The sequence below is a fragment of the Helianthus annuus genome, chromosome 13 (assembly GCF_002127325.2).
Source record: "Helianthus annuus cultivar XRQ/B chromosome 13, HanXRQr2.0-SUNRISE, whole genome shotgun sequence".
NCBI classification, from domain to species: Eukaryota; Viridiplantae; Streptophyta; class Magnoliopsida; order Asterales; family Asteraceae; genus Helianthus; species Helianthus annuus.
Window position 1 is genome coordinate 117544005 of NC_035445.2, and position 72089 is coordinate 117616093.

Genomic DNA, 72089 nt, shown 5'->3' on the forward strand with positions numbered 1-72089 from the left:
AGTACATCACATAATTAAACTAGTTCTAGCTTCATTTTTAAGTCACTAAGGCACAGGTCAGCCCTAGTATGTCACGATCATCCTATGCAACAGCTCCTAAAAACACATGTGAAAATAGGTACGTCAGCATAAAAATGCCTGTGAGATACATAGGTTTTATGAAAATAGATGTCTTGTGAAAAATATATTATTTGTGAAAAATGTTATATGTCTAAATTGAAATGATTCAAATAACGCTACGATATGTAATATCATACAAGCACGTATATATAGGAAGTACCAGTGGCGTATCCACCATACTTGTATTATATTACACACGTCTCGTTACTTAAGTCACTTAAACAAACCACCAATGTATAATGTTCATGTTTAAACCAATTGTCAAATGTTATTGTATAAACCATGTCAAATGTTAAAAGTTAAAATGTAATCATGTAATGTGTAACAAATGTTATGTATGGTAAGTAAAATGTGATTACTTAAACCAAATGTAAAAATGTACAAAACAAAGTATTTTGAATATATCAAAAAGTCGCGTTTTGCAAAATAAATGCATGCTTTACTGATACAAAAACTTATGCGGTAAGTTAAACGCATACATTCAAGCCTTGAGACTGTAGGATAACCTTAGAGTAAAGGTTATCAGAATGTTTTCGGATTCAGTCATTCCTTTCATCCAAACAAACCTAGGATGTCAGGAATGGGAGTTGTCAAGTCCTATGGTACCACTACTTACTACCGAGCGGCGTAGCTAATGTTAATGAACGTATTTTAGTCCCGTTAAACAAACCAAATGTCATACCAAATGTAAACATGTTATGTAAAAACAATGTACGAAGTATGCTAAGTTAACATACAAAGCAGGAAAGTCATGTAAATCAATGTGCTAGCATGCTCAGTAAACATACATAGTAGAAATGTAATGTAAAACAATGTACTAAGTATACTAAGTTAACATACATAGCATAAAATGTAATGTAAATAAATGTGCAAGCATGCTAAGTAAACATACATAGCAAAACAATGTGAAATCATGTACTATATGTGTACTAATGAACATAGCAGGTATATGATATGAAAACAGGAAAGCACGAAAGTAACAGGTAGGCACATGTGTTTCACCCCAAAACGTTTGAAAAACAGTAAAAGAGGGGACTATGTACTCACTTGAGATTGCTTAGAAGTCCTAGGATAACCACCAAGCAATACTAGAAGATCACGGAATCAAACGGCACCTAACATAGGTAACTACGTTAATAAATGCACCTAATCAGAGGATCGGGTAGAATGAGGTTTCATAAACCAAACGAGTGTAAGAACTCATGTAATATGATTTAACAAAGCCTACATTCTAAAACGGAACCTACCCTAAGTGCTTACGACCCATTACGACTCGTTTAGGTAGCTTATGCTACTTTAACGCGTCGTTCGTGTAAAACGCGTTCGGACCGCCTAACTAGTCCTATGACAAGTAAAATATGCCTTAACATGTCTAATATTGTTGTCTAATTAGTTTAGATATCAAAAATTATGTTACATATGCTTAAAATGAATTTTGGTGCAAAAAGGGCATTTTGGTAATTTTCCTAAGGCATATAAACTACCTATCATACAACTACTTAAACGAAGTGACCATAAGGTATAACCTCGGAAGGTTATTCCTTATACAACTATGGTTACCTAAAGTGTTTGTTCGAATCCTAATGATCGACCAAATGGGTCGGGTTCGAAAGTATAAGCGATTGTTTAGATCGCTTACCTTACGACCCTACATAAGCACTAAATCTAAAAGTGACGAGTTAAACATGTTAAAACATGTTTAACGAGGTTTAAAAACAGGTTTGGTATCAAGACAAAGGGTCTTGATACCTAAAAGTAGTTTGGTTACAAAATACGCAAGAATACGCATTTTGGCCGAAACTACGACTCGTCACTAAGCCTAGATAACGTGGTAATCAGTAGGTATAGTCACTAGGGACTATAACTATCGTGATTACGCTCACGTTATGAAGTTCAAATGAACTTCGCGTTGACCATAAACTGGTCAATGTAGAAAGTCAAACAAAGTTTGACTTTTAAGCTAAAAAAGTAAAAGAACGAAGGAAAACTTACAAAAGGTCCAAGAACGGAAGTTTGATTCCAAATATCTTCAGGTATGAAGTGATAATCACCTCAACTTAGAGGAATTTCAGAATCAAAGTGTGGGTTTGAGAATGAAGGGTGGGGTTTATATAGATTTCACACAACCGTTAAGGTCGTTCATCGTAAAACGAGCTTCGATCTCGACCGTACATGTGCACCCACGGTTTTGCAAAACCATGGGCACTCCAAATATGGCCCATAGATTCTAAAATACCATGTTCAAGGGTTGGCAACAGCTGGAAAAAAAAATCTGTGCAGATCTGCTACTGTCTCGCGGCCCGCGTAGATGTAAGGGGGACCCTTACGCGGCCCGCCTGGTACCCAGATCAGCAACAAAGTTTTCTTTTTTACAGTTTCAGTCCCTGCAGTTGTTTTAGCTCATTTTCGACACTTTTAAGGCCTGTTAGGCCAACTTTAATGGCCTACAATGATGCCTGAACATAGTGGACATGAAACATTCTCAAAAATATGCCGGATGTCGGTTTGTTTGGTCGTACGATCGCGATATTCGCTTAATTACGACGAAATGCGCACGAATGCGAAAAACGATCCAAATTACGCGACGAATGGATTTTTCTCATGCCAAACACTAAAATAAAATATTTTAATGCTTACATAAATTTTTGGATGTCCAGATGTATTCAGAACGTAAGTTATGCGCGAAAATGCAAACTTGTGCACTTTTTGACGCTTTTAGTCCCTGAATGAGCATAAAGTTTATTTTAGCACACCAAACCCCTCAAAGCCTATTTCTAAGCTATGTAAAGGATATTTAAGGTGTGTTTAACTTATGATCATGTTCCAGAATGTCCGTTACAGTACAAATCGGCATACTTTCGCAGTTTGTCGAAATTAGTCCCTGTAAGCGAATAAACTTGATTTTGCCATACCAAAGCCTTCAAAACTTATTTCTAAGTTATGTAAAGGTTACTTAAGGTATGTTAAGCATAAATTGATGTTCCGGAGCATTTGTCGCGTTAAACTGATTACGTTTACGCACCAGTTTGCGTCTAACTCTCTAGAAAGCGATATAGAGTTTGAAATTGAATAAAAGTCAAAACATGAAAAATGTCAAACATAAACAAACAAATATTGGGATCAAATAACATTATTTTATTGATAACGAACTGTTTAAAATGATTACAAGCACAGATGTCACAGTAGCCTATCAGCTACAACTGCCAAAGGAAATGGCAGGAATACATGATGTATTTCATGTATCAAATCTCAAGAAATGCTTAGCCGATGAATCACTGATGGTACCTCTTAAGGATATAGAGGTAAACGAACAACTTAAGTTTGTAGAGAGGCCTCTACAAATTGAAGACATGAAAGTCAAGAAACTCAAGCACAAGAGATTAGTTCTGGTCAAAGTGAAGTGGGACTCCAAAAGAGGACCAGAATACACATGGGAGCTTGAATCAGAAATGCAAAGGGAATATCCACACCTGTTCCAGTAGACCTCAAGGACGAGCTCTAAAACAAGGTGGGGAGAATATAACAACCCTAAACCGGCACCCTCGAAATATTTTTGACACCCTAATATATATTAAAATATCCCAATATGTCTTAGAATATAACCCGTATGCGAAAACTGGGCCCAAAATACGTTAAAACATTAAAAATAAATAAAAAACAAAAATAATTGGGTCGTCGCAGGGCGCGACGCCCCTTGCCTTTAGTCGACGCGGGCCGCGACGAGCTTGGACACCCGCCCTCCTCCGGAAGCCGCCGTGTGGCGAGGCTAGAGTGGTGACGCCGCAAAGCTAGGGCCTACGACCACTAGTCGCGGGGCGCGACGGCCCCTCCTGATTTCCATCGCAGGGCGCGACGGCTTGGCCGACCAACCCTATAAAGTTGGAGCTCTGCAGTTCATTTTCGTCGCTCAATCTTTTCAATTCTCTCTCAATTTCTACGTAGTGTACACTATACTCGGGTATAATACCCCCCTAAATAACGAGATTCTGCTCCGTTGTAAGTGTCATAACCCCTGGATACGTATTAGATACTCTGCCCGATTGATCTAGGGTTCCGTAACGGCTGTCGTGGTTCTGCCCGACGTAGTCGTTGGAATGCCGTCTCGGGGAGGGTATTACTAATGTTAAAATGGGTTATTATACTAACACGTGTACATTTGTGTAATTTATAGATAATTTCCAGGGAACCCTTATAGAAAATCTAAGACAACAATGTGAGTAATCTCCTTTTTGCAAACTGTTTTTACAAAACCTCACTTAATTAATTATACATTAAGCAGTCATTGAGTATTTGTAAGGATACAATTACAGTCGGTAAATTTGGGGTTTTGTATACAAAATTTGTTACTGCCTTGCGAGGAGTAACATGACCATAAGTCGGAACGACAATACCGTGTGTGGTAATTGATATGACTTGGAAACAAATGTAACTGCGAGACCGCCCTCAATACTGTATAATGGTTTTTATTAAAACTTGATTGAATTGGGATTCACTCACCAGTATTTCCCACTGACAAAATATTTTTAAACGCGTTTCAGGTAACAAAATGTGAAAGCCAACTAGAAGCCAGCTGGACAACACTGAAGGCTTGGAAAAGTGGCAATAAAGTTATCTAAAAGAAATAGATGTTTTTATTAAATAAAAATAGGATTTATTCCTATGAAAATATGTGTACTGAAAACTTGGGATTTTTCCCATGTGTTTAATATTATGAAAGTGTGGTATTTTACTCTGATAAAACATTTCCTAACTACGGTCCTGATGTAAATTCCGCTGCCAAAATAGATAAAAACAGGATACCTCCGAAACTGGCCGCGGCCGCCTGTTCCCGTGTTTGTAATAGGGGGACCGGGGTTGCGACAATCACTAAGGCAACTAGTTCAGACTCCTCACGAAGACCCTAGCTAGCAAGTTAATGACGTAGACCTAACAATAATTTCGCACCTCACAGCTATTGAAATTAGTAGAATACTCAAAATTATTAAATTACTGATTATTACTTCTAAGGTGTATTGGCCAATTAACCTTAAAGATTACAAAATAAATTCATAATCTAGCATGATCCTATTCTGTGAAAGACATTCACCTAGACTCATACGAAGCAACAAAAGATAATTACACAACTTTAAGTATGCAAACACACCAAACAAATAAACCAAGTCGACTACTTTTGCAAAAATCCGTAATTAATTAAATAATCATAATAAAGTTCAAAACTTTACAATCCCATCATCACAGTCTAGGTAGTACGAAGTTTTTAGCGAAGCATAACTGAATTAAACACAAAGAAGAAGTATTTTCAAGCTAAGAAACATGATTAAAGGATGAAAGTTAAGAACAAGAGAACCGGATGCCAAAACAAATGACCCGGATGCTTCCTTGTGCTTCCAACCTTCAACTATTGCTTCGAATGCTCCGAAAACGCTCCAAAGTCAGCTGAGACTCGCCCGGTTTAATGCAGATTCGTAATTAGGGTTAACTTGTAAGTTAATGATGTATTTATATAATTTTAGCAAGTATCCCAGCTCCAAAACAACTCTGCCGCGAACCTCAACCCCTTCGCGCTACGTGAAATGTATATCTTCAATTGCTCGCGCGACACGACGTATAAAAATTGGTTTTTATTATTTTATTCCTTCGCGCTACGCGAATGTTCCTCTAGGGTTTGGTCGCATGACGCAATGGGCTCTTTTTCCAGATTTTCTTCATTTTCTGTTCCCGTTCAGCTATGTCACGACCCGGATCTCGTTACTAACTCCTTTTCAGCAGATTTCAAGTGTTTTTTTCCAACTCTCAGCAACCAAGACCTTCAAACAAACAAACTATCGGAAATAACTAATTCTAACTAAAACCAAAATAAATAATAAAACGAAAAGTATACAAACTTTACACGATAAATGGATGTATTTTGCAATACATCAGTTAGCTACATTTTCAAATTTGTTTGTGTTCGTACAACACCCTATGGTTGTGTTTTATTGTTTCTATTAGGTCTACATCTAGACTCTCGGTAGGTAATCCGGAGTTCATCTTGGGTTGGTTCGTACACACATTTTCGCTATTCTGATTAAATATTAAAAACACATTTTTGAAACCCAGCATAACCGACTAACCCATTGACAAGTGGTAGATTAATAGGTTTTTTACTCTTCATATAACCCATTGGTTTTACTTTCATCATACTAATCATTACATGTCATACTGTCACAGTAGATTTCAATTACAACTTTCATATATTATTTTAGAGTAAAATGCACGTATAGTCCCTATGGTTTGTCAAAGTTTCACCTTTACTCTCCAACTTACTAAATTTACATTTTTGGGTTCTGGTCATCGGATACGGACCGTATGGCCCTAGGCTTACGGTCCGCAAGCAGCGTATCTGGGCGCATCAGACTAGGGTCGGTTACGGACCGCAACCACCTAAGCTTACGATCCGTAAGAGATGGATACGGACCGCAAGGGATTTGGCTTACGGTCCGTAAGCCTGTCGCTGGCAGCAGAAGTGGATAGCTGCCTGTTCAGCCAGTTCCACCGCCTTATATTGGTGGTTTTCGAAAATCAGGGGCCATATAACTGGCTTTTAGCAACATAGGAACACCTGGGATGATCTTTCAACACATGTAGACTTCCTTGGCTTGATCTTGTGCATTGTAGTTCACTATATAAGAAGAAGAAGTTGTGAACTTTGAGACTTGCTCATTCAACTCACTTGAAGCATTGCTCTGGAGCTTTTCTGGACTTCAACAAGCTTTCTAAGCATCCCTAATCATACTTAGGACCATTGTAAGTGTTCCTAATCATTCTTAATTAAGGTTAGCTTAGTTAATTAGCTAAAAGTCAAACTGTCGTAATTAAGGTTTGACTTCGAGATTAAGCTATAATTATCCAGTCAAATCTCGAATTAAAAATACCTATAAGTAGGTAATTATTTGGGTAATAAACCCTTAAAAGGGTATTCTCAGATTCCCACTCTAACTATGTCAATTGTCGGGTCAAAGCTAATTACAAAAAGTCAACAGAAAGCTTTATTTCTAATTAATACATAATCAGCAATGTAGTATCCATGTAACCTGTTTTGTCATTAATATAACTTGGTAATTAATATAAGAACATGTCTAAACATGTTCAACTCGACAATTTTCAGTTTAGGCTCGGTTTGGAACCGAAAGTCGCATAGTTTAACTCATGCTTTGACTTTCAGTTCTGACCCGTTTAAGCCAAGTTTAGGATTGCCTTAGAGCTTCTTTTGGACCTAGTTACATGTTAGTATAACCCTCTGTGATTATACAACGTGGTTCATTAGATATCCGATTATTATGCAAGTTTCCGTTAATTGCCTAAATGTTGACTATTATGCCCTTTCCGCCTTAAATTATGATTTTTGAAAATATAAAAGAGTAGACACCTTAGCTACTGATTTATAAACTTGTACCTAAAATTTGACATCAGTTTGAGGTCTAGAATTAGAGTTATGCTCATTAGCGTAATTAGAAGCCTTCTTAGTAAATAAATGGCGTAATTAGCATAGAGCCTATCTAAACCCAAATTTTAATATCAAACTTTTTACCTACTGATATAAAATAATATTTTGGGATTTTTGGAGATTTTTATCTATTTTTAGGCTGAGCATAACTTAGAGTTTTAAGCTTAATTCGGCTATTGCCGATTTTGCTCTTTTGGGCTATAAAATGAGTTTTATAAATCCTTTTGACCTTAAACCTTTTTCTACTGATTTGTTATGTTAAATAAATTATTTTGAGCCTTCTGGAATATTAAAAATATCAGTTTTTTATACAAAACCCGGAAATGGCTCCAAATCGCCTTTTTAAGCATTTTTACGACACAGTATGTATCAAAACTAGTTTATATATATAAGGTTTGATACCTACTGATATTGTTGGTGCACTACAGCTGTTGATTTCGTCTTGGATCAAGTCTTAGTCTTAGAATGTTAGATTAGGGCGCATTGTACGAGATTTCCCTGACATGTCCGTATAAGTGAAACCTTATGAGAGGTTCTGCTTATTCGTACATGTCCGTATAAGTTCATGTAGGATCGTTAGACAACCTGATGAGTCTATCAGAAGAGTGCTCAGACTGAATCAGATGCGGAATTCATTGATTCAGTCTTTGTTTAGCTTGATTTCACTAATTTGTCTCTATTTATTGCTCTCTCTGGAGACGATTTGGCAGGGCTTCGCCGTACCACACAAGACCACCACGACTGCTATATGGTTTCGCTTATGAGGACCCTTATATAGGGTTGGGGTTTCGCTTCAGTATACATGTCATACAAGCGAAACCTCCAAGTGACATTCAAGCGGAACTATATGATGACATTCAAGCGGAACCTCTACCTATGTCACTATAAGCGAAACCTCTTCAATAAACACACCATACTTCCTATTTTCTTGTACAATATGCCCTAATCTAACATTCTAAGACTAAGACTTGATCCAAGACGAAATCAACAGATGTAGTGCAGAAACAGACTCCCCCTCAGATGTTGATGGAGTCGTTCATCAAGTCTTTGGCAACTTCATTTCTGCACTTCTTTAGTCTTGATCAGTCTCTGGGCTTTTTTCTCTTCAATCTTTTCACGCAAATCTTCAGACTCCCCCTTACGATATGCTGGCATTTCTTCAGTTCATCAGCATCATCAGCTTTAGGATCGTTGTCTGGCTTTCCATCTAACAGCTTCTCAATATCAATCAGCTTGACTCTTCATGTCTCAAGATCATTGCCTGGCTACCTCCAATCAGCGTCCTCAGGTATCGGAACCTGACTCTCATCTAACTCAGATCTCAGGAACAAATAACCTGGCACATCTTGTCCTGCACAAACTCTACCTCAAAGTAAAATTTCTCTCACATACATATTTCAAACATAAACACATGCATTAACTCAGACTCTTCTTCAAAACAAACACAAATTTTGATGAACCACTTGAAAGGTTAGATTATGAAAACATTTAATTCCAAACATACACTCCCCCTTAAATTATACTCATCATGTTTAGCACTCAGAATTTTGAAAATCTGCTTTTCAATACCAGTTGTCAAAAATCTTTTTGAATTTTCTGAAACTTTATGCTAAAACACACTGAAAATCTTTTTAGATTTTGTAATAAAGAAATATGAAATGTAGTAAAGAAATATTTACAAACAATATTTTTGTGAGTTCGTGTAAGAGGATCATATCAGTTTTTGAGACAAATCACCAACACCGTAAAGCTTCATTTCATTTTATGTTCTAAACAATTCACCTAGATTGTCAGTATATTTGTCCACTTAAATTTCCACACAAATTTCAATTTATCCGAGATACGATATTAATGTCTTAAGAACTTAAACTTATCCGTGTGTCCCACTACTTGAATATACTCCCGTATCCAGATCCCAATATTCAGTCTTACAGGTGAGTATACCACAGATGATATCTGTAAAGGGGTTAGATGCGAGGGCCGTGAGAGCTCAGGTCGATACTTCCGTATACGCAGAGAGATGACGGCTTCGACTTTTCGGTGTGTCCCCTTTAGAGGATCTTTTAGTTTCAACAGCAGCGACTATCAATTTTATTGTTTCATCAGCTTGCTGAGGGCGGCGCTTATGTTTCAAAGCATAGCAGAAAGCATTATCCGGGGACTAGGTTAGTACTTCCATACAGCAGAAGTCCCGGGATAATACCCCAGATATCACTGAGCATAAAGACCTAGTATCTCAGAATAAGGGACCTTTCAAACAAGATTTCAGGGGTTACCTATATATCCAAGATGTTGTTACCCACAGAATAAGCAAGTTTGAATTTTTAGGTTTATATCTCGTCACAATCTACTAAATGTGTAAAAACCTACTGGCATATCCGTAGTGAGATTGTTTATCACACTTTTAACTCTCCAATTCTTTAGCATGTTGTGACAGTCCACTGATGTACTATCATTTCCTCTTTTCACAACGAAACTCATTTTTGATTTTATCATGTTTTTGGCTTTTTCAAATTTTCTAATATTTTTTGATTTTCAGAAATATCTACTCCCCCTAAAATGCAAACACATTAACGAAAAATTTGAAAAACAAAACTAAACTCTTGACCTACTTGAAGAAAATTCAAAACAAACTGTACAAAAACATGACAACCGATATCAAATCGCCTCAATTCGCCATTCACTAGGCATAAACAATCTGAACTCCCCCTTTCACAAACCATTTTCTCATTGAGATTTCAAAACACTTAAGTTTGTTTTAATCAAAATGATTTTTCCGGAAAATAAGTTTGTTTAGGTAAAAACCATTTGTAGGTTTATCACTTTGTTAAAATTGGGGATATGGTTCATCATCTTGTTCTTTGTGTTATCATGAGTTAGTAAATCAAGTACAAATTAATGTCCCTGATTTACCATTAAGCAATTAAGCAACATGTACTACTTTGTAAAAATAATCAAACAATACCACTTGTAGGTATGTCACCTCTACACAAATCATTTTACCAATCAGAATGCTGATTCCTGCTTCGCACTTACCAACCTGGAAGCTCCGGCGTAGTCATTCAACCAATAAAAGTTTTAACAATTTCAAGTATTTTCAAAAAAAAACCTTATTAAATATGAAAGTGCCGATTCCTGATCCACGATTACAAACTTGGGATCTCCGGCAAGTTAGGTTTTTCTGTTTGAATAAATTCACCCAAGCCTGACGGTCCTTAGGTGATTTCGAATTCTTGTTCAACAATGGTGGAAAATTTGCATCATCCATTGTTAAACCTGAATTCTCCTTTTTTACCTTAACCAATGGCTCCTCTGGCTTTGACGAACCAGAATCATTGCCTGCACAAGGCTTGTCTGACTTTAATCTGCCAGATTCATCGCCTGAAGGTGGCTTGTCTGACTTTGACCTGTCAGATTCATCGCCGACCATCTTCTTCTTCTTCTTCTTTTCTTCTGTCCTCAGATTTGTATCTGATGAATTCGTCTTGCTTGACTTTGCAATCGAGGAAGTTGATTCATCAGAACTCTTATTCTTTCCAACAGATGAACCCGAGGACAAGATATTCTCGAGATACTCTCTCGCCTTCTTCCTCTTTTTCCTCAGTCTGTCTTTCTGCCCCTGTGAAAGTTTAACTTTCTTTTCTTGAATTGTCTGTTCTTGAACTTTAGGTTTTAGAACCTTCTGTTCATGGGGCTTGACTTTGACTGGAATCTTTGCCAATTTCTGAGACTTAGCCCTCAATCTGTCATTCGATCTCCTTGGGCAATCTCTGGCAATGTGACCTCTAATTTGACAGTTAAAGCATCTCCTCGTTTCATAACTCCAACCTTGGCAGTTAACAGCAATGTGTCCTTGATAACCGCATCGGTAACACACTCTGTTATCGTACCAATCACCATTTTCAGCCCAAATACTCAGATCAAAGCATTGTTTGGCTTGGTGATATTCCTTTCTCCTGTTGATTGCTGGATTTGGCTTTTCAGCACTGTGGTCCAACCTGCACCACTTATTACCAACAATTTTTGAGTTTTCATTTTTTACTTTTTGTAATTTTTTATTGCGATTGGATGATCGATCTGATGAACTTTTATTTTCTTTTTGAAGATTTTTCAAATTTTTATCTTTTTGTTTCTGTTCTACTTTCTTCTTCAAAGGTTTTTGCTTAGAGCACTCTCCCTTTTCAGTCGATTGTAGAACAGTTTTCTGAAATTTTTCTTTTACATCATCAGATTTCTCATCACAATCTTCGACTTTGACATTGTCAAAGTTTGTGACATTGTCACTTATTGGAACTGAATTGATTGGTTTTGGACAGGGAAAATTCAAACTGTCTGATGCAGTCACAAAACCTATCAATTTCTTCTCAAGTTCATCAATCTTGTTTCTTGAATTTTCAGCTTCATTTTCAAGCTGAGATATTCTTTCAAGATGAGACTTGATTGATTTTTCATTCTCATTCTTCATGTTTTCAAGAACAGACTTTTCATTTTCCAAATCTTTTATCTGTTCTTGGAATTTCGTTTCATTTGCTTTCAAGTTTTTGTTCTCAAGCTTTATCCAGAAATCTTCATTTTCTGAGAATTTCTTGTTGCTTTCAACGTCTTTTTCTAACTCTTTGATTTTGTTTCGAGCACATTCACCTTCTTTTTCAAGTTTAATAATTTTCTAAAGATGGGAATTTATTATTTTTTGTTTTTCAATGTTGTTTTTGCTAAACACATTTCTCCCATCTTCAAGAATTTTCATTTGATTTTGAAATTCTTTTTCAATTCTTGATTTTTCAATTTCAATATTTTTAATCTTTTCTTCAAAAACTTTTGCCTGTTCTTTCACACTTTTGTTTTCAGATTTCAAACTGTTCAAACCATCCAACAGTTTGTCATTTTCAGTTTTTAACTTCTCACAATTTTCTTTCAAAATAAGAATCTGCTTATCATTAGCCTGCTTCTCATCTTTCAACTTCTTGATCTCCAATGCCAAACTTTCCGCATCTTTCACGAGTTTGTCATTGTCAGTATTAAAGTTGTCACATTTGAAGCACACTGATTCAGAACTTGAAAATTCATTCTTCACAAATTCTTCATTCTTTGCCTTTTTCTCTGTCTTGTATGTTCCTGCACAAAAAATTTTAACAAAATCAAGAGGGTTTGAATTTTCATCAATATAACATCCCCTTTTAAAGTCATATTTCATGTTCTGTTTTGCAGCAAAACACATACATATTCTTCTATCAATTTCAGAAATTACATCCAAATTGATTTTATCTAGATTTCCCAAATTCATTTCATCTAGATATCCTATAATTTTATTCATCAATAGCTTCTTCTTATCAGAATTTTCATAATGACGCTTTTGAAGTTTACTGATGAAATCAGATGGATGTAATTTCAAAAATTTAGGCTTTTGTTTTAATTTCTCTAAAACCTCATCCCATTCGGTAGGTAAAGCGTCTGCCAACTTTGATACTTTTTCAGTATCTGTCAATTTTATTCCAAATGATTTTAATTTGTCCATCAAGTAATCAAATCTCTTTCCCATCTCTTTCACGGTCTCATCCTGTTGACAAGCAAACCTTTCAAGTCTAAGAGACCAAATCTTCTTATCATCTTTTTCATACATACTCGTATGATACCAACCAAATCTATTTAACCTTTCAACCAACTCATTCTCCTTTTCATCAAACATTTCTGCCAACATTCAAATAAACCCGACAAATCTTTATTGTTCACAAAAGGGAAACAGCTAGGATTGGTCACTGAAGCGAAACCAGTTGGTTCACATAAGCGGAACTACTGATGTCTTATAAACGAACCAGTGTTGTTCAACCAAGCGAAACACCTAATGTCCAAATAAGCGAAACTGATCTGTTCACAAAAGCGGACCTATCACAACTATCCCTTGAAACGGAACCTCTCAAGCGGAACTCTACAAGCGGAACTCCAACCTGTCACTTGAAGCGAACCTTTCAAGCGAAACCTTACAAGCGAAACTCCAACTTGTCACTTGAAGCGAACCTTTCAAGCGGAACCACTTGACATTTGAAGCGAAACTACCTGATTTTGGTGTCACAAAAGCGGAACTAGGTGGTCATAAAAGCGAAACTACCTGCTGTCCGAATAAGCGGAACCTAGTCCGAAGGTAATTTGACCCATTTTTAGTCCGTAATTTGGTCCGAAATTTTCAAGGGTTTGTTAATGTCCTATAATACACAATCTGTGAAATTTTGATCCAATTTTGACCGGTAAAACTCCCTGAACTGATGAAAGAAGGTGTAGAAATCAGAATTTTTGAGCGAAAACGAACTAAACGGTAAGAACTCTTCCTCCTAAGCTCTGATACCACATGTAGGATCGTTAGACGACCTGATGAGTCTATCAGAAGAGTGCTCAGACTGAATCAGATATATTCAGTAAATTTTTATAACTATAACAGTAAACAAAGGTTTTAAACTCAGATTTCCCGTTTTAACCTTTTAGGCTTATGTGAAATTACCAAATGCCCCTTCGGTGCATAGGATGGTTATAATTAATAAAATTCACATATATATGATACCCTACTGTTATAACCCATTAAAATAAGTATATTTACTGATTTAATCAAACCTGTAACTCAGATTACAATTAAACTCTTTTATACCCTTTAAAATGACCAAAATGCCCTTATGACGCATAGTTTGCAATAAAAATCATTTTGGGCATAATAGAAGATATCTTACTGATGTCACAACATATTTAGTGCATATTAACTCGGGGAACTTGTATATGATTCATATGGTTACTAGTTTACACATTTTAGCCGAAACGGGTCAAACCATATCATTATTGTCTCAAAATCCAGAATGTGATTATGTTACCCATATTAAACAAGCATGCAAGCTTGTCGGGTCAAAACCACATTCTAAACCGGTCTTCGCCTTCCATGCGATTGAACCGTATTCATTCTTTAAAACTAACCGGTCTAAGCTTAGGCTAAATTAAAGACCCGTTAGGATTCTAATAGGTTATTATAAACCTTCGTTCCAGAATAGGAGATCCAGTAAAAGATATTTGCACTTGTTAATTGTGACAATACTTGCTCAGGTAAATACTTTTAACTTATTTTCCCTATACGGGCTTGGGGTACGGTATATAAAATACCGCTTGGTCGGGCATTGAATCTTTAATCAAATGTAGGTTAAATCATTGAAATGACCCGTTAAAATTGTTTTGTTTGCTTAAAGCCTTTGGGGGGTTAATGACCATGTCCCGGATATCCTTGGCATCATTTTACGAAATGGCCACGACCTAAGCATACGGGTGTAGGCGTACACCCGTTGTGCATAAATATTAAGGTATAACCGCCAGTTTCGGGGGAAACTGCTGCTGGACTATACCATGTGGTGTGTCTATTGATCTTTAACCCGGTGTAGACCCGGGCTATTGGACGCATAAGAAACATGTAAATCTTTTACAAGTTTATATTCAAATAATTATCCCAAGTTATAAAAAAAAAATATTTTTGTGCCATGTGCATTCAAATCAATTTTAAACCTTTTCAAAATGAGTCAGTTAAATTGTATTTACCAGTGTAAACTGACGTATTTTCCCAAAAAGATTAAGTGCAGGTACTACGCGTAATAGGCCGGCCTCTCCTTAGCATCATTTAGAGTCTCGCAAGCTTGGATGCAAATAAATCTGTTGAACAAGTTTCCTTTTTCTCTTGATCCGCCTGTGGATCTATTTCAACTGTTTGTGATACTTAATATTTCAATATTTATTCGGTTAAAATAAATCTATCTTTTTGCTTCCGCTGTGCATATTAAATTTGTGTTGTTTGACTATGATGATTTCAACTACGTCATGATACTCCCCACCGGGCCCACCGGTGACACGTGGAAAAATAGGGGTGTGACAGGTTGGTATCAGAGCCAACACTGAGTGAATTAAACACTAGCCTTTTGTGTTTAATCTCGGTGCACAAATTGCACATTCCTCGAGTTCTGAGTCTAGACAAAGAACATAGGACAAATTCTGTTTTTGTTTTATTTTATTTGTCTTTTCATTTTATATATTCTTGTTGTTATTTTTTTTATTATGCTTGCAGGTTTAAGAATGCCGCCTAGGATGAGACGAGGATGAGGTAAGGCTCCATTTACTAGCCACGACCATGAAGCCAGGCCTTCTCACCGGCGTACACCCTCGATCACAATGAGCACTAGCCCTCAGGAGCCATGGAGGGTTTACGTTGAACCTGGGAGGCGATCAGTCTCCCTAAGTTCCTCACCGTCCTACCTACATTCTTTTGGGCCGCAATCCGAAAATGAGCCCATCAATCCTCCCCCTTCCTTCATACCGTTGCAGCGGTCAAACTCGCACCATTCTTTTGGTGACCCTACCCCTGCTTTCCAAAGCCGGTTCAACCCGGCTAATTTCATTCAAGAACCCGTGGGTTTCAACCCACTAGGACCCGAAGATCATTTTTCAGGTGATAACGACATGGATGAAGATACGGATCCCGTGGAGCCTGCAACCGGGACCCCAAACCATCCCATCGAGATCTCGGATGGGTCCTCATTTCATGGATCGCCCTATCGCGGTCCGGATAGTTACCAGGCGAGGTTTAACCAGTGGGACTGGTATTTTACGCCCTCTGAACACTTGTCCCCATACCAACAGCAGCAGCAACAACAGCAGCAGGATCCTTCCGAGGATTCCCGATTTGTGGCAGTCACTCCGCCACCACCTCCTCCAGTGGAGCAGCCACTTCCGGAACCACCGAGGCGGAGAAGGTCAAACGCACGGATGTCCGTGCGAGGAGGAGTCTGCATCAGCACTCCCCAGCCCTCGAGTGGCAGCCATTATCCGCCACTCCAAGAAGAAGAAGACCCGCAGATGGGGGGACCATCAAACCCCGTCACGGAGGCAAACTCTGCACCTGCGGTGCCACCATTGGGTTTTGATAACCCAATCCTTGCATATGCCGGTTCCGCGGCATATAACCCGTTCGAGCTACCGGGCCACAACAGCTTCAACTATGCCAATGTGGACCCATACCAAGAGACATGGGACTACAATGCTCGTCACCCAGAGGGACCCTATGGTGGTCTTTGGACCACTGGTTACCCAACTTATGGGTACCAGCGTCCGCCACCTCCTCAACCTCTGTATCAGCCCCCGCAGCCGCAACTGATCCCGCCAGAGCGCCAACAAGAGGTTCTTGATAGGTTGAACCAAGTTGAGCAAGAAGTTCGAGAAGACCGCAGGGAACGTCATGGCTTCTTCAAGGGTCTGTCAGACCTATTCAAGGGGAAGTCCAAAAGAAGGGGTCATTGAAGACCTTTGTTTATTTATTTTATTTAGTTGTAATCAAGTCCCTGCGTGGACTTTTGTTTCTGTACTCAGCCCCTGCGTGGGCTTGTCTTTTTGTACTCTGCCCCTGCGTGGGCATATCTTTTATTAACCCCTGCGTGGGTTTGTTGTTAGTTTCGCCCCTGCGTGGGCATGTTATTTTGTAGAAGTCCCGCTTAGGGCAAAAGTTGTACTGTTTGAATTATCAATGAGATGTTTAATTTAAGTTTTCATTTTGTTTGTTATTTATTATGTCCATGAAACATAAAATAAATAAAAATAAATTTCTTATTAAAAGATCTACCATTATATTAAAATGGCAAAATCTAAAAAGGACAAGACCTAGCCATGTGTCATCATGAGGCAGGGCCGAGATGGTAGTTCCATAACTAGATTCAGATCCATATTAACATCTCAATTTAGGATTGTTCTGCGTTAATTATTAAAAGAATCTTAAAGGTAAAACCTAGCCTATGTGTCGTTGCAGACCTGGCCAAGATGGTAGAACCTACACAAAAGATTCCAATTCTTGTTAACATCTGAAAGCGTGTTAACATTCATGACAAACTGTGATGCGATAAAATCACATAGGTCATCTTTTAATTGGGTTATTTAAATTCCCTTAATTATATAACCATCCCTTAAGGATGAAGTGCCTACGGGCTAAAAATTAATGTCCTTTTGGACTAAAGACAGTAGTATCTTATATCTCCCTATCTAGAATAAGGCAATAAACTTTGATTAAAGCCTTAATACCTTGACTCCGTAGAAGTCTTGGTTTATATATTAAATTTGTCTCTATGACTATGCCTTTTGTGCTATTATTAAATTAAAATATAGGATTATAATAAAGATCCTGAACATATAAATAATTAACAAATTAACCAAAAATGGCTATTAAAACCATGGTTAATAAATCATAAAATATTGTAAAAGCTTCTAAATAAAACCTTGCCCATTATTTTTTCTATATGTAGCAATTGAAGCTACATGGCCGGGTCGGATGAAGTGAATAGTCATCCGGTGGTTAACCACGAGAATGCTAGGATACAACTGACTGGTGCGGAGCTGCAAGCACTAGTTGATAATGCTGTTACAAGGTCTTTGGATCGGCAAAACAGTGAGTCTAGTGGGACTCGAAGTAGGACTCTATCTACACCGCATTCCAAGCCTAAGACTCATTCTGAGGCTCACAGCAAGCCACCCTCTATCCAACCTAAGCCTAAAAAAGAGGAATCAAAGAAAGATGATGATCGACATTCTTCAAACCAAAACAGTATTCCCTCCAAGAAGATTGTGTTTGATGATAAGCCCCGTGCTAAAGGTTGCACCTACAAGTACTTTGTTTCTTGCAAACCCCGGGATTTCACTGGGGAGAAAGGGGCAGTGGATTGCATGACTTGGTTGGATGAGATGGACACTGTAGTAGATATAAGTGGATGTGCTGAAAGGGATATCGTGAAGTTTGTATCCCAATCTTTCAAGGGTGAGGCCCTAGCCTGGTGGAGATCGTTGATTCAAGCTACCGGGAAGATTCCACTATACAATATGACATGGGATCAATTTGTCACTCTTATCAAGGAAAACTACTGCCCTCAGCATGAGGTGGAGAAGATCGAGTCTGATTTCTTATCGTTGGTTATGAAGAACCTTGACTGTCAAGCTTACCTTACGAGCTTTAATACCATGTCAAGGTTGGTTCCTTATCTTGTGAACCCCGAAACCCAAAAGAATTGCTCGATTCATTGGGGGTTTAGCCCCAGAAATAAAGGCAACTGTGAAGGCTTCTCGGCCCACTACATTCAGGTCTGTAGCGGATATATCCTTGTCCCTCACATTGGACGCGGTCCGGCAGAGATCGCTGAGGAACACGGATGCCGAGAAAAGGAAGCGTGATGATGATAATTCACGTAAGTCAAACAAGAAACACAAGGGAAACAATGACCACAAGAAGGGGTCTGAATCTAAGAAGGATGGGTATCAATCTGGAGATAAGCCCAAGTGTAAGGTCTGTAAGAAACACCACTTTGGGAAGTGCAGATATGACTCAAAATCCCAGTCTCAGCCGAGGCCATGTGGGATTTGCAAATCAACTGAGCATAAGACCCTAGAATGCAAGAAACTGAAGGATGCAACTTGCTACAGTTGCAATGAAAAAGGGCATATCAAGACAAATTTCCCAAAGGCTGCGAAGAAAGCTGATGAAGGGAAGAAGACCAATGCCAGGGTCTTCCAGATGAATACTCAGGAGGCGATCCAGAATGATAATGTCATAACAGGTACTTTTCTTATTAATGATGTCTATGCAAGAGTACTTTTTGATTCTGGAGCAGATAAATCCTTTGTAGATAATAAGTTTTGTGAATTGTTGAAAATGCCTGTTAAAGCCTTAAGTGTGAAGTATGAAGTGGAATTAGCTGATGGAACCATAGAAACCGCTTCGACCGTTTTAGATGGATGTTTCATATCCATTAGGAACCACTCTTTTCCTTTGTCCTTACTTCCGTTTAAGCTAGTCGGTTTCGATATAGTGATAGGCATGGATTGGTTATCGCATAACCAAGCCCAAATTGTATGCAACAAGAAGCAAGTGGTGATCAAGACTCCGTCTGGTGACCCACTTACCATCCATGGAGATACCCAGTACGGGTTACCCGAGCAGGTGTCTATGCTTAAAGCATCTAAATGCTTGAAGAAGGGTTGTGTCATTTATATGGCACAAGTGACTGTCGATGAGCAAAAACCCAAGATTGAAGATATCCTAGTCATTTCTGAATACCCTGAAGTTTTCCCGGAAGAACTACCTGGGTTGCCACCAGATAGACAAGTAGAGTTCCGAATCGACATCATTCCAGGAGTAACGCTTATTGCTAGAGCACCCTACAGGTTGGCACCGACAGAGATGAAGGAATTAAGGACGCAGTTAGATGATCTGCTAGCCAAAGGTTTCATTAGACCTAGCTCGTCTCCATGGGGAGCGCCAATCTTATTTGTCAAGAAGAAAGATGGGTCGATGCGTCTATGCATCGATTACCGTGAGCTTAATAAGGTCACTATCAAGAATAGGTATCCTTTGCCCAGGATCGACGATCTGTTCGATCAGCTTCAGGGAGCAAGCTATTTTTCCAAGATTGATCTGAGGTCAGGCTATCATCAGTTGAAGGTTAAAGATGAAGATGTGCACAAAACTGCATTTAGGACTCGTTATGGTCGTTACGAGTTCCTAGTGATGCCTTTCGGGCTCACTAATGCACCTGCCGCATTCATGGATCTCATGAATCACGTCTGCAAGCCTTATCTGGATAAATTTGTCATCGTCTTCATCGATGACATCCTCATCTTCTCGAAGAACCAAGCTGACCACGAGAAGCACCTCCGTTGCATTCTGAAACTACTTCATCAAGAAAAGCTCTATGCCAAATTTTCTAAGTGTGAATTCTGGCTTCGTGAAGTCCAATTCCTTGGACATGTTGTTAGTGAGCGTGGTATCCAAGTAGATCCCGCCAAGATTGAAGCTATTATGAACTGGCAAGAGCCGAAGACGCCTACAGAGATTCGCAGTTTCCTGGGATTGGCAGGATACTACAGACGCTTAATTGAAAACTTCTCAAGAATTGCAGCACCCCTGACTCTTCTCACTCACAAGAATAGCAAGTTTAATTGGGGGCCTAAGCAGCAAGAATCCTTCGATATTTTGAAGCAGAAGTTGAGCAATGCTCCAGTGCTGACGTTACCTGAAGGAATTGATGAGTTTGTAGTATACTGTGATGCATCACACACCGGGATAGGGTTTGTGCTTATGCAAAAAGGCAAGGTCATTGCCTATGCTTCACGCCAGTTGAAAGTGCACGAGAAGAACTACACCACCCACGACTTGGAGCTGGGTGCCGTTGTATTTGCACTAAAACTGTGGAGGCATTATCTATATGTAACTAAGTGTGTGATCTATTCTGATCACAAAAGCCTTCAGCATCTGTTCAATCAGAAGGATTTAAATATGAGGCAGCGACGTTGGATGGAAACTTTGAATGATTATGACTGTGAAATAAGATATCATCCGGGCAAGGCCAATGTAGTCGCAGATGCCTTGAGTAGAAAAGAAAGAGTGAAGCCGATAAGAATCAATGCCAAAAGCATTGAAATCAAGAACAATTTGAATGAAAGGTTGTTAGCTGCACAGAAGGAAGCTGTGTTAGAAGCCAACTATCCTGATGAAAAGCTAGGAGTAACTGAAGAACAGTTATCTTATGGCAAGGATGGAATCCTGAGATTAAATGGAAGAATATGGGTTCCTGTTTATGGAGGACTTCGGGATGTCATCCTTCAGGAAGCCCACAGTTCCAAACATTCCGTTCATCCTGGAGCTGATAAGATGTACCAGGATTTAAAGGCGAACTATTGGTGGATAGGCTTGAAAAAGTCTATAGCTGCCTATGTAGCTAAATGTTTGACGTGTGCGCAAGTCAAAGCTGAACATCAGAAGCCGTCAGGTTTGCTACAACAGCCTGAAATTCCCACTTGGAAATGGGAAATGGTGATGATGGATTTCATCACCAAGCTGCCAAAGACGAAGAAAGGAAATGATACTATATGGGTGATAGTAGATAGACTGACTAAGTCAGCACATTTCCTACCCGAAACTTATAGTTCTGACATGTTAGCCTAATTGTACGTTGATAAGATTGTGTCTCTACATGGAGTACCAGTTACTATTATCTCTGACAGAGATACCAGATACACGTCACACTTTTGGAAAAGTTTCCAACAGTCTTTGGGCACGCGCTTAAATTTCAGTACGACTTACCACCCTCAGATGGACGGGCAGAGTGAACGTACCAATCAAACCCTGCCGTTTATCGTTTAACTAATTACAAGATATCCAAAGACCAAATCTAAGCTGTTGTCACAAATATGCACCAACAAACTCCCCCTTGACAATAGCTTCATAAAAACTTTGTCTTGAGTCAAAACTTTGTCTTCGATCATCTTGCAATCTTCAAGTAGTCTTGCACTGTCTTTGGTCTTTGGATAGCTTCAGCTTCAATAGCTTCTGTCAGCAACAGACACCCCCTAAGCTGATGCATCCAATCACCAAATCTTCAACACGTTAGCACTCGAGTAAACTCCAGTTTAGCATTTGCACAACAATCTTCAATCTCTTCAATCTTGTCTGCAATATAGAAAGGAGGTTCTACCATGCATCCAATCAAACTCTCATCTTCACACTTCACAACAACTTCTCAGTAACAAACCGCTTCAGTCTGTATACTATAAAACAAACATCTCGAGAAACCATAAGAATTTTTCAACATAAATTAAATAAATTATTATTTTTCAAGAGATAGTTAAACTGTATCACAGATTAAGCACTTTCAACTTATCATCAACACGCAAAACTTTTTGTTCAACACACAAGAAACTGCAAGATTTAAAAATTTCGAACTCACTTTCTAACACCGTCTCCCCCTATCAGTAACAATTCTTCCAAGAATAACAGTTTTCCGTACGTTAAGAATTTTAAACAGAAAAAGACACTATTTTTGGATTTTTATATTTTTCTGAAAGCAAGTAAATACAAAAACAATAAACACTCTATTTTTGTGAGAATCACTGGTAAGAAGATCATATCAGCATAATCAAACTGTTTTACACAATGAGATTATTCTTTATTTAATTTTTCGTGAAAAGCAGTTCAAGACGATTACCAGTATATTTGTCCACTTAAACAAAATGCATGAACATTTCAAGTACCATTACCATATGATACGTTAAGGTAATTTTATTTTCTGAAATACGAGCGTGTCCCACTTCAGGATATACCCCCATGATCAAGGTATGCACAAAGATTCATCGTAGTAGGTGTCACGGCCCCCGACCCGGTTTGACCCGTTTCAGGAGCCGCGGAACAGAAATCCCGCGGTATTTAATTTAGGCGACAGCGGAAGTCTTTTAAAACAGGATCTTTAGTATTTAAAACTGCTCATTATATAATTTAGGGATAAAACCCAGTAATTTACAATAATGTGATTTCCATGGAAATCTTTATTTTTAAAACATGTTCCTTTATTTATTTACACTGAGCCACTTTTCTAAGCTGGTAGTGCTTCCTGGCACTTTTCTTTGCTCATAACAGATTACCTGAAACATGTTTGAAAAAGGTTTTGTCAGCGGGGAAATACTGAGTGAGTTCATTCAGTTTTTAGGAAATGACTCATAGTTATAAATTACAGCATAAGAGCGATTACAATGGTTCATATCTTATTTTTATCTGGCTTTCTGTCACAATGGTGACAAGTCACAATGGTGACGATGGTCATACCACTATTAGGTCAATGAACTCTAATAGTGACGTTTCTCCCTAGTAGGTCAATGAACCTAACTGGGAGAAATAGTAATGTGCACAATACCCCACTAACCAATAAATCAAGATATCCACGACTTAGTCCCTGTAATTATAACACTTTGAAAATAATTTGGAGTATTGTAAAACAGTTGATAAAAAGAAGAATGACTCACATTGCAGTTTTAACGAGCAGTGTATAAGCCTACTGATTAGCCTTGATTATTTCTAATTTAACAATAATGCACACAAAACAGGATTAGTGATCAATACAGCAGTTACGATAATTCCCCGAGATTAATTTTGACAATGAATGTCCAAGTGCAATACTTCGGCTCATTTATCAAAATGACAAACGATAAAGTATAGTACTTCAACTCGTATATCGAATTATCGACAACGACAAAGTACAATGCTTCGGCTCATTATCGAATTATCGACAACGATAAAGCATAGCCCAATGTGGGCGGCACTTAGACATTCTTTGAATGTATTGATTCCGGAAACTGAATCGTAATAGCGATCGAGTAATTACCCTGTTCTGCGGCAGCGATTCGATAATTGTGTGTGTGTGTTGGACTGTTTTGCTTATAACTCGACCTACGTAACTCCGCTTTTCGTCGTTTCAGTGCCAAAATTCAAGTCCCAACCCCTGCTATTTATACTGAGATTTTGTCACCGTCGCGTAGCGCGAGGGGTACCCCCTTAGTCGTCGCGCTACGCGAGTGACCACCCTATTTTCATAGAGTAGCCCTTCGTGCGTGTAGGCTTGCTGTGTTGTCAGTTTCTTAAAATTCGACTTTTATATTTAGTTATGAAGATAATCGTTGGCTAGGGTTTATCCCCCCCCTGAGTTTTAGGGGCCCTGATCCTGATTCTGAAAATTCTGAAAATTTTAGGGTTTGTGTAGAATCACTTGGGTGTCTCAATTAGAGTTTCCTTAATAGCTAATTACTATCCTAATTAGGGATTTTAGGGACAGTTGTTACAGTAGGTGAGTATACTGATGGCATCCTTTAAGATATCCTGACTGTGTCTAGGTCTGCATATAATCTGTTTTATCATGTTTTAATTGCTTAACTATGAACACCCAAATAAATACTAATCAAATCCTGGAAATATAAACAGCACACTCTATCATGCAAGTATCTTCCCTACCACATATTTCACAAGTCCAATCCAAATTTCTGAAATCTTAACTGGGAATAGGTTGAGAAGAGAACAGAATAGATCTTTAGGGGAGATGGTATAATATACAGATCAAATGAGATTTTCTCAGTTTGATATAGGTTTCTTGGGTTTCTTTTGGGCACTAGAGGGCCTCTTTCGGGTGTATTAGATCTATAGTGCGACAACGTACAGCTAGGTCAGCATGTATCTGGATGCAGCAGAAGCTGTCGTTGCCTAGCACCTCCAGGTCAGCATATATCTGGATGCAGCAGAGGAGGTACACGACTTTTTTCAGAGAAGATTTCAGAATCAGATCAAAATTGTGTGTATCGGGAAATATACAGACATTCAAATAGAAATGAGCTAATTCCAAGTGACTATCTTTCCTGGGGTCATGTACAATTTTAGTTCTAACAGACAGACAGCCAAGATATCCCTAGATAAAACAACAGTATAAAGACCCAAAACTTCAGATTTTGGCAATCTATCAACGCAAGAATTAAGGTCATTAAACCATACACCACTGATGTGTTCCCCACTCATATTCAGTTCATTTAAGTTTATATCACATTGGTAAGTTGATTATTTCATGCTTTTTGCCTACTGGTACATCATATAATGAAGCTGCTATCACACCTTAAGCAATTTAAGTTCAGTTTCAGTGTGACAGTCTAACTTGCTGATGTACTATCATTTCTTCTTTTTCACACAGTGATAACTCATTTTTGTTTTTTTCTATTTTTTTTATGTTTTTGATTTTTTAATTTTTTTATTTTTGATTTTTATGAAAAGCAGTAAACTATTTACAAAAATTCTTATGAAAAACCAGTTATTCAGGATTCCTCATCCCGTTGAGTTCGACTAAATGTTCAAAGCGAACCCTGTCAAATGCTTTAGTATAAAGATCTGCCAGGTTATCCTCTGTGTCGACTAAGCACTTTGAACTTCAATTTAAATCATTTAATATACATATATATCAACAATCTCACATCCCCCTTTATGTGCCTAGAGCAGCCACTATCAACCTGAGTTGATAATCCTCCTTAGCAGCTCCTGCACTCACCAACTTAGAAATTTAGTTAGATTGGGGGACCCAAGCCTTAATGGTCTTGGGTCGTCCAAATTCACCAACCACCGGAACATCCATCCAATATCCATTACTCCTAACTGGAGTCTTGGATCTTAGACCTGTTGGAATTTGATTTTGATTTCCATAAGGTCTCTAGTCCTGAGGGTTCCTATATACATTTGGACAATTTGACCTTTGGAAACTTTGATTTTGAAACCTTGAATTTTGATTCCAAGAAGCATTATTGTTGTAATTTCTAAAGCCATTGTTATAAAAAGTTCGACCACCATTATTCTGGTATCGATTTTGATATTGACATTGACTTCTAAAATTATTTGAATTAAAATTGTTCATTCTTGGTGAACTGCTTCTAGGTCTCTGATATCTGCCTAGTGGAGATCTAGGCTGAAATCTAGGTTGATTTCTTTGAAAACGTGGAACTTGTGGAGTTCCTGTTCCAGCCTTATCTACACCAACAGCAACTTTCTCTGGTTGCTTAGGAGCAGATTTCTTTGGAGAATTTGAACCTTTCTCCTCACTATCACCACTCTTCTCTGGTAATTTTCCTCTCTGTTTGTCACTCATTTGTGCTTCACTATTTTTGTTAGGACAGCAGCTAGCTACATGTCCCTTTATGTGACACCGGAAGCACGATTTCCTTTTCAAAGACTTCTTAGCAGGAGTCTCTGAGGTAGATCCCTTATCAGATGGTGATGATGCCTTTGAAGAATTTTGTTTAGTTTGCTTAAGTTCAGATTTTTCTATGTTCTTATTTTTAGCAAACTCTACATTTGATTCTTTTTCAATAACAGCGGTTTCAGTTTTCATATCACTACCTTGAACAAAATTAATCTTTTTAACAAAAGTTTGATTTTTGCCCTTTGGAGGTGAATTTTTCTTTTTCAAAGATTCTCTGTTATTGTTCTTCCTAGCATCACCACTCTCAGACCCTTCACCTTGACTTGATGTAGATCCGAAACTACTTGGTGCAGTTGACATATAGGCTGCTAGCTCATCTTCATCAGGGAGGAAAGAATAGTCATGACTAAGAGGAGGTGGGACTTCATTAAAGCCCTGGAAGCCCACAGTGGTCTTGTCATTACTTTTCTTTAACCCACCCATCATGTGTTTCATGACAAAAGACGAATCTCTGAATTGACTTAATTTCTGTTCAAGTTCAATAATTTTGAGTTGTGCATCTGACAACTCTTTGCATTTTTCAGAATTCTCTTTTGTTTTCTCAGCCATCATTTCGTGAGCTAAGTCTATTACTTGAAGTTTTTTGTTTAGTTTGCATGTTAAAGCTTCGATTTCACTTTCATAACCTTTTATCTTCTTCAAGTATAGAGATTCATTTCTTTTAGCAAAAAAGTTTGACTCTTTTATGCTAGACATCTCGCTCACCAGACTTTGATTTTGAGCTGACAATCTGTCAACCTCACCCTGTAGTTCACAACACCTCAAACACACAGAATTAGATTGTACCTCTTTCTCATGAACTTCTATGGTTTGATCAACAACAACCTGTTCAGCTTCACTCTCTTTCTCTACTTCAGCATCCACTTTTGCTTCAGCATTCTCCACTTGAGATTCAGCATCACTCACACTAGTTTCAGCCTCATCAACTGGCACTATCTCTGCCATGAATGCCTGAGTGACACTCTCATTTCCCTGATATCTCTTTTGTAATGCATCCCACATATCCTTTGAATTTGTGTACTTTGTAAAGGTATGTTTGATGCTATCAGGTAAGGACGTCTTTCTTGCAGCTAAAGCTCTCTTTTCAGCATTAACCATAAGTTTCTCAGATTCATCCATCTTATCATAAGAGATCACTTTCACTCTTCCTTCAACATGACGTGTAGGAGCAACATATCCATCTATCATACAAGTCCACATCCTTGCATCCTGAGATTTAATGAAGGATTTGAAGCTGTTTTTCCAAGTAAGATAGTTCTCCACCTTCATCATCTTAGGAGCATTCAAGTTGGCCATGTTCGACATTTTAAACGTTGCAGACTGAGAAAACCGTACAAAATATCTCCGAAAACAGTGGTTACCAAATTACACCTTTAGAATCGTCTCGAAAAGACGAATCCAACGATATATAATGTCAAAAACTGAATTCGGGAATTTCCAGAGTCTTCTTTTTTTGTCCTAAAAATGCAACGAATCTAACGGCGCAAACGGTTCTGTCAAACGAGGTGCGGATCAATTTCTATTTTCAAAACACTGAAATTTTTTCCGACGCTTGCCAATGGAAATTCCACCCCTTAACTTTTCTACTAATTTCGCTAGTTTCAAGGTTAATTTCGCTGGGTCTGTGTTAATTTCGCTGGGTTTAAGTTTTGCCTTAATTTCGCAGATCTAGTTCACAAGTTCGCAGGTCAAATTCACTGGTCAACTTCGCTCCAAATTCGCCAAATTCGCTGGTCAAATTCGCTATTTCGACGACCAGTAAATTCGCCGAAACCGAGATAATTTCGCTGTGGAAAATTATTCGGTTACCAAAGTTGCCTTTGGATTTAAGTTCGCCGATAACCGAGTTATTTGGTCCCAAAATCGCCGTGTGTTAATTTCGCTGGTCAGTCAGCAAAATTAATCAAATTCGCTGGTTATCTTTGGAAACTTGATCTGTTCGAAATTCTGAAGATTTTCCAACACAAACCTGCAAAATCAAACAAGCAAATCAGCAAAGTTTTTACTAAAATCTTGATGAACTTGATGAAGAACACGAAGAACAGTCTTCGAATCTTCAAGAAATTCAGCCAAAATTCTTCAAAACTATCAACCAAAAACAGTCCTGCAAACCCTAAAACCTGCAAAACAGCAATCAAACAAACCAGAATATCAAAACAGCCAACAAAATTCGAAAATCAGAATCAAACACACAAAAATTTTCGAAAATTTTAAAAACCCTAGTTTTCAGGTTTCAAAAATTTTGAAAATTTCACTCCTGTTTCTGCAGCAAACAATTCTGAACCGAGCAATCAAGAGCCTAATGCTCTGATACCAATTGTAGGTCCCCTTGATGTGTATGGATCTTCACAGAATCGTCTTTCCAATCAAGAGTGCGGAATCCTCTTGATCAGAATAAGCAGAAAACAAGTAGAAGAACAGAAACAGCAATTCAATCAAACCGGGTTTTATTGATTATCTATCAAGACTGATTACAATCAATCAAACCCTAACCACACACTCAATTTCGTCCAAGCTCTCACTCTCACGAAATTCTGTCTCTCAAAATTCTGTTCTGGCTGATTAATTGATTAACCTTAACCCTAAAGCCTAACCTTGTTTATATAACACAAGGTTTACTGTTTGGACTAGGGTTTCCTACTTGGGCAAAGCCCAATTCGTTTCCCCTTGACCCAAATGGGTTTAGTTTAGCCCAAACTCAACTATCTCACTAATACAAAGCTAAACCCGCTAACCGTTTATCGTTTAACTAATTACAAGATATCCAAAGACCAAATCTAAGCTGTTGTCACAAATATGCACCACAGAAGACATGCTGCGTGCATGTGTGATTGACTTAGGTGGTAGTTGGGATAAGCATCTGCCATTGGTCGAGTTCTCCTACAATAATAGCTACCATACCAGCATCCAGGCTGCGCCTTTTGAGGCATTATATGGTAGAAAATGCATAACACCTGTTTGTTGGGCAGAAGTAGGAGAAGCTCAGTTGTCAGGTCCCGGCTTAGTCTTTGAAATGACGGACAAGATTGTCCAGATTCGTGACCGCCTGAAAGCTGCCAGGGATAGGCAGAAAAGCTATGCGGATAAAAGGCGAAAACCTCTGAATTTTGAGGTTGGTGATAAAGTTCTGCTTAAGGTATCACCTTGGAAAGGGGTGATGCGATTTGGTAAGAAAGGTAAGTTAAGCCCGAGATATATAGGACCATTCGAGATCATCGAATGTGTAGGAACAGTGGCTTATAAGTTAAACTTACCTGAAGAGCTCAGTAGTATTCACAATGTGTTCCACGTCTGCAATCTGAAGAAATGTCTAGCTGATGAATCGCTAGTCATACCACACACAGATGTGCACATAGATGAGAGCTTGAAATTTGTGGAAAAGCCCTTGTCGATTGAAGATCGACAGGTTAAGAAGCTTTGGAGGAAGCATGTACCTATTGTAAAGGTCAAACGGGATGCCCGTAGAGGTCCCGAATATACATGGGAGTTAGAGTCCACAATGAAGGAAAAATACCCTCAATTGTTTCCGTAAAATCTCGAGGTCGAGATTTCTTTTAAGGGGGTGAGGATGTAACACCTCGTAAAATCATACCCAATAAAATAAAGACACGTGTCATGTAAGACAAACGTGTCAGGAACCCGGATAAAATAAAAGATGTATGGTAGGATTTAAAAGGGCGACATGTTATTAAAATACCTCTGAGCGGCCAATGTTATAAATCCCAAGATCCTTAAATCATTATGATAAACATCAAATATATATTTAGCCGGTTATTCCTAAATAAATAAATTCCATTCTTATATGGAAATTGGGTTCTTTAAAAATGTTACTACAAAATCCTGATTTAATTCTTGTTTAAAAGAAGCTCAATTTAGTTTAATAAGTCATGACCAACCTCCATAAGAATCCAAAGGTGAAGCCTTGATGTTCCGACACTTCAAAAACCTTGCACAAGGAGCCAAAGTGGTGTAAGTGCATGCAAAGCATGCAAAGGCTGAGCAAAGGGACCCTCAACTGAAAAGGATAGCATGAGATTCAGAGTTTACAAAGTTGCATGGTCAAAACTTGGAAGTTTCCAAATTTTTGGGTTCTGATCATCGGATACGGACCGTATGGCCCTAGGCTTACGGTCCGCAAGCAGCGTATCTGGGCGCATCAGACCAGGGTCGGTTACGGACCGCAACCACCTAAGCTTACGGTCCGTAAGAGATGGATACGGACCGTAAGGGATTTGGCTTACGGTCCGTAAGCCTGTCCCTGGCAACAGAAGTGGACAGCTGCCTGTTCAGCCAGTTCCACCACCTTATATTGGTGGTTTTCAAAAATCAGGGGCCATATAACTAGTTTTTAGCAACATAGGGACACCTGGGATGATCTTGCAACACATGTAGACTTCCTTGGCTTGATCTTGTGCATTGTAGTTCACTATATAAGAAGAAGTTGTGAACTTTGAGACTTGCTCATTCAACTCACTTGAAGCATTGCTCTAGAGCTTTTCTGGACTTCAACAAGCTTTCTAAACATCCCTAATCATACTTAGGACCATTGTAAGTGTTCCTAATCATTCTTAATTAAGTTTAGCTTAGTTAATTAGCTAAAAGTCAAACCGTCGTAATTAAGGTTTGACTTCGAGATTAAGCTATAATTATCCAGTCAAATCTCGAATTAAAAATACCTATAAGTAGGTAATTATGTGGGTAATAAACCCTTAAAAGGGTATTCTCAGATTCCCACTCTAACTATGTCAATTGTCGGGTCAAAGCTAATTACAAAAGGTCAACAGAAAGCTTTAATTCAAATTAATACATAATTAGCAATGTAAGATCCATGTAACCTGTTTTGTCATTAATATAACTTGGTAATTAATATAAGAACATGTCTAAACATGTTCAACTCGAGAATTTTCAGTTTAGGCTCGGTTTTGAACCGAAAGTCGCATAGTTTGACTTATGCTTTGACTTTCAGTTCTGACCCATTTAAGCCAAGTTTAGGATTGCCTTAGAGCTTCTTTTGGACCTAGTTACATGTTAGTATAACCCTCTATGATTATACAACCTGGTTCATTAGATATCCGATTATTATGCAAGTTTCCGTTAATTGCCTAAATGTTGACTATTATGCCCTTTCCGCCTTAAATTATGATTTTTGAAAATATAAAAGAGTAGACACCTTAACTACTGATTTATAAACTTGTACCTAAAATTTGACATCAGTTTGAGGTCTAGAATTAGAGTTATGCTCATTAGCGTAATTAGAAGCCTTCTTAGTAAATAAATGGCGTAATTAGCATAGAGCCTATCTAAACCCAAATTTTAATATCAAACTTTTTACCTACTGATATAAAATAATATTTTGGGATTTTTGGAGATTTTTATCTATTTTTAGGCTGAGCATAACTTAGAGTTTTAAGCTTAATTCGGCTATTGCCTGTTTTGCCCTTTTGGGCTATAAAATGAGTTTTATAAATCATTTTGACCTCAAACCTTTTTCTACTGATTTGTTATGTTAAATAAATTATTTTGAGCCTTCTGGAATATTAAATTTTTTTATACGAAACCCGGAAATGGCTCCAAATCGCCTTTTTAAGCATTTTTACGACATAGTATGTATCAAAACTAGTTTATATATAAGGCTTGATACCTACTGATATATTCAGTAAATTTTTATAATTATAACAGTAAAAAAAGGTTTTAAACTCAGATTTCCCGTTTTAACCTTTTAGGCTTATGTGAAATTACCAAAATGCCCCTTCGGTGCATAGGATGGTTATAATTAATAAAATTCACATATATATGATACCCTACTGTTATAACCCATTAAAATAAGTATATTTACTGATTTAATCAGACCTGTAACTCAGATTACAATTAAACTCTTTTATACCCTTTAAAATGACCAAAATGCCCTTATGAGGCATAGTTTGCAATTAAAATCATTTTGGGCAAAATAGAAGATATCTTACTGATGTCACAACATATTTAGTGCATATTAACTCGGGGAACTTGTATATGATTCATATGGTTACTAGTTTACACATTTTAGCCGAAACGGGTCAAACCATATCATTATTGTCTCAAAATCCAGAATGTGATTATGTTACCCATATTAAACAAGCATGCAAGCTTGTCGGGTCAAAACCACATTCTAAACCAGTCTTCACCTTCCATGCGATTGAACCGTATTCATTCTTTAAAACTAACCGGTCTAAGCTTAGGCTAAATTAAAGACCCGTTAGGATTCTAATAGGTTATTATAAACCTTCGTTCCAGATTAGGAGATCCAGTAAAAGATATTTGCACTTGCTAATTGTGACAATACTTACTCAGGTAAATACTTTTAACTTATTTTCCCTATACGGGCTTGGGGTACGGTATATAAAATACCGCTTGGTCGGGCATTGAATCTTTAATCAAATGTAGGTTAAATCATTGAAATGACCCGTTAAAATTGTTTTGTTTGCTTAAAGCCTTTGGGGGGTTAATGACCATGTCCCAGATATCCTTGGCATCATTTTACGAAAATACGGGTGTAGGCATACACCCGTTGTGCATAAATATTAAGGTATAACCGCCAGTCTTGGGGGAAACTGCTGCGGGACTATACCATGTGGTGTGTCTATTGATCTTTAACCCGGTGTAAACCCGGACTACTGGACGCATAAGAAACATGTAAATCTTTTACAAGTTTATATTCAAATAATTATCCCAAGTTATAAAAAAAATATTTTTGTGCCATGTGTATTCAAATCAATTTTAAACCTTTTCAAAATGAGTCAGTTAAATTGTATTTACCAGTGTAAACTGACGTATTTTCCCAAAAAGATTAAGTGCAGGTACTACGCGTAATAGGCCGGCCTCTCCTTAGCATCATTTAGAGTCTCGCAAGCTTGGATGCAAATAAATCTGTTGAACAAGTTTCCTTTTTCTCTTGATCCGCCTGTGGATCTATTTCAACTGCTTGTGATACTTAATATTACAATATTTATTCGGTTGAAATAAATCTATCTTTTTGCTTCCGCTGTGCATATTAAATTTGTGTTGTTTGAATATGATGATATCAACTACGTCACGATACTCTCCACCGGTGACACGTGGAAAAATAGGGGTGTGACACTACCCTTCGTTTTAAAAATTCAATAGCTAAAACATTAAATAAAATAAGTGGGACCATCATCGTTCATCCCCATTATCCAGTAACCCCTTCACCTTTTCTTCCCCATCAATCACAAACCAACATCCTCCTGCAACACCTTAGTCGTCGGAAAAATGAGTTCGTCGGCCATCATGAAACCACCATCAACAATCGTGCATTACCGCCCCATCTCTGCCTCTTTCTCCCTAGCGAATCCTAAGTAACCGACGTGATCTGAACATCTTCGATTTCACTATTAGCAAGCTCAGATCTGAACATCTTCGATTTTTCACGTGTGAAACTGCGATTTCTAAATACCGACGAGTTACAAGTTGGTACTTCGTTATAGTTGCAGGTCACATCGTCGGACACCTCCCTATCGTACCACCCTTCCACTGTTAGAGACTTGCCAGGTTGCCATCGTGATACCCTTTCTCCGTTGCACCACCCTTCCATCGTCGCACTACTCTTTAACTGGAGTAGAATTGGATGGATGGGATATTTGATCGTGTTTGCCTGTTAAAGTGGGTGGGTAGAGTGGTGGTGTCGGGTCATTAATTTCACAATTCTCTTGCTGTTCTCTGGTGTTACGAAAGCCCTCATCTTATCCCCAAATCAATCGATTCAATCACACGGGTTTTAAGATAAACCCTAGTTCACGTTTGTGGGTTTTCAGACTGTGATTTGGCTATTGCTTTGGGCTGATTGCAACTTTTTGATCTTAATTTAAGGGTGAAGGTTATTGATGGTGGTGGAGGATGTTGATGATTGTGGGTGATTTTTGAATAAGATGAAATTGGAATTTAGGTTTGGTGTAATTGAGGAAGATGAAGTGAGTGGTAGGTCCTAATTTTAATTAGCTTTATTTGTTTTTTATATTAAGGGCATTTTTGTCATTTAGATGACTTAACTGAGAAAACTAACGATCATTCACTCCAGGGACTATCCGAGTAACAACTAAGCAAACCACAGGGAGCAGTAGTGTAATTTCCAAAAGTTGAAGACTATAGGTGTTATTTTACAAAACCACAGGAAGCATCCAGACTTTTTACTCATTATTTTATTTTGCTAGATTCGACATCCAACAATGTTACAATGATGCACACTCATAAAAGTTTCACACCAACCCAAGGCGCCCTATGTCATAATCATCTCTTTTAAAGGCCCAAGTTTTAAGTTCCAACGGTTCGATCCGGTCCGATAATCTAACACGGGCCTATCGGGCCCGGCCCGGCCCAACCCATCCAACTAACCTCACATCTCCCAATAAACATTGACCGTTTAAGGGTAAACCCCATACTTTTGTGGCGGGCGCACCCACTTCGTTGCTGCCGATAGTCGCTCTCATTTCTTCCTGAATTTTCATTGCAATCGCTTCGATTTTAACAGGAAGAGGTAACTGTTCTTGTTTAATCCGTTAACTATTGGTTGTTTCTCGTGATTTCCCCTTTGTTATTCAGTTTAATTTGCCCTAATTTTGTTTGTATTATGCGCAATCATTTCTAGGGTTTCGTAGGTCACCCAAATTTAGCTTTGATTTACCCTAGCTTCAATTTGTAAGTTCAAAATGTTCTTATTGTCATGATTATGGTTAGTTAGTCAACATGTGACAGTATTTAGTATTTGAAACAAAAAAAAAATGTATATAATGTTTTATTTTAAGTGTTGATTTATTTTTCATATGGAAGTATGATGTAATTGTTGTTAGATCTGCTTATTTAGAGCATTTAAAACATCTTTTTATGCTTGAATATTTAGGTTTTTGACCTTTAACAATATGGAAGTATTAGCTTTTTATAATAGGGAATTTGGCTTTTTCTAGTTTGAATATGGTGTAATTAGGTTTAGTTTGTGAACTCCGAAAGTTGCTTGGTTTTGATTTAAGTTTTTTTCGGCTTAGCTTCAATAATTTATGTAGTTGAGGTTAGAGATTGTACTGCGTGTCTGCGAGTTCTGTTGATTATCTGTTTACGTTAGACTGATTTGGATAATTATGTAAAGGATTTAGAAAAAAAAGATTACTAAGTTCTAATGTAGATTTTAAATTTATTTTGGCGCTCATTCATAACAACCCTTAATTTTAATGGAGGTTAGCGATTTGTATTGCGAGTCTGTGAGATCTAGTGATTCTCTGTTTATGCTAGGCTGATCTGGTATATCCTTATTAGGATGATTATATAACCGATGTAGAAAAAATGGATACTTAATTTTGACGTAGTTTTCTAATTCTTTTCAGCTTAATTGATAACCATCTAAAATCGTTCTTGTAGTTGAGATTAGTAATTAGTACCATGTGCCTGCGAGTTCGGTGATTATCTGATTATGCTAGGGTGGTCTGGTATCACTATTACTATTACTATTACTATTACTATTACTATATATATTAAAAGGCGACTATGGTGAATAGTGCCATCTCTAACGAGTTTCTGAAATATATATAAAGTAACGAAACGGTGAAAATTTAACCACTCTTCTTTGGCTCAGCGGTTAAAACCCTTGCAATTTATCGTGTAGGTTGTGGGTTCGAGTTCGACTCGGCGGCTCATGCTTTATAATCGTTTAGTTTTGATGTTTTTGTTTTTGCTATTTAATTGTACCAATTTTGGAATTTTTTATATTTTTATTATTTAATTGACGCCACTTTTTTCTTTAACCCACCATCCTGCGCCCCACACCTTTTACTCTTTTAGTTTTGATGTTTTTTTTATATTCATTTATGTTTTTCTTTTATAAGTTTTGATGAATAATATTTTGTAAAATTCTAATAATTCCATTGTGATGTACTCATATTTATCCAAGTTTCATATTAATTTTATCTAAGAAATACACAACTTTTTACAAACAACACATTTCTTCGGTTCCTCTATGTACCGATAAACACCCTACAAAGGAAAAAAAACCCTATGTAACCTAAAGTTTAACGCTCATCTTCACAACAATGTAGTTTTGTAACTCCGAAGTTTATCTCTGTGCTTTCACAACTTTTATGTAATTAGGTCTGATACCGCTGTAAACGATATATTATGTTCTGTGCGTATGCTGAATTCTCTTCCCGCCGCACCACACTGGGAAATTCCATTAGTTTGGATAAATATGCAACGGATGTAGAAAAAGGTTGCTGTTTTTTATGTACTTTTTACATTCTTATTGGCTTAAATCATAACAACGTTTCATAATTCTTGTAGTTGAGGTTAGAGACTTGTAATTGCGAGTCTGTGAGTTCTGGTGATTTTCTGATTCTGCTAAATTGAATTGGTATTTCAATAACTATGTAGCGGATGTAGGAAAAATGTTACTAATTTTGGTGTAGGTTTAAATTATAACAACCCTTAATTGTAACGGAGGTTGCGAGTCACGAGTTTTGGTGATTCTCTGGTTAAGTTCTGTTGATTTGGTATCTTATTATTGTGTAACACATAGAGAAAAATGGTTACTGTTTTTTGACATAGTTTTTTTAAATTCTTTGTATCTTTAATCATTCTTGTAGTTGAGGTTAGAGATTGGTACCGTGTGTCTGAGAGTTCAGTGGTTATCTGTTTATGCTGGGCTGATTTGGTATATATGTTAAAAGGCAACTATGATGAATAGTTCCATTTCTAACGCGTGTCTAAAATATATATATAAAGTAAAGAAAACGGTGAAAAAGTAAATACCCTTATTTGGCTTAGTGGTTAAAACCCTTGCAATTTTTTGTGTAGGTTGTGGGTTCTATTCGGTGGCCCATGCTTTATAATCTTTTAGTTTTGATGTTTTAATTTTCGCTATTTGATTGATTTAATCTTTTTAACCCTTTTGATGTTTTAGTTTTGTTATAAAATTGATGCTATTTCTTTTCTTAACCCACGATCTGGCGCCCCATACCTTTACTATCGTAATTTTGATGTTTTTATTTTATTTTTATATTTATATTCATTTATGTTTTTTTTATAACTTTTAATAAATAAAATTCTATAAAATTCCGAATACACCATTGTGATGTGCTTATTTAAGTTCTAATATATATTTTTTTCAAACCGAGTTGTGTCAACGTTCACAAATCAGAATGTGCATATTCAACACCCGCTTATAAAGCACTTTCTAACAAATATGTAGCAACTTTTTACAAACAACACATTTTCTTCTGTTGCTCTATGTATGGTAATTCAATAAACAACCTAAAAAGGAACAAAAATCTTATGTGGCCTAAAGTTTAACCTCATCCTCACAACAACGTGGTTTTGTAACTTGGAACTTTATGTTTGTGACTTTGTGCTTTTACAACTTTTATGTAGTTAGGTCTGATACGATTTCAAACAATATTTTATGTTAAGCGCGTATTATGAATTCTCGTTGCATCGCGCTAGGTAGTACCACTAGCTTGGATAATTTGTAACAGATGTAGATAAGAAGTTGCCATTTTTTATGTGCGTTTTAAATTCGTATTGGCTTAAATCATAACAACCTTTAATCATTCTTGTAGTTGAGGTTAAAGATTCATACCATGTGTCTGCAAGTTCTGGTGATTTTCTGTTTATGCTAGATTGATTTGGTATTATATATTATACAAAAAGCAACTTAACGATAATCGTTTCACGCTGTTTTCTTCTTTTCCCGCTTCCCATCAACGGTTACACGTCAATTGAACACCGTCATCTTCTTTTCCCACTTTCCGTCCTTAACTGTTCCCGCGTCTTCTTTTCCCCCTTCCCGTCTTTAACCTTTTCCGGCGCATGACGGTTACACGGCATTTGAACACCGTCATCTTCTTTTCCGTCTCCCGCTCATCGTTCCTACCGTCGTGACTTTACAGTTAAAACCAAGCCGACGCATCTGCTTCAACCAGCATTCTCCTAGCGTTTGCCACCATTTCACACCCTATATAAGTAACCCCACCGTGGAATTAAACCCAAACCCAATCAATTTTTTCCAGCCGATAACTCCAGCGGCCGCAACGTAGGTTTCCTCAAAACACAAACGTGTCTGATGCCGGTTTCAACCGATCTCCAACTTCCCACCATCACGGTTCAACAAGAAGAAATAAATGCTGAGGGGTGTAGTGTTGCACGGGGTTTGGGATGCGTTACATTTACAAAGGGGGATGATTGATGGAGATTGTGGAGAGGGTGGAGTAGTTTACTTTAGTGTACAGTGATATTCAGAAAATGCTATTAAGAAAGAGAGAGAAGATAAAGGAGTCTATAGTTTTGGTTTTCACTGTGGGCAATTTGTTTGGTTTCATACTTTAATGTATCAGACGATAGACATTATTACTACTTCTTGAATTAAAAAAATAAACATTTGATAAATCTCATACATCTACAAAATCTTTTTAAACTATTTGCGTTCTTTCAAATGGTTTGTACTCGATAAGTTTGGACTAGAAAATATTGAATTCGTATGCATTATTTTAAATGGTTATTTTTTTAATAAATATATAGTATAATGTACTTCAAATTTCTTAACGTAACTCTTTTTGTACAGATCCTACTACCATGTAGTATTTTTCTCCCATGCAATCAATTCACCTTGGTTTTAACTTTTAAAATATTTGTATACTATTTTTTTATGAAAATTTAGAAGAGGAAAATAAAAAAAACATGAACTTTATGTTTACGTAGAAACCTTATTTGATAAACTTTACGTATACTAATATTTGAAAAGTCACAACGTATAAACTTTATGTATTACCATATGTCGTGTGTATTAAACAAAACATTTGTTTCATGTAATTGTTGGTTGAATATGTATGTTTTCATGTTTATGCCTAATACTATCTTTGCATGAAACCATGGATGAATTTTTAGCCATTCTATTATTTTTGTAGTATGTTATACAAAAACACATAATATTTTAAAACCTAACGTATCTTTGCTTTTTTTCTAAATGAACTAAACACTTTAAATTATCAACATCCAGTCGCAACGCGTGAGTAGCGTCAACTCGTTTTAATGATTATGTAACGGATGCAGAAAAAAAGGTTACTAATTTTTGGTTTGAATCACAACCTTAAATCATTTTTGTAGTTGAGGTTAGAGCTTTGTATTGCGTGTCTGCGTGTTCCGGTGATTATCTGTTTATGCTTGGCTGATAACTTATTCATTATTTCGAAGATTATGTAACAAATGTAGAAAAAAGGTTACTAATTTTCAATATCCTATGATGTATACTGGAGTTTGGGATCTTTTCCCAATCTAGAACGTTGCACGGGGACTTTTCAAAGACTTAACAAGTTTTTTTTTGTATTTTTATGGATGTAACAGTATAACTCTATATGTTGTTTGATGGTACCTACGTTGCAGATGAAGTTTCAAAGCTGCTTATAGTTCAACCTACGCATTCAATGACAAATATCTAACAGTGTCGTATGAGGTATTGCTCACTACCACTCTTTTATGATTGTTATATTATGCTACTATGGAGATTAGCATGATAAAAACGTAACATTTATTGAATTAGTCAAAGAAACATAATATTATTATAAGTTTATTTTATAACCAGTATTCAGAAGCTTAACATGAGTCCATTGAAGAAATTCTAAGAGTTGATTTCCTGTAGTATCCCGAAGAAAATCGGCCGGTTTGAACTATATACAGTCTGGCTCACGGTTCGGTTTTTGACAGTTTACGTTTCAGGGTTCAGTTAACGGTTTGGGAATTGGGATTTGGAACCGGCCGTTCAAAGTTTGTTTTCATTTTAGAAAGAGTAAAGTACACGGATGGTCCCTGTGGTTGACCAAAAATTTGGATTTGGTCTCTAGTTTTCCAAAAGTACATGGATGGTCCCGGTGGTTTGCACTTTGTAACACATTTAGTCCCCAACTTATGCCAAATGTACATGGGTGGTCCCTGTGGTTTGTATTTTGTAATGCATTTAGTCCCTAACTTGGACCTGCTGAAACCTTTAGATTTGTTAGCCGGGGACTGAATGCGTTACAAACTGCAAACCACAGGGACCATCCATGTACTTTTTTAAAAGCTAGGGACCAAATCCAAAGTTTCGGAACCACAAGGATCATCCGTGTACTTTACTCTTTTAGGAATATAAAGTTATGTGTATATATTAGATTCATGAACAATCTTTGTCATCTTTTAAAATTTATTACAAAATCATGCTTTTGAGAACAAAAAAGGTAATATTTTTTTTTGTTTAACGCCACCAAAACCGAATCTTGGAAACCTGCTGGTTTGGGCAGAACTAATTTTGACCCATTGTGTTGATTAGGTGAAGGTGATTGAACATTGAACCCTTATTTTTGATTAAGCGATGGAGTGCAACAAAGAGGAAGCGGTGCGGGCCAAACAGCTCGCAGAAAAGAAAATGGAGATTAAGGACTTTTCGGGTGCTCTAAAGATCGCGTTAAAAGCGCAACAACTTTATCCCGCACTCGAAAACATTTCTCAATTAATGTTAGTATGCGAAGTGCACTGTGCTGCCGAGAAGCGATTATACGGTACCGACAAAGACTGGTACGGAATTCTCAAAGTTGAGCCTTCTGCTGATGACATATCAATTAAAAAACAGTACCGAAAGTTAGCGCTCGTACTTCATCCCGATAAGAACAGCTTTGCCGGAGCTACTGATGCGTTTAAGTTAATTGGTGAAGCTCAAATGGTGTTACTGGACCGTGAAAAGCGATTGATTCACGATAGCAAACGCAGAGCTTTCGGAAATATTTCCGCTTCGGGTTATAAGCAACCGAGCAGACAGCCGAATGTTCAACAAGTACATCCGTGGAATCGAACCACTCCCGTTAATTTAAACGGCAGCAATTTTGGTAATTCTGGTAGTTTTCCGTTTCAACAACGGGCCCCAACTGGTGTTAATGGACATACATCACATAGGCCACCAACGTCAATGTTTTGGACGGGCTGTCCTTTCTGTTCGGTTCGGTACCAGTTAGATCGCTATTCACTTAACAAGAATGTCTCTTGTCAAAACTGCAAGGAAACGTATCCGGCTTATGAATTGGGTACTCATGTTCCGCCTAGACCCACAGAGGGTGCGAAACGTACGTTTACTACAAAACCGGTATTTGAAAAGAAAGAAACTCCGAAAGCACACGGAAACGTGAACCGAAAACGGAAAAAGAGAGTAGAAGAATCTTCAAGTGAAAGTGCCGACAGTCATGAGAGCTCTGAATCGGAAGAAGATGTGCAGACAAACGTTAATGGCGAAGAGCGTCGTAGATCTTCTCGTTCAAAAAGAAACGTTTCTTACAAAGAAAAAGTAAACGATATTGATATTGATGATGATGGTGATAATGATGATGATGCTACTCCATCAAAGCCTGCGGAAAAAGAAGCAAAAACAGCAGAATGCGATAACGAAAAATCTCCGAACGATAAGGCGAAATCCGATAAAAGTGCAAAAGATGATGATGATACAGACGAAGAAGAACCTGCGATTCTTACGTGCCCTGATGCAGAGTTTCACGATTTCGAAAAAACCCGAAAAGAAGAATGTTTTAGAGTCGGGCAGATGTGGGCTTGTTACGACACTGAAGACGCTATGCCCCGATTCTACGCGTTAATCAAAAAAATATCCCCAGGGTTCAAACTGCAAATCATATGGTTAAAACCCGTTGCTGTAACCAAGGATGAAAAAAAGTGGACGGCTTTGGATTTACCGGTTTCTTTCGGCAGATACAAATACGAGAAAGAAGATAAAACCGAGGACCTATTATCATTCTCACACTTGGTTACATGGGAAGCGGGTCCGAAACCCAAAACCGTGAACATAATTCCGAGAAAAGGCGAGACATGGGCGGTTTTTAAAAACTGGTCGATGAACTGGCACACTATATACGCAGACGCCGGGGAAATAAAGTACGAATACGAGTTTGTGGAAATCTTGTCGGATTTTGATGAGAAAGCGGGGGTGCGTGTTTCGTACTTGGAGAAAGTGAAGGGGTTTGTATGTCTTTATAGGAGAAAAGCGGGTGCCGAGATGGTAATTCCAGCCAGTGAAAAGTACAAAATTGCGCACATGATTCCGTCTTATAAAATGAGTGGAGAAGAACGAGACGGTGTTCCGAAAGGATCGTTTGAACTCGATCCTGCCGCGCTGCCTTCTGTAGCATTTGCGTAAATTTGAATTTGAATATTATTATGTGTTTGTTTAGATGTTAACTTGCTGGTAACATGTTGAGATATTTTAACTTCTGTGGACCCTTGGTAGACTTGTTCTTAAAAGATTTGAGATAATCCTTAATGGGTCGTTTCAGTTGGGTAAACTATAATTTGGCAAATTGATCTTGTTTATGTTTGTTTTTGAGCTACAAATGTTTACTGAGGTGTGACACTGTTGATATTATTATCTTGCTGTGTGTTGGTGTATGTTATAACTAGGGGTGTAAACGAGCCAAGCTGATACTGATACTGATACTGAGCTCAGGTTCTTTTGAGGCCTAGCTTTAAACAAGCGTGCCCAAGATGACTCATGGTGTGAAAAGCAGGTGATCTTCCCTGTCATGAGGGGAGGACCCCGAGAAAGGAGGCCCATCGTAATCTCAGGGGTATTCGGCCACTACCAGATAGATTACATCTTCATCGATCCCGGTAGCACAACAGACATCATTTATGAGCAATGCTTTAACCAGTTGGACCCAGAGGACAAGGCACACTTAGAACCGGTAGGCTACCCAGTACCCACTCACCGGATTCTGCAATGAAACTGTCTTTCCTTTGGGCCAAATATCATTCCCAGTTTTGTTGTCAGGTGGGAGGAACTCTCGAACTGAAGAAGCCACGCTCATGGTCTTACCGGCGAACTCTCGTCATGATATCCTCTTAGGAATGGAATCCCAAGGAGACTTTAGTATGATTTGCTCAGGATCCCACTCAGCGGTTGGATTCCCAACAGAACAGGCATAGCAATCATTTACACAAGTAAAGAAGTGCTGATAACCGACGAAGCGCGCCCGACAAAGGCAAGCAAACCAACCCCGCGCGTAGAACCAGAAAAGTGGGTCCTTAACAGAAAATACCCAGAGGAAACGATCACGATAGGCGCAGCGATCTCGGAAAACATCCGCACGTTTCTGAAGCAGTTACTGTTCAGGAACATGGGTATTTTTGCCTGGACACCAACATATATGCTGGGTGTTCCACAACACATAGCAGAGCATCGACTAAAGGTCTCATAAAATGCCAAGCCAGTGGTGCAGACGAAACGCAATCTGTGCCCAGAAAAGAACGAGGCCATGAAGGAACAAGTGATAAGAGCTGCTCAATGCAGGAATCTTGCGCGAAGTATGTTACCAAACATGGGTCTCGAGCCCAGTAGTGGTCCCAAAAGGAAATGGCGGGTGGCGAATGTGTGTTGATTATAAGGACCTCAACAAGGCGTGCCCAAGGGATTGCTATTCGTTGCCATAAATTGACGAAAAAATCGATTCCTTGGCAGCATTCAGATGGAAATGCTTTCTAGACTGTTACAAGAGCTACCATCAGGTCCAGATGGCGATAGAAGATGAAGATAAAACAGCATTCCGCACGCCGATGGGCCTGTATTCCTACACCAAGATGCCTTTTGGTTTACGCAATGCAGGGGCCACGTATCAAAGGCTGATGAACGAAACATTTGGAGACAATATCGGTAAGCATATCGAAGTATACATGGACGATCTAGTAATCATGAGCAAAGAAGAAGACCAGATGTTACACCAAGATGCTTTTGGTTTACCCAGTTTTACATCACTTATGAAAATGGTGAAGGTGTGTTTGGTAAAACTATTGTTAAGCACAAGACATGATTCAAATTTCATGCATGTTCTGCACGTGGTCCAAAAATGATGCTAAGGGTGTCAAATTGTCAATTTTGTTGGTCGGGTTGATGGTTAATTTTTTTTACCCGAGCACGATCTAAACATTTATAAGTGTCGTGTTGTGTCTTGCCAGTTACACTTAAAAATAAAATTGTGCCTTGTTTGGATCTACACATTGAATGTTCATTGCAAAGATAATTTGAAGACAATTGGAAGTCAATTCCTAATACGGCCGAAGGAGTTAAAGAGGAGTCGTTTCTATGGATAGATGATAGATCAAAGCTTGGGTAGATTAATTGGGTTAGGTGGTGTGATTTTAACGCAAGAGATGTAATAACTTAATGTTTCTCGTTTTTTGTTTCGTTGTTTGTTAGGGACTTCCAACGTCTAGCTGACTCCGTTTTTTGACGAAAAATTTGTCATTGGTTGTTAAAAAATAACAAACCTAGTTATATATATTTAACTCTAGCCAAGTGAGTAGCTACAACTAATGAATAAAATTGTATAAAACTAAGAGGTGAAAAAATTTTCAACACGTAAAAAGTTTCACTTTCGAAAGTTATTATCAAAAGGGAAAATTAAAAATCAAATTGGTAAACTTTAGATTTAAATACCTTTGAGCATTTATATTTGGAGCCTTCGTCTTCATCTAGAAAAACATACGTTTCTTTAGATTTTGTTAATTTTTCTAAAAATCTCGCATCCAACTCTCTATCTATTTCTTACTCATAATCACTTATTTTATTATTTTTTCTCTTTCCTACACACTGACAATAAAAATATAGAGAGTTGAATATAAACCTCTAAATATAGAGATGTACTTTACTTTCCTTATATTTTTTCTCTATTATAAAGATTCCAATGTAGTGGTATTTTTGTTGTTTTCTCCATATTATATAGAATAGAGGATCGAATGTGAATGATCTAAGAGCATTCACATCTAAACCCCCAAATTATGTGAGAGAGTTTTTATTTTATTAAAAGTGGTTGTAGATGGTTGTGAGTAGAGGGAAAAGGAAATGTTAGTGTTCATCTGTAAATTTAAGGGGACACTGTTTACCTTTTATAATTTTTTAATATATTTTGAAAGTGGCTGTGAGTGGAAGAGAGATAAAATATAACGATAAATGTATTAAAAAAATATTATTTAATTGAAAAATAAAGAGAGAGAAGATATTGATTTTTAGTGTAATATAAGGTAATAAATGAGGGGTTGGATATGAATGCTCTAAAATACGCCCTCTAAAATTTAAGCATGAACTCCTTTTTAAAAACCTTACTTAACAAGTTAACTTTTTTTTTATTAAATGGCTTAACAGGTTAAACCTGTTTACAGGGGCAGATCTATAGCCAATAAAGGGGTTCTCAGGAACCCGTTCGGTTCGTAATTTATAATACTAAGTTAAATCGAAAAGCATGAAGGAACCCTTTAATATTATTTAGGGGAACCCGTAACCAAAACTGAACAGTGATGTACTGTAAAGCGCTTGGCGTTTGTAGTTAACGTCCCGAGTTCGAGTCTTGTTAGGCTCCTTTCCTCTTGTTTAATTTTAATGTTTATGCCTTTTGCTTTTACTCTCCCTCAATTCCAAACACACACTCTCTCAAAGTTTCATTCATTTTGCACTCGACTATCCATTCAGCCCCCCTCCATACATAAAATGGTTAGGCAATAACTTTAAAACATATCTAAAACATACTTTGAAATGTGCCCATATGACCCGTTACCCAAGTTGTCTGATCCTTCTTCTAAACATGTCTAAAACATACTGTTAAGAGAGCTACTCACGAGGTGATTTGGCTTGAAATCAACTGTAAGCTGTACGGGTACCAAGTAGCCACCTTCGCTCGCCGTAGTTAGAACCGCTCGAAGGTGGCTACTTGGCTCCTTTCCTCTTGTTTATTTTTAATGTTTATGCCTTTTGCTTTTACTCTCCCTCAATTCCAAACACACACTCTCTCAAAGTTTCATTCATTTTGCACTCGACTATCCATTCAGCCCTCCTCCATACATAAAATGGTTAGGCAATAACTTTAAAACATATCTAAAACATACTTTGAAATGTGCCCATATGACCTGTTACCCAAGCTGTGTGATCCTTCTTCTAAACATGTCTAAAACATACTGTTAAGAGAGCTACTCACGAGGTGGATTTGGCTTGAAATCAACTGTAAGTTGTACGGGTACCAAGTAGCCACCTTCGCTCGCCGTAGTTAGAACCGCTCGAGAATCTCCAACAATCGCTACCACAAGACCACAAGACGATCACCCTGGAAAAAGGGAATATTACATTCAAACATCTATGTTTTAATTCATTAAAAGTTAAAAAGATCTTGAATTAATTACCTAATCTAATGGCTGTCAACTTCAGTTTATATAGGCAACGAAACACTTAAAACGCTATAAAGTAAACGCTTTAGCGATTCTAAAATGTTGCCAATAATAGCATGATGATGTTTTTTTTCATTATTGTATCGTATTTTTATTTTGTCATGAACCTTACCCAACCCGAATCGTTGAACCGACCAGAATTTTTTTTATGTTGGGACATATGAAATTGGAACGTTTAAAAAAGTGAACCCCTTGGAAAAAAATCCTGGATCCGCCACTGCCTGTTTATTAAATAAAATGTGTTTGGGTTAACCCATTTAAAAAACAAGTAAAATTCACGTCGAGGTGTTTAACAAAACTGGTTATATTAACCAACCGACACCTGATTATATTCATGTTGTGTCAGAAATTACTGTCGGCTCTACGGATTTACCTATCTTTAGTTTAATCATGTCATATACCATAATGTCCCTCGACCAAACACCTCCTTTTGACCTTTATCAACAATTCTCAACTCAACATAAATTTATACCACTTATCTTATATGCTACAAATTACAATATGGATTCACATTTCACCACCTTATTTTATTCACTCATTTTGCTACTTGCGTAGTTATAACTGAAAAGTCAAGAGGTAATCCTTCTTTTAGTTATTATATAAATAAATGATCCAAGAAAAATAATATATGAAGTAATTGGTCAAAAGCCAAATTATAATTGATGCAGTTTGGCACAATCCACTCTTCTACTTAATGATGATGCTTAACTCCGTAGTTTGGCATAATCTTTGAACTAATAAGCGGATTAGTCTAAAGTTAATCAAAAGGCACTATTTCTTTTTATATTTTTACTAACATAGTTGACTGATTTGGATATTTGTGGTTGAACACCGTAGTTATTGGCTTTTTGTGATTGTGATGTTTTGTGCTATTTATTTTTATAAGGGTGAAGGGAGTGGTTAAATATTTGGAATATGTAACTATTTTTTTTTAAAGAAAAAAAATGTGTGATTGGTTGAGAAGGAATGGACCCCACTACACACCCATCTCTCCCCCTCTTCCCTCCCTCTCACCGAATAGGTGAATGTTCACCGAAATCCTTTAGCTTGATCAGTAAACTTGATGTTGACAGTGGTTTACCACTTCGGTAAAGTGGTTTACCGACGTTTACCGATACGACTCCGTTCACCCTAATCATCAAAGAGGCGAGTTTAAAATCTTTTAACATGCATACGCTATTTTTATTTTGTTTCATTTAGGAGAAATAAAAAGTTATGTATATTAGCGATCCGTATCAATTTTTTAAGATGTAATACCGAACTATTCCTGTGAAAGATTAGTTTGTCTTTCTCCAAAACTGTAGTTAGTGATTTGACCAAAGTATTTTTTTTTAATCAAAACTGATTAAACTGAACAGTAAACACTTGAAAGTCATCGAGTCTTTCCTAAGGTCTTGCGTAGTGGGGCGGTATGCCCGGTCATGGCGCCGGCATGGCGCCGGGCACACCAAAACGAGGGGCGCCATGAAGGAGAAAGAAGAGAGGGGCGCGACCTCCATAGCGGCGTTTTGATTGTTTATAGTTTTTGATTTTTACTTGTTTGGTCCCTGCAAAATGGAAAGGAAGCAGCAAATCGGATGAAATTGACCGGAATTGAAGCCGGAATGGAAGCCGGAATTGACCGAGAAGAAGCCGGAATGAAAGCCGGAGAAGAAGACAGAGATAAAGGAGCGCTTATTTTAGTTTTATAGTTTTACACATTTGGTCCCTGCATTTTCTCAAATATTTAAAATTGGTTTTAAACTTGTTTTCTCTTATTTTTAACATTAAAAAGCTGGGAATTTTTTTATTTAATAGTAATTTAAAAAAGTCAGAAATTAATTTAAAAAAATGAAAATTAATTAATTGAGTAATGATGAGGTAGGGGCTTTATGACTACGGCCTCAAATTGCATAACGCCCTATAAAGCCCCGGGGTGACGTGGCATGCCACATGTCACATAACGCCCCCAAAAGGGCTTTATGACTACACATGGCCTAAACCGTGTCATCACATGACTTTCTTTAGTTCATTTCATGTGTTCACTCATGTGATCATCACAAAGTAACCAGTTAATTATAAAAATAGAAATTATTAGAATGTGAGGCAAATTTGGATTACTAACGGACCATCGGAGTATCATTGTGTCACCAGCGGAACCACCCGATTATATCCATCTCCAAGAGGTATAATGCCTATACACCAATTTAGGAGGAAACCCAATAAAGATGTTATTTAAAAAATGAAATTATTTAAAAAGTCATCATTATATGTAATTTAATTTGCTATTTAGACTGGTGGGTGTGGGTGTGGCTTTTGGGCGTTGTTGGCTCTTTAACGCCTAATGCTTCGCCCTAGGTTGGCGTTTTGGTCGGCGTTGCCCGTTTGGCATGACAATATTGCTTAGCGTGGGGCGCTGGCCTGGGGAGACGTGGCTGGCAAGTATGGTTGGGTGTTGATGACCGTCTGGCTAGCACATTCCACAATGCCGGCCTGGCCACTCCCCTTCCACACCCCACTTTTTTGGGTGTGGACTGATAGAGTCAACATCTGTCACATGTTGAGCAATGCCCCTAACCTAAGCCCTTCCACACCCATAGTCTTAGAGAGAAACAATATAGAGATTAATATTATAATATTTTGATTTTCTAAATTAAGTAAATATATTAAATTATAACCAATGTGGTGGTGATCCGTTGACAAAGACAAAGCCTTCTACGGTTTAAGTCCCACAAATTAAAAAAATTGCGGTTCAAATATATATATATATATATATATATATATATATATATATATATATGGGCAAGGATAAATCGAAAACCCACTCCAGTTGACTAAACCCTGAAAACCCATTAATCACCATTGATCAAACTAAATGAATGGGTGAGATTAAGTTTGGGCCATGTCTTTCTTTATTTCCACTTTTCTGTATTATTTAATACATTAATTGTACATTAAAGGGCAATATAGGAAACATAATTTCATCTCTTTCAAGAAAGACAAAAGTCTCTATATGCACAGACCATCAAATCGGCTGCATTACCTACTTCAGTTGTCTTCTTCATTTCAAAACTTCAAAAACATCAAACCAAATTCTCTCTCTTCCAAAAATTTTCATCAAACATTCTTCATCTATACCCAAATCAGCGAAGATGTTCAACTATACCCAGAATCACCGGCCAAAAAATCGCTTAAAGATCTTCAAAATCGCCGTAGAATATCAACGAACGCCGGAGATATTCAAGAATCACCGGAGAATTTCAACGGTCACCGCCGGAAAAAAATCAGGCTAAAAACGAGAGGATTCCAGGTGCGTCGCTTCTTTGTTGACTAAAATTATCAGCTTTGTTTTAGCTATTCAGAATTAGAGAGTTTCAGATGATGATGACGATGACGGTGGAGTTTGTTGAAAATTTGTTTTAGATCTGCTTTTAAAGGAATTCGAGCAGTTAGGGAGGACGCCGGAGTGTGTGGGGGTGGTTTAAGATGGTGGCGGTCAGATGGAGATGGTAATGGTGGTCGGGTGGGGCTGTTGCAAGGTGGTTGTCGAGTGGGGCTGGTGCAACATGCTGGTAGTGGTGGTTGGCGGAGGTGGTGTCGGGTGGGGCTGGTGCACTTGTATATATTTTCAACATTTGTGAGATACGAGTCAACATTTTGTTTCTGTCTTCAAAGATTTAGGAATAGGTAGAGTTTTGGAAGAACCCAATCGACTTTTAACACATATATAACATTATTTCACTGTCTTCAAAGATTTAGGAATAGGTAGAGTTTTTTTTTTTATTAAGTGCATGAATTTGAATAAACACACCTCTCTTTCGTAATAAAGAAGTCATTTTTCTATTAAGCATTCTTTGATCTCATGTAAACATTATATATACTTATGTAAATGCAGGGATGAAACATGGTGGTTTTTACAGAGAGAGATGCAGGGATGGGATGGTGGTGATGAGTCAACTTGTGCAGATTTATTTTTGTATTGATTTATATATTTATATGAAGAAGATTATTTGTTTTCAGTTAGAATGATGTTAGGATCTGATGTTTATATAACAAATAAATGTAACTAGCAAAACATATATGAATATAGGATTTGTTACATTGCTAAAACCCACTTACGTTGTGTTACATAAAAACCTTTCTAAAAAAATAGGAAGTGTAATATACAAATATTTGAACATTTTTAAAAAAAAGAAACACAAAAAAACACCGAGTAGTTTTTTTTTTTAATGTTACAAATTTTAGGTTACATAATATATATGTCCAAAAAAATGTAACATACACATTTTCAATATTTTTTTAAAAGAAAACTAGTAAGTGTTTTTTTTTTCATTTTTTTCATAAATAGGGAATGTAACATAAATGTACACGAACCTATTTATGTTATGACTTATATGTCCAAAAAAATGTAACATACAAATTTTCAATATTTTTTTAAAAGAAAACTAGTAAGTGTTTTTTTTTTTTTTTTTTTCATAAATAGGGAATGTAACATAAATGTACACGAACCTATTTAGACTGCGGGGTATGGTGGGGCTTGGGTTGGGCGTGGGTTGGGGCGGGTGCTGACACGTGGGTTGGGATGGACCACATGGTTGGGGTTTGGGGGTACATGTGCCAAAATACAAAATACATACGTATAAATAGATGTATGAAATTGCAATACATGTTGTTTTGGATAAGATAAGCTTGTTTTAATGGAGCATGAGATAAGTATGTTATTGGTATTTAAAAAGAAACGTTGGAATCTCTCACTTACAATGATGCCTTTGCTTTGGGTGAATTATTTTTCTATATACTAATTTTCTTAACTAATATACAACGTTGTCATGAAAAAAAAAAAAGATATTCAAGCAAACATCAACAAAAGCACATGATCAAACACACATAGAGCAAAAATGTACAAAAATCTCAGTGAAAAAAAAATGTAATATGTTACATGTTACACATTTTTAGAATGAAATAGTTGCATGTTATATGTTACATATTTGTAAGAGAATAAAAGAGTTGCATGTTATATGTTACACATTTTTTAGAATGAAATGAAATAGTTGTTTGTTATATTTTACGTATTTTTAAGAGAATAAAAAAGTTGCATGTTATATGTTCAACAAAAAAAAAAAAAAAAAAAACTGTTCAAAAAAGATTAGTAGATATGGCTGGATATATTAACTTAATATAAAAAAACACTTAAACATAGAGAACAAAATAATTAAAACATAGTATGGCTAGCCTAAAAAACACATAATAAAAAGAACAAACAACACTATTGTCGTACATGTGCCAAAATACATATATGCCCTCAACACCCTTTTCAAGACTTGAGACGTGGCACACTGGTTTCCATCTAATGGGGGCTGAGGGCTGGGTTCGATTCCTCTTTTTATGTTGTGATTATTTTTTATTAACTCAATCTTGCTAACTACAATCGCCACATTTATTGTCATTAATAACAGTGTTTTATTGTTATTATTTTGTTGGTATAAAGAAAATTTCCGAAAATGCTCGTCAAAATGGTGAATTATTTTTCTATATACTAATTTTCTTAATTAATATACAACGTTGTCGTGAAAAAAAAAAGATATTCAAGCAACCATCAACAAAAGCACATGATCAAACACACAGAGCAAAAATGTACAAAAATCTCAGTGAAAAAAAAAATGTAACACGGATACAGCAAAAATGTACAAAAATCTGAGGCAAAAATAAAATGTAACATGGTAAAAACAAAACCAAAAAATCCATAACATATAAAATTCTCAGATTCAACACAGCAAAAGTCTACATAAATCTCAGGGGGAAAAAATGTAACATGTTAAAAACAAAACAAAAAAATCCATAACATAGAAAATTCTCATATTTAGCCAAACATCAACAAGTACATACTACCGAAAATGTCATTAACATACTAACAAGGATAATCCAACTAAGTACCACCTATTTCTTAATCACAACAAACAAATCAGTGTCGATTTTGACAATCTTAAGTTTTCGGATCTTGGTTTTTGTTCCTCCCATTTGACCAGGCATTTTCTTCCCTTTGTACACACGCCCAGGCGTTGTTGCTGCTCTGATTGAACCAAGAGCCCGATGACTCTTTGACCCGTGGGTCATTGGACCTCTTTTGAAGTTATGCCTCTTTATACCGCCTGGAAAACAAGATAACAAAGGCCCAGCCCGATAAGAATACAATAAAAACAATCATACATGTCATGGTCTGTAACCTAATTACCTAAATCAACCCATTTATAAGTAAACGAGTCATAAAAACCACCTTTAGCACAAACTACCGAGACTCATTGCCAGACATGTTAATGCACGATTCGATAGGTGAAAAAAAAACTCATACAAAAAGTAACGAAATATAGAAGTGACTGAACTTAAATAGCAAGTAAATATCATTCTTTCTGTCTCATAAAATTGCAACTTTTTACACAAATGTGTAGTCAAATACTGGTACTAATCAGGGGTGATCATGGTCCTGTTTGGATGGTTTTGACGAAAGTTACTCGGATACACCCACAATTGTTTCTCATCATTTAATAAGTGAATTGTTGATCAAAACATTACAGCATATAAACTGTGTTCTAGAGATCAAAGCATAGGCTGTTAGCAACTAATCGTTTGATTAAGCTTTCAAAAGGTAAATTTAGGATCGATTAACAGTTAAACCTCAATTTTCCCAAAATTGGTTACAATCTATAAACAATTCAATTAAAAAAAAGATTTGAGACAAAGAAATAACCTTGAAACCCTTTGCCAATGGTGGTACCAGAAACATCAACCAAATCACCTTCCTTAAACAACTCCTCCAACACCAGCTTCTGATTCGGCTCAAACCCATCAACGGACGGCAAACGAAACTCCTGCAAATGCCTCAATGGAATCACCCCAGATTTCTCCAAGTGACCCATCTCGGGTTTAGTCAGCTTCTTATCTCGGACCCTCCTGTTAGATTTGGGGGGGTGAGTATGGTTTCTTTCTTTCACTGCACTCTCTGGTTTGAAATAAATGAGATGTGAGAATAGATCAATGAATATCTAAAAAGAACAAAAAGAGAAGATGTTAGGAACATGTGAGAGATACACAAGTACAAAAGTAATTAATGAAAAGGATGACAAGAAAAGCAATGTTGAAAGGTTGTCTGCGTGTGCAGACTTACAAATGAAAAGGGTCACACAATTCTCAAAAAGTAAAGAAAGAAAATGTCAAAATTGCCCTTGTCTCCTCTCAACTAAAAAGCAACGTGGCTAAATCTGATTCACATGTGAGAGTTTTCAGGGTTTAGTCAACTAGAGTGGGTTTTCTCCTTATAATTAGCCATATATATATATATATGGTAGGGTTCATGCGAGAACCACCTTTATTGCGATAACCACGAGAACCAAAGTGAACACAACAAAATAAACCCACTACACCACCAAAAACCTAACCCCTGCAACCCCCCCCCCCCAAAAAAAAAAAAAAAAAAACCTAAACCCCCAAAAACCTAAAGAAAATCTTAAAAAATAAAAAAAAACACATAATTTTTTTTAATATTTTTTATGTTTAAATCGCTACTTTTAGTAGCCATTTTTTTATAATTTTTTTAATAACAAAAAGTAGCGATTTAAATATAAAAAATATTAAAAAAAATTTGTGTGTTTTTTTAGATATTTTTAGTCATTTTTGGTTGTGTTCAGATTGGTTCTCGCAATAAAGGGTGGTTCCTAACGGATCCTTCTCATATATATGTATATAGGGTTAGAATCGTATGAGAAACACTAGTCTAATTGAGAAACCTGAGAAGCATTCTCGACAATAGATTTTCCCTATGCTTTTCGTAATAAACGCATTTGTATAGTTTAAAATTGACTATATATAGATGTGCATAATTCAAGATTTGATAATATCAAGGTTGGAGAACTCGCTAGTCGCTAGTCGGCCGGTGAGGTGGGGACTAGCGACTACTCGGGATTACTCGTGATTAATCGGGATTAATCGGATTGGAAATGTTTATATGTAATTTTCAGTTTTATGTATACACTAGTGGGATTCAACCCGCGCGTTGCGGCGGGGACGTGACGGGAGTTCGTGCAGGATCGGTTCGGTTCGTTACAATACCGATACACGCGATAGTTACTGAAAGAGAAAACCTTACAAATAAAGTTATAATATGACCAAAACAATATTTATACGTGTCAGTACCGATACACGGTATTATATCTCCGTACGATCGTTTGAAACCGACCGTACACATATTTATTTTTATAAAATATTTGGCCATCAACTCATCTTTGTGAATATTTTAATCAGCAGTTTTCGTGCTAATTGATTTGCAATTTCAAAAGTAAATCTTTTACATTCAGTGGTGAAATCAAAACTTTTCAATTAAAGGGTCACATTATAATCTTTATTTAGATCCAAACATGTAATCTTTATTGCCCCGCTTACGGTATGCACATATAAGGTATATATGTGTGGGAGTTCGGGGGGCAAAAGTGAAATAGTACTAACATTAACGTTATTTTACTAATTTCGTGAAAATAACGTTAAAAACGGCGGATGGTTAATCATGCATCATGTGGTGATGTTGATAGGTTAAAGACACGGGGGTACATACACCAATCAGTCCCTGTCCCGATTGTTTGAGTGTTACGTGTCTTAGGTCCAATCCTTGATACAAAACTACAATCGAGCCGGGGGTCTCACTGGAAGCAGCCTCTCTATTCTTATGGGGAAGAGGTAAGGCTGTCTACATCTACCATCCTCGGGCCTTACCTTTGCTATTGGTGGGATTTATTGAGGATGCATTACCTTTGCTATTGGTAGGATTTATTGAGGATGATGATTTACATGCAAACATGATTGAAGTAAAAATATATTGCACTACATATATTATTCTGTAGAAAAAATATAAATATATCATTATTTTGGGACCGGCAACAAATAATATTATTAGAAGTTTAGGACTTTTGTTACAACTTAAAATTATTTAAAAGTTAAATAAGTAATGATGATTATAGGTGAAGACTTGGAATGGACATCTTTTTACTTAAATCTGCATATACATCATTTTTTTACTACAACATAATTGGGTGTAAAAAACAATGAATATTACTTTTTTTTTTCTCATCCTGATTAAAAGTCTAAAGAAATGCAACCAAGTATGATCTTTCTCCTTACTTTATTAATTCTTTGCATCTCCAAGACCACACAATCCTTCGTTACCCCAAAAGCTACACTTTCACTATTTCCCTAATCCAGTGACCGAAGATAAAAAACAGATGCAAAAACTCTAATTTTTACCCAAACAACCACTCTCCTCTGACCCCAAATTCTTCTATTCCATCGAAGATTGAAGAAACGCCATTTATCTGCTTTAATTTACTCCATGTTTTTCAAACACAAAATCAAAAATCCTGATGCTGTTTTCAAAATCATACATCTTTTTTACTTCACTCCACATTTTTGTGTGCGGCGGACGACGTTGACGAAGCCATTGTTTGCAGGAGGCGGAGGTGGCGGCTCTGGTGGGTACTGTTACAACCGTGACCTCCGGGGACACAAAATATTAGCTGAACGATGGATGATAACTGCATCTGAGTTTACATCGACAATTGCGTAAACTATTTTCGGCCTTTTAAGGTCGCCCCAGTCCCGATCTAGCGTTGCATGTGATTACATCGACCCGGTTGTGTCAGCTAGGGTTTCACGGTAAGCTTCCGACCTCTTTTCCGTTTTTCCAGCTACATTTTTTTCTGGCCTTTAGCGACATTTCCGGTCGTATCAGTGATTATGTTAGCAACGTTGAAGTCGGTTACATTTGTTGTGGACTCCGATGCCATGCGGCGCGTGAAGATGGTGGTTGTGTTGAACGGGAAAGTTGTCCAGCGAAACAGTGTCGTGCAGTGTGAAGACAATGTTTGTGTGGAAGTGTACAAAAGAAAAAGCTGAAATGAAGGGTATTTGTGTAATTTTTGACAAAGGGTAAAATTGTAATTTGTCGGTGGCACCGACCTTTAGTTTTAAGATTATATAAATATACACATTTTTATCAGTAAATATTTTAGTAGTTAGATTTTAACTTTTACACAACTCATTTTTTTTAAGTATACAAGATTAATTGTTAGAATTCACATGGTTTGGTTGGAAATTGGCCGGAATTTAGAGGTTTTGGCCGGAATATACAGGTTTTTTGCCGGAATTGGGTCGGAATCGCTGATTTTTGGCTGGCCGACTAGGTCCGACTAGGCCGACTAGGTCCGACTAGGCCCGACTAGCGATTAATGGACTGATTAACGAAAAATTACTCAGTTACTGGCCGACTAGCGATTAATCACCGACTAGTCGCGATTTTTTAACACTGGATAATATACATATATGTATATAGTAAAATTTAAACTATACATATATGTATATTATAAAAAAATTTAGAGAAATGTGTGGTCCAAAATATTTCTTAAGTTTCTAAAATAGGACGGACTTCTGTTAGGATCCCTACCCTATATATATATATATATATATATATATATATAGAGTAGGGTTCCTACGGAAAGTGTGTTTTTCCTAGAAAGTCTAGGAAGCGATCTTGTCCATCCGATTGGTGTGTTTAAGGGTTGAGATTAAATCAATGGCAATCTTGTAATAATTAACTATATTTAATAGATTGTTTTAAATGAGTAGGGGCAATTTTGTCCTTATGTGTGTTTTAAACCAATAAAAAATAACCGTCAGAGATATCACATCTCCTTAATACACGCCAATTTCCCTCTCTCTCTCTTTCTCTCTCTAAACCCAAATTCGGAAACCCCCAAAATCATACCAAAAATACCTAAAATCATGGATGAAGATAAGAGATTTTCCTTGTTCCATATACGTAAGATCAAGCTTTCATTGTACTGCGTGTTTTACAAAGCGATTACGGGTGATTCTTGTTTGTAATTGACGGTATTTTGCTGGTTGCAGTGAAGAGATTCGAAAAGCAGGAAACTTTGGAAAGGATAGATAGCAGCGGAACAGTTACCGGGAGCCGATCGAAAGCTGGGGCGAAATCTGCTGATGTAAAACACATTTGTATGAATCTGCTTGCTGTTAAAACACAGCTGTATGAATCTGAATTGCTGTTAAAACACAGCTGTATGAATCTGAATGATAAAACACATTTGTATGAATATGCTTGCTGTTAAAACACAGCTGTATGAATCTGAATGATAAAACACATTTGTATGAATTTGCTTGCTGTTAAAACACAGTTGTATGAATCTGAATGCTAAAACACAACTATATGAATCTGCTTGCTGTTAAAACACAGCTGTATGAATCTGCTTGCTGTTAAAACACACCTGTATGAATCTGAATGCTAAAACACAACTGTATGAATCTGTTTGTTGTTAAAACACAACTGTATGAATCTGAATGCTAAAACACAACTGTATGCATCTGCTTGCTGTTTAAACACAACTGTTTGAATCTGAATGCTAAAACACAACTGTATGAATCTGCTTGCTGTTAAAACACAGCTGTATGAATTTGAATGCTAAAACACAACTGTATGAATCTGCTTGCTGTTAAAACACAACTGTATGAATCTGAATAATAAAGCACAGCTGTATGAATCTACTTGCTGTTAAAACACATCACCAAGAACAAACTGTTAAAACACAGTACCAAGAACATGCTGATAGATTCCAGCAAGAAAACGAAGGAATGATTGATATTACGTGAGATCAGAAATCGAAAACAAAAAATTCCGAAATTTATGTATAGTTAGTTATTGAAGATAATTTCCTAAAATAAAAATAGATTGTGAAAGTACATAAATGCCCTTTTAGATAAAATCCTTCAATGCCACATGTCACATTCTTATTGCTTCCTAGACTTTCTAGGAAAAACACACTTTCCACCAAACTCCTACTCTATATATATATATATATATATATATATATATATATATATATATATATTAAATTATTAATATAAATTTTATAATACCAAATATATCATGTACAATTTGAACTTCCCTTGCTTTATTTTGGTCACATTCTCAACTACCATCACGTAAAGCACGATTATTACTACTATTTGTAATTATTTGTTCTTGAATGATTTATAAACCATTTCCCCTCCAATCTAAAATCCTACTTTGTTGAATGATTTATACCCTTCTAAATAATTTGTTGTTGTCTAATGTGTTTTAGTCTGTTGTCTATTGTGTCTTTTATTTGTTCTCACTAATTGTGTCCTTTTATCTGTCGTCATCAATTGTGTTTTTAGTCTACTTTCCATTGTGTTTTTTTAGTTTGATACTCATTGTATTTTACGTTATGTCCATTGTGTCTTTTATCTGTTGTCATCGATTGTATTTTTTGTCTACTTTCCATTGTGTTTTTAGTTTGATACTCATTGTGTTTTACGTTATGTCCATTGTGTCTTTTTCTGTTGTCATCGATTGTGTTTTGGGTTTACTTTCCATTGTGTTTTTAGTTTGATACTCATTGTGTTTTATGTTATGTCCATTGTGTAATACGCAACTGGGTTTTCTCATTTGTGTTTTACGTTATGTCCATTGTGTAATACGTAACTGGGTTTTTGATTTTTTTTAAATATAACAATATGGTTGAAGAAACACTAAGCTAATCTGGTGATTAGATTGTGGTTTCTGCCTCGACAAAATAAGGGTAATCTTCTTTCGTTCAAAACAGCCAAGATGATCTTGCAAAACAATCAACACACCGTAAGCTCATTACACAGAGGAAATAAGAGGGATTCTCCTTGTAACCACCTTTCGGCGTGAGAATAAGTATCGGTTTTAAGGATAATAGTGTGTATTAAGTTTTAAGACATTTGTCACTCTATAATGACTTCTTATACTTCTTATTTTTATAATTCTTTCTAGAATAACTCAACCCATAGAACAAAACTAATATGTTTATTTAACTGCTTATCTTTTAAACAGGCTTTATTTGGTTGAACATTTGACGTGTATTTTAATGAAATATTTGAGCCTGCCTTAACTCTCATAGCTCTATTTAACTTCAAAAATATTTAGAAATCACAAATTTACAACTAGAAATACAAAGTTACGTTTAAACTATAAAATTTGATCTTTATTTCTCTTTTTAACCTTAACATTTTAGCATAAAGTGCTTAAATGGGTCAACCTACGACACAAAAATGTTTTTTTTAATATATAAACATACAAGATGTAACTCTCAAACCCCGTAGGTCGACTCAAACACAACTTATTTAGTTAAACGTGTTTACAAAATTTTACTTGACATGTTTAAACTAGATCTAAACACATAAACAGGTTTGCGTCTTGTTTTCTTATCATAAATTGAATTTACGTTCTTTTAAATATGGCTTTATTTTAATTGTTTCATAAAAGATATTTATATTAAGTACGTCTATTATTCAAGAAAAGCTAGATGACAAACACACCGAACCTTTCATCACACATTGAGTGAAGTGTACAACATACTATTATTACTTGGTTTAAATTTGGTGCTTTTTATTCTGACATATTTAATATGTTGTTGGATGGCGTTTGAAACGAGTTCATTTTAAATGGATGTCTTTTTACATCACATCACAATAATTCGATTTATTTTGGATTGATCTATCCACTTTTTTTTTTTTTTTTTTTTTTTTGATGCTATATGAACTCTCTAAATAATAAAATAAAATGTAGGTTATAAGAATTATTACCTTATATATAAACTGTAAGTTCATTTATATTTTTTTTTGAAAAGTTGTAAGTTTATTTATATGATATTAAAATAAACAAGTTGATTGCGAGAAATAAATGTAAAAGTAAATGATAGTTTGGAAAATGTAAGCGCTACTGGGTGCTAAACAGATCGTGTTTGTGGGTTTACGGGTTCAATTGATAGAAACACAAAAATTTCACACAAATCCAAAGACAAAATTATTTTAGACACACACGCTTTGAGTCTTCACGGTGTAACAAGAAAACAATCTGTTTGACATGAATAGTTTGTGTCTATGGCAAATTTAAAATCAATCCCTAAAAAACAATATAACATCAAAAAATCAAAATTCCAACAAAATAAATTCTCCAAGAGTTTTTAAAGTAATGTCAATATGTGATAAAGTGAAGGAAAAAAATTACATCAAATGTGTTCGTTTAATTGTTTTTTAATTGTTTTTTCAAGCTAATGTAATTTCCTTTTATTGGAGAGTTAATGAAATATAAAATGGACCTCCTTGAGAGAAGTTTAATGTCAGTTTTGCGTATTGATGGTGTGTTAGATAAACCAGACAAATTTGTGAAGATTTTTAAGTTTCTATGCTATAGATTTTCTAAACACATAAAATTTTTACTTTAAGTGTGACGCATAAGACTCTTAATCATCTACTTATCTATCTCGGATGTACTACCTACATATACTTAAGCGGTTTTCGATTTAAATTTGATTTTGTATTAAAACAAGTTGATGCTAAGCATGCTTATTCCATTAAATAAAGCGAGTTATTTTTAATTGATTTATCATTATTATTTTATCCATTAAGAGTTTTGTAAATATCAATTATGTCAAATGTGGTTTGTAAGCTTATCGTATTATAATTATATAGGTTTGTGTTATAAAAAAAACCAATATTTAAGTAGAAAACTGTGAAATCATGTAACTACGTGTTATTATTACTTTAATTGTGGTACAGAAAAGACACTAAACACGACACAAAATTAATTATGTATGAATTGTTACTTCTTACTAGTTTAAAAAATAGTTCGTATCTAGGCTAACATGTTTATGTTTAACTGGTTTATCAATCGAGTCATATACTATCTTAAATGTTATTAGAGCCAAGTTAGGCCCCATACCGTCTCTTTCACACCACACATAGATAACCAAACCCTAAATATCCAGAGTGGTCATGTAGGCTTACACTAATAAACCCTAATAATAATAACACGGTCCGATAAATGCCAAATTTACCAAGCTCAAAACCATTATACACAAGTCCTGAACCTGAACCATCAAAAACACTTCCTTTTCTGAATGCACTTTCAAGATTCGGTCTATAAAGTTTTTATAAGAAATATGTTTTAAGGTGGATTTCGAATTCTTTGGATTCTATACAATAATTTGGGGGTGGGGGGGGGGGGGGGTGGGGGGGGGGTAGTTGTGAAGAACCAGCAGGACCCGTTTGAGAAAAATATTCCCATCTTGTCACTAAATGAGCATTCATTACAACCACATCATGCTCACTTTACTTGACTTTGGTGTGTCGATACTATAGCAAACGTACGGGAGACTACATTATTGTGGATCGGTCCTTTTCTAACACAATAGGAATATGAAGAATTAAGCTCATGAGTCATGTTTCGTCTAGCAGTGCGGAATCAGAACTTTTTGATCGGGTGGTCATTATAAGTTTTCTTTTTTATTGGCTACAACTTGATGGTTCAACTCATGTTTCTTTAAAAAAAAAACCCTTAGATTTTATAAGTAAAAATCTAGCGTGTTTTGGTGACCGAGGGTCAATTACCCCCTCTTGACCCCCTTGGTTCTTATGGATTCAGACTAAATATGACTATTGTATGTTGTTCCACAAACATTTGAAACATAAAGTTGGATGCTTTTTCGTTCGTATGGATATAAAAACAGTGTTTCTATATGTGCTCAACTTGAAACATACACGCCTCTAGTACATGTCATATCAATCATTCAACTTTTAAACAAACGTTTAGATTTGGCCACTCCAGTTAAATGGGTGTATCGTCATGTAGTTTCCAATTAAATAGATGTATCGCCGTGTAGTTTCCACTAAGATTGTCATATAGCCATGTAGTTTCCATTTAAATGGGTGTTTAACCCTTGGTTCCAATTTTTAAACGACCGCATAATATCAAATCAATAAGGGTGTTTGATTAGTATCACAAGTGTTGTGCGTATAGCCCACCCATATAAGATAGGAAAACTGGCTTTCAGGTATATTTTATGTGCTCTCCTTTAAAAAAAAATCTTTAGGAAATACATGTAGTTTTGTGTAGCTAAACACAACCTAGCTTGTTAACCTTTTTGTATAATAAGTGATAAAAAATAAATAATTAGGAACATTATGTCATTAAACACGAAAATTTTGTGTTTAAACCTTATTATTGATACTATCACTTATTATAACATGTTAAATTTTAAGAGTGAAAAATCTTATATGATATAAATGTTGAAAAGTTAACTGAATTATATTATAGTTTTAATATGTATTATTAGTGTAAGGGTCATATTGTAATGTTGTATATAGGTGGGATCTAAATGTAATCAATGGTTTAATTGTTGTAAAACAACTAAACCTAATAGCAATATAAGGAGAAGAATAAAAGAATGAGAGAATGTAAAATCTTATTGATATATCATACAAATACAATAAGTAGTATTTATAGGGTTTGACATTAATACAAATACATTAAATGGGTGGGAGTTAAGCATTTGCCGTTCAAAAAAAAAAAATACAAATACATTAAATGGGTGGGAGTTAAGCATGTGGAAAGGTACAATATTATAACTCATTCATAACACTCCCCCTTGACTATCCACATGATTATGTAAAATAACATATTATTCTTTTAATACGCTTGGTGATATATATTGCCTCGTTAAAAACATTGCTAGGAAAACTCATTGGGATAAAACCATAGCCAAGGGAAAAAGAGTGCAGCGCGTATTTTCTCCCCCTGGTACTTTTGTATCAAGTGTGTTGCCTCATTAAAAACCTTACTAAGAGAACCCAATAGGACAAAACTTAGTTAAGGGAAAAAGAGTGCAACTTGAATAAGTCTCCCCCTCATTTTAACATGTAGCCTTTAAGTTACGTGTATCCATCTTCCTTGAAAGTCGAACAAAGCTTTTGTAGCCAATGATTTGTCGCTTGATTACTCAATGTGCAATCCTTTATGTTGAGCAATGTTGTGTTTTGTTACATTCCTACATCTACAAGGCTAACCAAACTTGTTTTGATGGGTTAGAGAAATATAATCAAATATCGTTTATACCTGAAATATTTCTTTGAACTCATTCCAATGTCTCTTTGCTTGACAAAGGTTATATTATGACAATATGGTCAAGTGAAAGATATTATAACCATACATAGCTAGCAAAACATATTAATGCACTTATGCATTTAACGATGGTACTTCTAGAATGAGAATCTCTACTTTGGTAGGAGATAATAATATGCATTTCTTATAACAAATGACTTAACAACCTTTAACATACTTTAAGGTTCAACTATGTCCATACTAAAATATCCAAACATCATCTTCTAGATGTACTTGAGGGATTAGTAAAATATAATTACATATATACTCGAACTACAGTTCGAGTAATAATTAGACCGTGCCAAGGTCATTCAAAAATTCTCCCCCTAAAAGCTCGACAATTTCTTTCAATGATGCCTAGACATCATTACTGTAAATTGCGATTATAGTGAACTTTTAAAAGTAGAGTGTTCATAGAACATGGCTAATTTAATCAAACTTATATCCCTCTTTATGCGAATATCTCGAGTTGTACAACACTCGACCCAACTATTTTAGTCCATACGTATTTTGTCAACTTCATATAATACGTTCTTGTGGTTTTGACATCATTAATTCTTCTAGGATTATCAATCCATGAGGGAATTCTTTCCATCTTATCCAAATATGCATGTGCTTTCACTCTTAGAAGTTTTGCTATATAAACTTGCCCTTTTAACACATAGATATCTGTATCATATGCAAAAATATTAAGAACACTTGCTTTTATCTCCAAAATCCATATTGTACCATGTTTGTACCTTGTGTACATTGAGATTCCATAATAACCAGGTACACATTTTCGATGTATGTTTATTGGAGTATTGGTGCACTATAATTACATCCATAAGGTGTTTCAATTAACCTCTTAAGCACTCAAATGCTTTAGGATACTCATGGGGAGTTCCAATTATATTCAATTTAATAACATATACAACATGTATATGTATTCAGATATGAATTTATATAATAATCATAATATTCTCGAGAACTTATTTTATATGATTTAGTATCAAGTGATACATAACTTTCCTAAGACGCATGTCAATTCTCTTTTATATATTACCAGACTAATAATATATTGGAAAGTCAATGCATCCACCACTGGAGAATACGTTTTCTCATAATCAATCATAGGTCTTTGTGAAAATTCTTATGCCACCAATTTTGACTTATATCACTTAATTTGATTTTCACATGATTCGCATAAAAGACACTTTTGTATCCAGCATATTTTACAACTTCAGTTGTATGGACTGTTGGTCCAGAAACTTTCCATTTCATTAGAGAACTAAACTCTGCCTTATTTGCGTCTTTCTATTTTGGCCAATCATTTCTTAATATTCATTCATAGGCAGATCTTAAATCTTGATCCTTATCATTTAATTATTTTAAGCGCTACATTATATACAAAAGTATAACGACGTCGATTTTTATTTCGATTCCATACATATGTTAGACATGATACAACTTATCGAGATCTCTTTATTTTCAGGTACCTGAGGTTCTTCTTGAACCATCATGTCTATTGTCTATTCAGGAGATTTTATTACTATAACCTCGACTTGACCATCTTAATTACTTGCTCCAATTTTCGAGGAATTTTATTATTGGAATCAACTAGTCTACCACGCTTTAGGCGTGCAATAGACTTATTACAAAAATATGTGGTTGTCCTCTTGGGACACAAATATAACTGGAGCATAAGCAGTTGATTATGTGACTTACTTAGTCACTCTGTTAGGTCAGTGAACTTGTCTGGTAATTTGTTCTTTAATATTGGTAAATGAATTATACTTTAAACTTCTAGTTCATAGTTTATAGTTTGAGGATCAAGATGACATGATAATTCATTTCACTTTTCACTTTCCAACTGCTTGTTATCTCCCCCTAATGTTGGGCACATTCATTCACTAAAGTTAAAAACCAATGAGCCATAAACAAATTTCTCACTAATGGCTTTAAGTATTCAATCATAAACGATTATTTATACCCAACATATTCTCAAACTTTTTAAAATTTGTGCGGTGTGGTGGATGAGTTTCAATATATGTCGCACAACCAAAATCTTTGATGAAACATCTTTGGTTCCTGACCAAAAACCAATTGTATGGGGAGAACTATAACTTATTGGCTTGATGTGAATTGATGGTACTATATATAAAATTACATGTACCTAAATGAACTTTTTCTCCTCTCATGATTATTGGCTTTGTAACCAATAGTAGACGTTCAGTGATCACAATAACATTTATTCCAATGATCATTAATAATTTGGGAATCAAATTCACTATTAACAAATAAATATACTAATTTGGATTAATATGCTTGCTATCACATTAGCTAAGTCACAATCACACAAGCTTCAGGTTGTGGATTTGATAACCATTTAGACGATGCATCGATTTAAAACACTAAATGGTATCATGTTGGGATATGCATATCCTCTAATCGCTTCCTGAATATTTAGGTATACACACCCTCGTTTATTTTGTAAATATATAATTTCCCTTGAGAGCAAACATTACATGCTAATTATTATCTTGAAGAATCTTCTAGTTCTTCATTATGTTTCACATCATCATTGACTCGGTGTGGTCTAACCGGTCATGCCAACTAATTAAATAATTATGATCCATAAACATCTGGTTTATGATCGTATGTGTATTACTTGCTCGTATGTAATACAAAATGTATGATGCGAGAGAATATATTATAACTTCAAAGTTAAAACCATCACGCTATGCAATCACTCCTTAGTTTGCCACTTTTGGTGGTCCATCTCATTATTAAAATGACCATCATTACAATTCTTATAGTCAATCTCATCATTACAAATGACTCAATTAGGTCCATCGTTACATTTACAATGATTAATATATAATCACATTCACTTTGGGGAATGGAGTAGAACCAAAACAAGCTCCATAGCTTTTCATTATTTACTTTGTCACGTGAGTATAAAATCATTTCATTTTTTCATAACTCTTATAATGATATTGCTACTTTAGGAACATATATCTTAAGTGTGACAAACGAAAAGAATTTAATCGATTTTTCCTTGTAAATAATGTTCTCTTTGCTTACCATCAATTGAGAAGTAGTTGAGTCATATAAGATTTATCAATCTTATATCTTACGACCTTTATAACGATCATTGTATAGTCATCACATTATTAACATGGTTGATCTCATTACATGAGCATCATAACAATTTCCTCAATTACCATGATTACGAACTTTACACCAATTATTATATCATCACATTCAGTTCACGGAATGGATTATAACCAAACAACTATCATGGTGACATCATTACAATTTTCTTAGTTATGTACATGATCACCACCTTTATGCCAATCATTGTATCATCACAATCAACCTTACATAACTTTAACAATTTTGCTACTTCAAAAGCATATTTGAGGTTTGGCAATGGAAATTATTTTATTCCACATGTATAAATAATCTTTTCATCATATAACATCAATTATATGACCGAATCATTAATATTTATCGCTCTAAACACGCTTCAATATATTTATAATATGCTTTAGGGAGTTTGATACTTCGGATGTCATATTATAAACCAACATGGATCACAATTCAATCATGTTTATAACGTGTGATCATATACCACAACTTTGGTCACTTTAATGCTCATCATATGAACACAATGTATACATAAAGCTAGATTATACAATGCATGACTTTATGACATGTAACCAAGTAAAACAAGTTATAATACAACCTTATGAAATACGATTTTTATCACTTATAATAAAATATATAATCAATACACTATAGTTAATACCCAATACTATTGTTAAGTATTATGACCAATCCCCTATTAGATGCATGAGATATTGTTATCACTATAAAATAACGCATGGGTTCCTCTTGTAAAGATAAAGGAAATGAACAACAGTAAACCATTACTTGAATATTTTGATACATTTTTTTTATAAATCCTGGTACAACCCATGCATAAATATCAAAGTTTTTTTAATACTGTAGCAATATATTATTGTAATAATGTATTGCATTAAAGGCTTGTATAGTGTATGTAATACCAAAATCAATCAATGTTTAAAATCGTAGAAATGAATGTCGAATGTGTACTACGCACTAGATCTCTTTAACATCTTAACTGTGTAAAGGTATTTTGGCATGCCTTCTATACGCTAGCATGACTACTAAAGCAACAAGTTGAGATGAGTAAAAACATACCACACTTAAAACAAGTTATATAATGTCTAATTTAATAAGGTAATGGTGATAATATTGTGATAATAATAATAATAAAGGTGGTTAAAACTTAATATGATAATGATACATGCAAGATTTATTATATATTTCTAAAGTAGGTACAGTCATAAGAAACCACAAAGTTTTAAACTTAAATTCAATTATGATCTAATTAATCATATATTAAAATTTATAAATGTATTCACCATTTATATAACTGCATATTTAAGCATATTAAAATAGATATATTAAAAGTAGATAAAACATAAATGTGACATTAACATATCATTAATTCATAATATATAATATTAAATACTTTAGAATGCTAAAATTATGAATATGAAAGTCAAGTGGTCAATTAAATACGGCTAAATGGAAGGCCACCAATCAACTAAATTTAAATAAAATCAATAAATTCACTCAAATTAATTTCATAGGCTCACGTTGCTTCGATCGATTTATCAAAACGTTTATGTCTTACTCAAGATTTAAAGAAGGGAATATATAAGGGAACCTATTTTGTATATCTATTTTAAGCCATTTATACATCTCTATGACTTATCTATAAACAATTCAAAAGAAAATATTTTTTTAACTAAATTTGTGTAGTCGAATCCCATAGCTTGAATTAAATACAAGAACCAAATATTGAAACAAGGTATCAAGTTTTAGTTTCTTAAAATCAGCATTCCAAAATTAGTTTATTTTATAAACCATATGTAGGATCGTTTTGTGACCCAAACGAGTCGTTCAGAAAAGCTCTTATCAATTCAAGAGGCGAAAACTAATGAATTGACTTGGAAAACAGCTTGTTTCACACTTAATTGTCTTGTTTTATTGATATAACACGTTTTCAGATCAAACGACACGTCGGCAGCACTTCGGTACCGGAATCCTAAAAAATTACAAATGATTTCGCATGAAGCCTATATATAGTATTCTAATTTCGCACGAAACTGTCCCAAGCGAAATTAGATTCATGCGGAATCTAATTTCGCACGGAATTACCCTATGAACTCTTTCATGCAAAATTACCCTAAACACCTATTTTCTCGAACTACGTGCCCTGATCTAACATTCTAAATACAAGACTCGATACAAGACGAAGTCGACAGACGTATGCACCAACAGACTCCCCCTCGGATGTTGACGAGTCTTAAGTGTCGAGTCTTCACAGATCTTCAATCTTGATCAGTCTTCGGGCTTCAATCTCTCACTCTTCTTCTCTTTTCAACCAATCTCCCCCTCGGATGATGATCTATCAATCTCTTGCATCTTCAGGATCAAATTCCTAGCTCTAGCATCTTCAGACTCTTCTTTCTAACAGACTCCCCCTCAAGTTGTACTGGGATCGTAGTCTGGCTTTCACAGGATCAGGATCAAAACCTGTCTCTCTGTCTGCTCAGGGTCAGGATCCTGGCTATCCTGCATATCCTTTTCCTCACAATAAGATTTACAAATTTAACAATTTGATAAAATTTTATTCTTTGCTCTCTACTTATAGAAATAACTCTCAAATTGATTTAACAATTTTCAAAACAGACTCTGAAATACCACATGTATGAAAACATCTTTTTCAAACACACTTTTCCCAAACCTGTTCGTCATGTTTAGCACTTGAAATTTTGAAAATCAGCTTTTCATCATCAGTTGTCGAAAATCTTTTTGAATTTTCAAAACTTTATGCTAAAACATACTGAAACTCTTTTTGGATTTTTCTATATGAAATGCAGTACAGAAATATTTACAGACACTATTTTTGTGAGTTTGTGTAAGAGGATCATATCAGTTTTTGAGATAAATCACTAACACCATTAAGCTTTAAACATTTTAAGTTCTAAACGATTCACTTAGATTGTCAGTATATTGGTCCACTTAAATTTCCACACAAAGTTCAAAAATTTCGAGATACGAGATTAATGATTTAAGCACTTAAACTTATTTGTGTGTCCCACCTCAGAATATAATCCTGTATCCAGATTCCAATATTCAGTCTTACAGGTGAGTATACCTAAATAATATCTGTAAAGGGTTAAATGCGAAACCGTGAGAGCTCAGGTCAGAACTTCCGTTCAGCAAAGAGATGACGGCTCGTCTTTTGGTGTGTTCCCTTTAGAGAATCTTTTCTTCAACAGCACATGATTAGCATTTTTCAATGTTTCATCATTTTTTGTACTGAGGGCAGCGCTATATTTCAAGTAAGCAGAAAAGTATTATACGGGGACTAGGCCATTGCTTCCGCAAAATCAGAAGTCCCGGGATAATACCCCAGATATCACTAAGCATAAAGGCCTAGTATCTCAGAAAGAGGGATCTTTCAAACAATATTTCGGGGGTTACCCATATATCCTAGAGATGTTCCCCACGAGATAAGTAAGCAATTGATTTTATGTTTATATCTCGAAAACAATTTACTGAATGTGTAAAAACCTACTGACACATCCGCAGTGAGACCGTTTATCACATTAAACATTCCATATCTTTAGCGTGCTGTGATAATCCACTGATGTACTATCATTTCCTCTTTTTACAACAAAACTCAATTTTTGAATTTTATCATTTGGATTTTTCAAATTTTCTTAATGTTTTTGGATTTTCTGAAATTTCTTACTGCCCCTAAATTTCAAAAAACATTTAAAGAAACTTGAAAACAAACTATACAAGTAACATGATAACTTTTATGAATTGCTTCAATTCTCAATCCACTTGGCGTAAACAATCAGAACTCCCCCTTTCAACAAACTATTTTCCCATTATGATTTCAAAACACTTAAGTTTGTTTTAATCAAAATGGTTTTTCCGGAAAATTAGCTTTGTTGTTACCACTTGTAGATTAGGGGATTCATTCATCACCTTGTTCAATTTTAACCATTTGAAAAATTTAACAATTTTAGGTTTCATCATTAATTATCACATGTAGAAAATCAAGTACAACTTAGGTGCTGTTTATTTTTTCAGAGGTAAAACATCTGCAGTCTGCGGACCACATCTGCAGACATCTGTAGATGAAGAGGTGGACCAAACCTCTGTAGTCTGCAAGAAGAAGACTGTTTGTTTTTTAACTTCTGCAAGCTACTGAAATAATAAGCATGAATAATAATAAAAAAAATTCAGCAAACTAACACCAAAATTCAGCAAACTAACACCAAAATTCAGCAAACTAACATCAAAATTCAGCAAACTAGTAACAAATTTCAGCAAAGTAGCACCAAAATTCAGCAAAGTAGCACCTAAATTCAGCAAACTAACACCAAAAATTGAATCAATACAATAAATGTAACACCCTGTGTTTTCGAATGTCAATGTCAAAGTCAAAGTCAAAGTCAAGTTTGACTTCTTTGACTGTAATTAGTCTATTTTATGTTTTATTAATTGTATTATGTGGAGTAAGTGTTGTTAATCAAAGTAATCAAACGAATTGAATGTTTAATCGACGCGAAACACTTTACGACTGTGAATAGGAGGAAGTAACAATGCGATAAAGTCAAACAATCAATAATCAAGCTAATCGAATCGTCATCAAACTCGAAACTCGAATTATGTGACTTTGGTGTTATTATACGTGTGTGTGCCTTACGTGTTACCTGTGCGTGTTTACTTTATGTTATGTGTGGTGATCAATCGAATCGAAACTCGAAACTCAATCGAAATCGAATTATGATGAATAGTAACGAAAAGATAGTGTGAGATATAGATGCTTGTATGTAGATATGGTGATTGGGACTAAAAGTATTTTGAATAGGAAACTCTATCGTATTCGTATCGTCTTCAATCGAAATATCAGAAATCGTCGCACCGAACGCTCAAAGCAGGCTGTTGATCGATCAGGCTCCTAGCCGATCGAACAGTCCAGCCGATCGGACGGACTGTCCGATCGAGCAGGCTGTCCGATCGGGATGGTCGATCGGCCAGCTCTTTCCCCTGTTGGAAGCCTATAAATAGGCCTGTCATTGTCATTCTTTCCACTTTTGGAAACTCTCTGTCCGACCAGCTCGTGTACTTCACTATTTCTCAGATTTCTCTCAATCCCGGTAAGAATTCATCCTAAATCTTGTACGTTTTTGATCTATGCACACTCCTACACCTTTCTATCTTTCAAATCTCAACTTTTAACCGTGAAATCATCAAGATCTAAGTGTTCCAACCTTGGTCTTGGCTGTGTTCTCATGCAACGGGACAAGGTTATAGCATACGCATCTCGTCAGCTCAAAATCCACACGAAGAACTATACGACCCATGATCTCGAGCTGGGCGCAGTTGTTTTTGCATTGAAGATTTGGCGACACTACCTGTATGGTACCAAGTGTACGATCTTCACCGGTCACAGGAGTTTACAACACATCTTTAATCAGAAGGAACT

General features: G+C 36.1%; 2 protein-coding genes and 2 long non-coding RNA genes across 5 annotated transcripts; 3 read left to right on the forward strand and 1 right to left on the reverse strand.

Annotated features, from left to right (window-relative positions):
• Positions 1-34589: 34589 nt before the first annotated feature.
• LOC110899104 lies at positions 34590-42569 on the forward strand. Of its 2 annotated transcripts, none has more exons than XM_022145979.2 (3): positions 34590-34738; positions 39622-39691; positions 40544-42569. In XM_022145979.2, exon 3 carries the CDS (start codon positions 40586-40588, stop codon positions 42407-42409), a length of 1824 nt encoding a protein of 607 aa, XP_022001671.1. In that variant the 5' UTR covers positions 34590-34738; positions 39622-39691; positions 40544-40585; the 3' UTR covers positions 42410-42569. The 2 variants fall into 2 exon arrangements, with proteins under 2 accessions (XP_022001671.1, XP_022001672.1); XM_022145980.2 differs by having other exon boundaries at positions 34621-34738; positions 39583-39691.
• Positions 42570-49456: 6887 nt separating this feature from the next.
• LOC110903153 lies at positions 49457-50559 on the forward strand. The gene is made up of 2 exons (XR_002571698.2): positions 49457-49768; positions 50354-50559. It is a non-coding gene; the product is annotated as an uncharacterized LOC110903153 (long non-coding RNA).
• A 1624-nt stretch (positions 50560-52183) lies between these two features.
• LOC110903154 (50S ribosomal protein L3-1, chloroplastic) lies at positions 52184-53434 on the reverse strand. The gene is made up of 2 exons (XM_022149303.2): positions 53204-53434; positions 52184-52607 (listed from the first exon to the last, which is right to left on the reverse strand). Exons 1-2 carry the CDS (start codon positions 53370-53372, stop codon positions 52396-52398), a joined length of 381 nt encoding a protein of 126 aa, XP_022004995.1. The 5' UTR covers positions 53373-53434; the 3' UTR covers positions 52184-52395.
• Positions 53435-55643: 2209 nt separating this feature from the next.
• On the forward strand, positions 55644-56545 carry LOC110903155. The gene is made up of 2 exons (XR_002571699.2): positions 55644-56154; positions 56231-56545. It is a non-coding gene; the product is annotated as an uncharacterized LOC110903155 (long non-coding RNA).
• The last annotated feature ends 15544 nt before the right edge of the window (positions 56546-72089 follow it).

Bases quoted from the DNA above. Each gene is read 5' to 3' on its own strand.
- LOC110899104 (XM_022145979.2), top strand. From the start codon at position 40,586: ATGGAGTGCAACAAAGAGGAAGCGGTGCGGGCCAAACAGCTCGCAGAA.
- LOC110903154 (XM_022149303.2), bottom strand. From the start codon at position 53,372: ATGGGTCACTTGGAGAAATCTGGGGTGATTCCATTGAGGCATTTGCAG. The intron at 52,608-53,203 runs GTTATTTCTTTG...CTTGTTTTCCAG, and splicing joins CATTGGCAAAGGGTTTCAAG to GCGGTATAAAGAGGCATAAC.